General features: G+C 48.1%; 2 protein-coding genes and 1 gene segment (V, D, J or C); all 3 read right to left on the reverse strand.

The window, feature by feature from the left end:
* Positions 1–4,027: 4,027 nt before the first annotated feature.
* Positions 4,028–13,085, reverse strand: LOC141997140 (uncharacterized). The gene is made up of 4 exons (XM_074969430.1): positions 13,040–13,085; positions 12,593–12,948; positions 11,924–12,236; positions 4,028–4,122 (listed from the first exon to the last, which is right to left on the reverse strand). The coding sequence occupies exons 1-4, from the start codon at positions 13,083–13,085 to the stop codon at positions 4,028–4,030; spliced, it is 810 nt and encodes a 269-aa protein (XP_074825531.1).
* A 9,634-nt stretch (positions 13,086–22,719) lies between these two features.
* Positions 22,720–25,372, reverse strand: LOC141997141 (uncharacterized). The gene is made up of 3 exons (XM_074969432.1): positions 25,063–25,372; positions 24,736–24,749; positions 22,720–23,004 (listed from the first exon to the last, which is right to left on the reverse strand). Exons 1-3 carry the CDS (start codon positions 25,370–25,372, stop codon positions 22,720–22,722), a joined length of 609 nt encoding a protein of 202 aa, XP_074825533.1.
* A 26,788-nt stretch (positions 25,373–52,160) lies between these two features.
* LOC141997142 (immunoglobulin heavy variable 2-5-like) lies at positions 52,161–54,222 on the reverse strand. The segment is given in 3 exon segments: positions 52,161–52,448; positions 53,700–54,002; positions 54,177–54,222. Coding segments are annotated over 3 exon segments (637 nt in total).
* Between the last annotated feature and the right edge of the window lie 16,923 nt (positions 54,223–71,145).

A 71,145-nucleotide genomic window follows, 5' to 3' on the forward strand; every position in this document is an offset into this window, starting at 1 on the left:
ACAGCGATCAGATCCCGTACCTGCCGTTCGGTCCATGCTGGAGCTCTTTTGCAATTCTGGGGACTCCATCATGGTCACCTCTGCTGAGGAGCTCTGCATGGTCACCTGCAGCTTGCCATGCTGGCCAAACAGGAAATTGAAATTCAAAAGTTCGCAGGCCTTTTCGTGTCTACCTGGCCAGTGCATCTGAGTTGAGTGTGCTGTCCAGAGCGGTCACAATGGAGCACTCTGGGATAGCTTCCGGAGGCCAATACCATCGAATTGCATCCACACTACCCCAAATTCGACCCGGCAAGGCCGATTTCAGCGCTAATCCCCTTGTCGGGGGTGGAGTAAGGAAATCGATTTTAAGAGCCCTTTAAGTAAAAAAAAAGGGCTTCGTCGTGAGGATGGGTGCAGGGTTAAATCGATTTAACGCTGCTAAATTCAACCTCAACTCCTAGTGTAGACCAGTGCTATGACGTGTCCAGTACTTTCCAACCCCCAGAGGAAATCCGGTCCACGTTACAATGTCTGCTTCTGTTTCCTTCTCTGCCACAGACTTCCTGTGTGTTCCTGAGCAAGTCACTTAGTCTGGCTGGCCTCAGTTCCCTCTCTGTCAAATGGGAATAACAGCACCCTTCACCTCACAGCCCTGGTCTACACTAGGACTTTAGGTCGAATTTAGCAGCATTAAATCAATGTAAACCTGCACCCGTCCACACGATGAAGCCCTTTATTACCTCCCACTATTGAAAAGTACCCCTTGCAGTTTATGTACTCGCCAGCTTGGTGCTCCGGTGCCAAGATAGGGATATGAGTTCCGTCTATGGCCCCACCACAGTTAGGGAATCCCATTGCAGCAAAGCCATCCACTATGACCTGCACATTTCCCAGGGTCACTACCCTTGATATCAGCAGATCTTTGATTGCGTGGGCTACTTGCATCACAGCAGCCCCCACAGTAGATTTGCCCATTCCAAATTGATTCCCAACTGACCGGTAGCTGTCTGGCATTGCAAGCTTCCACAGGGCCATCGCCACTCGCTTCTCAACTGTGAGGGCTGCTCTCATCTTGGTATTCATGCGCTTCAGGGCAGGGGAAAGCAAGTCACAAAGTTCCATGAAAGTGCCCTTACGCATGCGAAAGTTTCGCAGCCACTGGGAATCGTCCCAGACCTGCAACACTATGCGGTCCCACCAGTCTGTGCTTGTTTCCCGAGCCCAGAATCAGCGTTCCACAGCATGAACCTGCCCCATTAGCACCATGATGCATGCATTGGCAGGGCCCATGCTTTCAGAGAAATCTGTGTCCATGTCCTGATCACTCACGTGACCGCGCTGACGTCGCCTCCTCGCCCGGTAGCGCTTTGCCAGGTTCTGGTGCTGCATATACTGCTGGATAATGCGTGTGGTGTTTAATGTGCTCCTAATTGCCAAAGTGAGCTGAGCGGCCTCCATGCTTGCCTTGGTATGGCGTCCGCACAGAAAAAAGGCGAGGAATGATTGTCTGCCGTTGCTCTGATGGAGGGAGGGGCGACTGATGACACGGCTTACAGGGTTGGCTTCAGGGAGCTAAAATCAACAAAGGGGGTGGCTTTACATCAAGGAGTATTTCAGGCAGGACTTCACGGAGGGTTCCAATAAGAAATGGTGCACCTAAGTTATTGTTCTTATTGGAACAAGGAGGTTAGCCTGGCCTCTGATTGATACATGGCTAGATTTACCTCGCTGCACCTTCTCTGTGAGTGACTGCAGTGTGATCTAGAGAAATGAGTCCCCTAGATGGGGGAGGAGGCAAATGAGTACAAAACAAATCTGGTCTATTTCTTGTTTTGATCCACTCCATCTATCTTTTACATCTTTGGCTGGCAGCAGATGGTGCAGAAGGACTGCATGCCATCCACATCTCATGGCTGCTCGGCAGAAGATGGTACAGTACGACTGCTAGCCATCATCATCTCTTGCCTGCCCGGCAGAATATGGTACAATACGACTGCTAGCCATCGTCATCTCTTGCCTGCCCAGCAGAAGATGGTACAGTACGACTGCTAGCAATCTGTATTGCCTGCCTGCTCACCATAAGACGGTTCAATAGGACTGACTGCAGGACTAAAGAGAATGACCTGGTAAAGTCACTCCAAATTTAGTCCCTGCGCCCATGTCTGCCCAGGCACTCCCAGCCGACGAGGCCAGGAGCACCTTGGACATGACGATGACGGCTACCAGTCATACTGCACCGTCTGCTGCCAGAAGGCAATGGGTTGCTGTACCGCGTCTGCCAACACCCAGGAGACATACGGTGACGGTTACCTGAGCAGGCTCCATGCTTGCCGTGGTATGGCGTCTGCACAGGTAACTCAGGAAAAAAGGCGCGAAATGATTGTCTGCCCTTGCTTTCACGGAGGGAGGGAGGGAAGGGGGGACTGACGATATGTACCCAGAACCACCTGCGACAATGTTTTAGCTCCATCAGGCATTGGGATCTCAACCCAGAATTCCAATGGGCAGCGGAGACTGCGGGAACTGTGGGATAGCTACCCACAGTGCAACACTCCGGAAGTCGACTCTAGCCTCGGTACTGTGGAAGCGCTCCGCCGAGTGAATGCACTTAATGCACTTAGAGCATTTTCTGTGGGGACACACACACTCGAATATATAAAACCGATTTCTAAAAAACCGACTTCTATAAATTCGACCTTATTCCGTAGTGTAGACATACCCACAGGGTAGTGGGCGCCCTTAAGAGATCAATAGAGAGGGAGAGAGAAAGAAACAATGGCTGGAAAGTCAATAAATATTTCCAGCTGGAAAGGGAATAGACACTCTCCAGACCAGGGACCATTTGTGAGTGTGTATTTCTGGAGTGAATGAGCCTTGTTTTCGGGGGTGTCCAGGTTCATGTATCCTTAGTGGCTGCGCCGGATGGAAGGACACAGGGTTTGTTGTGAGGATGCATGTGACTGGTGACCGGGAGACCCTGGCAGAGAGCTTTCAAAATTTTTATAGGGTTACTAAATCCCCTGCACTTTGATTGTGGAAGGCCAAACTCCTTCCTACAGGGACACAAGCCCATGGTGTGTGTGTTGCACACAGTCACCCTGTTTACTTTTAGCGGAAAAATGGGATGAGAAAATCAGCAGGAAGAATTTACATGGCCTGGATTAAACTGTGAGAATTTGAATCAGTTCAGCACCTGTGTGCAGACACGTTTTGAAGGAGCGATCACTCTTCACTGGTTTCTACCTCTGTCTTCATGAATTTTCACCCTGTGCAAGTGAAAACAGAGGCTGTCCCTTTACTGCCATCTAGCGGAAAGTTGGGTCTCCTGCTTTTCTAGATCAATGACAGCGTCATAGTGAAACTTTATGCAGGCTTCGCTTCCCCTTTTTGTACGGGTCCCAGCTCTGCTCTGTGTCACTGTGTTTCTGGCGCAGTAATACGTGGCGGTGTCCGCAGCTGTCAGCGAGCGGAGCTGCAGGGAGAACTGGTTCTTGGAGGAATCAGGGGAGATGGTGATTCGGCTCTGGAAGGATGAGCCGTAGTTCGTGTTCCAGGTGGAACCACTATAATATCCCCGTCCCAGCCACTCCAGCCCTGTCCCGGGAGGCTGCCGGATCCAGTGCCAACTGTAACCACTGGTGATGGAGTAACCCGAGACAGCGCAGGTCAGGATGAGGGTCCCTCCAGGCTTCACCGCCCCCGGGCCGGACTGTACCAGCTGCACCTGGGAGAGGACACCTGGGAAAAGGGAGAACAGAGCTGACTCTCGCCTGTAACCGGTGCATTCCCCACTTCGGTGTTTCTCAGGGTCCCATGAAATACTCACCTGATGGGGCGGCGAGTAGGAAAAGAGAGACAAGCAGTGACAGTGTCATGGTGATGGTTAATGGAGACACTCCCCAGAGGGCAGGACCAGGCAGTTCTGTGTCTGGGGGGAGACTGAGGCTCCTAGAACCAGGGGTTTGTATTTAAACAGGAACCCCCAGGGCAGGGATTTGCATGCGGGTTCCCCAGGGCGGGTATAAGAGATGACGCGGATGAGCGCTCAGTACATGACGACGTCCCCTCGGGGGCATGTGTCCCCCTTGCATCCCAGAGAGACCTTGCTCAGCTCAGCGCACATGGAATGGGAGGAGGTGGCTGTGAGAGGGACGGGTTGGAGAGTCTAGAGGACAGGGCCCTGGACTGGGACTCAGGAGAACCTGCTGGGACCGGCAGTAGCTTGAGGGTTTCACTCAGTGGGGAAAAAGTACCAGGGAGACCCCAGTCCAGGGATTGCTGTCTGATGGGCGGGAGAGCCACCCCCACCCTTCATGTCACAGGGTGTGATCCAAAGCCTGCTGAAGTCAATGGGTGTCTCTCCAGTGGAGCAGGGGCTAGTGTGAAATGGGCTGGGCAAATGAAATCAACACATGCAATGTACGGGCAGGGTCAGTAGAAGTGAGATCTTCCTGGGAGTCTGTGTTGGGGGAGCAGCCGCAGTGGTGCGGAGAGAAATCAGGGAATGGTAGGATGGGAGGGGACTTGGAGAGGTCCAGTAGTCCAGTGCCCTGCACTCCTGGCAGGGCGAAGTGTGATACAGGCCGTACGTGACCGGTGTTTCTTTCCGGCATCAGAGACCGAGAAATGTCTTCAGTGAACGGGGAGGGGGCTGGGCATGGAGAGAAGATGATTACAGAGGAGAGGGGCCCTCAGATAGGATCGAGGAGTCCAGCTACTGCCGGTGGGTGTGTCACTGGCCCAGCTGTGTGACCCTGGGAAGTAATTTCCCCAGGCTGTACCTCTCCTTCCACTTTGTGCAGACTGTGAGCTCTTCAGGGCAGGGACAGACAGCAGGTGCCCAGGGGAATGACCCCTTCTCGCCTGGGGAGTGTGGGCATTAATGGCATATTGACAACAACAGCAACTCCTAATGTCCAGTTATCTACACCAGAAACGATAATACATTTACTCCTTTAGTGGGGGTTATGTGTCAAAGTGCGACATTTCATCTCCCCAGGCTGGTGAATCTGGGTTGTAAGGCAGGGTGATGGCGCGTCCAGTTCCTGTCTATTCTGTTCTAGTCTAGTCTAGTCTATTCTCTGTTGATACAGAGGTTACCTCAGTATCTGAGCTCCTCTCCGTGCATTGCTCTCACTCACCTTGCAGTTCCTATCACTGTGCGAAGTTTCACAAATTCCCATTTCCTCGTCCCTGCCCTATGCACAGTGACATCACCAGTTCTTCCAGAGAGGCTCAGCAGTGAACCCTGAGGTGTGAATGGCAGGTGAGTGGGAGGGAAGCAGCTGGGGATGAGAGAACATGGTGAGAGTTGGGGTTTGCCTGTGTGTGATTTCCTTGTTTAACCCTTAGTCCTGCAATGAGAAGTGACGTTGTTGAAACTGCTGTTCTGCAATATCAGGGTATCGATTGCTTGTCTGAACTTTATGAAATCTTGACTCTTAGAGACTCTCTCTCCTTCTCTGTAACTGTCTCTGTGTGTTTGAGAGGAAAATGACAGCATTAAATGCCCTGAATGTCTGTATAGAAACCGCTTCCCCTATTTGTACGGATCCTGCTTTGCTCTGTGCCACTGTCTCTCCCCGGCACAGTAGTACGTGGTGGTGTCTGCAACTGTCAGCGAGCGGAGCTGCAGGGAGAACTGGTTCACTTCAGCCCCTGAACAGGCGGGTCCCGTGAGAACCCAGGAGCTGCTATTTAAATGGAGAACCTGGCTGGGAGATTTGCATAAAGATCAGACACGCCGGCATCACGGTTGAAAAGGAGCTGAAACCACCAGAGCTCCTTTGTTCAGAGGCTCTCTCAGGGCTGTGTAAAAGGGCAGGGAAATGAACCAGCTGTTAGCAAATGCTGGGTGATCTGACCCTCCCTCCCTCCCTCCCTCCCTTCCTTCCTTCCTTCCTTCCTTTCTCCATATTTGAGTAAAAGGTGTCCCTGTATTGGAGCGGTGGCTATTCGTAAAATGTGTTGGGCATAGGAAATAGATATAAACAGTGTCCTTGGGGAAATGACACTCTCGTGGGAATGTCTGATGGGGAAGGAGCAGCAGCTGAATGCGGGGGAAGGGCTGGTTTAGGCCACAGAACCTGACAAGCAACTCTGGTGAGAGGGAAGGAAAAGGGAATGGAGAGAAGATGCAGCTCCTGGGCGTTGTCAGAACACAGGCTGTGATGGCAGGACACAGCACCGAATCTGAACCGCAGGCTGGGGAGAAACACAGTGCCGTGTTATTAGGTGCTTTTCATGTAGAAGAACTGCCTCGGAGTGAGGGTGGGTGTGAGAAAGACTGCTGCCCAGTCCGGCAGGGAATGAAATCTGTTGTGCTTATTTTTGTTTGTGTGAGCCTGTATCAGGGCTACCTTCTACTGAAAGGAAGGAGACCTTCTTAGTTCACAGAAAACGTACTCCTGTACACACCTGGATACATGGAAATAGCCGAACACTCACATGCTGATAAGAACATAAGAACGGCCCTACTGGGTGAGACCAAAGGTCCATCTAGCTCAGTGTCCTGTCTTCGGACAGTGGCCAATGCCAGGTGCCCCAGAGGGAATGAACAGAACAGGTAGTCACTGAGTGATCCATCCCCTGTCACCCATTTCTAGCTTCTGGCCAACAGGGGCTAGGGACACTTCACAGCATGGTTTTGCATCCCTGACCTTCTTGGCTTCTGTTGTTGAAAAAGACAAGCTGTCTGGCTATTCAGACATTTCCCAGACCAGAAGAACAGCTCCCTGTTGCTCAAAAACGTTTCTCTTTCACCCACAGAAGTTGATCCAACAGAAGATATTACCACACCTGCCTTGTCTCTCATATCCTGGGAAAAACAGGGCTACAATATCATTGCAACCAACCTTCCTCTGAAGCATCAGCTACCGTTGTAGGTAGGATAGTGGATTAGATGGACCCTGAGTCTCATCCGATATCTAATCATGTTTCTATGAGAGAGAGAAAAATTCAGTTCTTCCTTTAGAGTTTTGGAATATTCTCACTCTCTCTCTCTTGCTTTCTCTCTGTGGATGCTGGTAGCACTGCTCCCCCTACTGGAAGGAATCAGGTCTGGTGTGTGCGTGTGCGTGTGTGTATTTTGTGATGATGTAACCAAAGATGTGTGATTCCAATCCTAATTAGATTAACTGGTTCCACTTTCTGTGTGTGGATGCTCTTATGCATTGGGTATAAGACTCGCTTTCAGCATTTTCCCTCATCCCCAAGCTGAACCGCTGGAAAGAATTTGAAACCGAAATAAGAGAATCCACACACAAAAGTGGCACCCATTTAACTAAACTGATTTAAAATAATTCAGCATAAATGATTTTTGAAGACAAGTCCTCAGGAAGCGATAGCTGGTGATTCTTTAAGGTCACCGTGCCAAGATTCCCATGCATGTTTAGCACCAAAGGAGTGTACTGGTGAAGAGGAGGGAGTGGAAAGGGGAAGCAGAGGGTTCCTGGCTGTGATTTTTCAGAAGAGCTCAAACATCTTTTGGGTGCTCTGCAAATCTCAGCTTTAGGTCACAGCAGGACCTGTTGAGGCTAGCCTTCCTTAAATTCCACCCAGGCAGTCTGTGGAAATGGGAGATGAGGACACAGTGTTGAGGTGGCTGAGGTGAGAGTTTTAACCAAAAGACCCTCCTTCCTGTCTGAGGGCACTAGGTGTTGTGTCACCCTGATGAGTTCAGAGATGGGAAAGAGCAAGGTGAAATTTGTGGGGCTGGTTCTGGGTATCTGGGAGGTATCTGGGCCTGAGGACTTCTGGTGTGATTCTGGTGCAATGAACTGTAATCTGTTGGGGTTCTTGGGGCAGTTGGCCTTTACATGCCCTGGCTCGTTACATTTAAAACATCGTCCAGCTGACAGGTCACTGGGGCGAGGTGGGTTGCTGGAGAACGGTGTGGCGGTAAGGTGTCTGGAGGGTTCCTTGGGGGGTAGTTGGGGCCTTGGGCTGCCCCCGGTAGTAGGGTGTGGTCTGAGGTTGTTCCTTCTGGTATCCACTCCAACTGCGACCAGTTTTTTTCTTTTCTGCCACCTCCACCCATTTGGCTCCAATCTCCCCCACCTCGATTACAGTTTGGGGCTTCCCATCTAGGATGTATCTTTCTATTTCCTCAGGAACACCCTCTAAGAACTGCTCCATTTGCATTAGGAAGGGCAAATCTTCTGGAGATTTAACACTTGCTCCTGATATCCAGGCATCCCAATGTTTCACAATGTGGTAGGCATGTTGGGTAAATGACATGTCTGGTTTCCATCTCAGGGCTCTGAATCACCAACAGGAATGCTCGGGGGTTAGCCCCATTCTGACTCTCGCCTTGGTTTTAAACAGTTCATACTGGTTCATGTGGTCCTTAGGCATTTCAGTCGCCACCTCAGCTAAGGGTCCACTGAGCTGCAGCCTCAGCTGTACCATGTATTGGTCTGTAGAGATGCTGTACCCAAGGCAGGCCCTTTTGAAGTTTTCTAAGAAGGCCTCGGTATCATCACCTGCCTTGTAGGTGGGGAACTTTCTGGGATGGGAAGTGGTACCTGGAGAAGGATTGCTAGGGTTTTGTTGGTATATTCTGCTGAGCCTTTGCCTTCTCCATCTCCAGTGCATGCTTCCTCTCTTTTTCCTTCTCCTCCATCTCCATCTGTCTGAGTTCTACCTGTCTTTCATGTTCCTTTTGTCTTTCCTCAGCCTCAAATCTGGCTAATTTCAGCTTCTGTTGAACAGTGCAGTCTGTCATCCTAATCTCTCTGTTTTTAACTAACTTTACACCTGAGAGTTAGAAAGAAAACAAACAAACAAACAAACAAAAAAACCGCTTGGCTTGTAAAATTTTGCTGTTAACTACCCTGCCTTTAGGTAGAGAAAACTCCAGCTCACAAAAGACAATTCCCTTTTGCCTCTGCTCTGGCCCCAAAACAGAGAAAAAAAAAAACACTCTAACTGCTTTCAGCCAAAAACCTGCTTTTCAGCAGCCCAAAGGAAAAAAAATTCCTTTTTAGGATCTGTGCTTCTTGTTAAAAAAAAATCAAAATCCTTAAAAAAAACAAAACAAAAAATTAACACCTTTGTCTCCAGGCAAATAGACAGAAAACCCCTCTAGTTGCTCTTAAGAAAAAAAAAAACTTCTTCAGGTCTGTGAAGACTGGTGAATTTCCCTGCAGGAGGTTAACTCCCTGCCTTTAGGTAGAGAAAACTCCAGTTCACAAAAGACAATCCCCTTTTGTCTCTGCTCTGGTCCCCAAGCAGAGAAGAAAAAAAACCTCTAACTGCTTTCAGCTTAAAACCTGCTTTCCAGCAGCCAAAAGGAAAAAAAAAATATTTCCTTTTAAAGTCTGTGCTTCTGGTTCAAAAAAATCTCAAAATGATTTCAAGTTAATCCCACCGCTCTGTCATCATGTCAAGGTTCCTTCCCTACTCTGAACTGTAGGGTACAGATGTGGAGACCTGCATGAAAAACCCCCTAAGCTTATTTTTCCCAGCTTAGGTTAAAACTTCCCCAAGGTTCAAACTATTTTACCCTTTGCCCTTGGACTTTATTGCTGCCACCACCAAGTGTCTAACAAATATATAACAGGGAAAGAGCCCTCTTGGAAACGTCTTTCCCCCCCAAATCCTCCCCAAACCCTACACCCCCTTGCCTGGGGAAGGCTTGATAAAAATCCTCACCAATTTGCATAGAAGAACACAGACCCAAACCCTTGGATCTTAAGAACAATGAAAAAGCAATCAGGTTATTAAAAGAAGAATTTTAATAGAAGTAAAAGAATCACCTCTGTAAAATCAGGATGGTAAATACCTTATAGGGTAATTAGATTCAAAACACAGAGAATCCCTCTAGGCAAAACCTTAAGTTACAAAAAGACACAAAAACAGGAATATATATTCCATTCAGCACAACTTATTTTCTCAGTCATTTAAACAAACAGAATCTAACACATATCTAGCTAGATTACTTACTAAATTCTAAAACTCCATTCCTTTCTGTTCCCGGCAAATGCATATCATATCATATCATATCATATCACTCACTTTGTTTCTCCCTCCCTCCAGCTTTTGAAAGTATCTTGTCTCCTCATTGGTCATTTTGGTCAGGTGCCAGCGTGCTTATCCTAGTTTCTTAATTCTTTACAGGTGAAAGGGTTTTTCCTCTGGCCAGGAGGGATTTTAAAGGTGTTTGCCCTTCTCTTTATATTCATGACAGTCCCCATTTCCACAAAGAAACCAGAGGGAAAGGAGTCACTGATTACAAGAGCCAGTAAAACCTCCCCCTTCCTTTGCAACTTTCAAATGACTGCCGAGGCAAAGCAATGGAGAGCGAGTCTACATCTCTCCAAAGAAACCAGTGGGAACGCAGCCGCTGTTCTCTGCATTGTTGAAAAGACATTTCCCTTTTTGAACGAGTTGCAGCTATCTCCCACCTTGACTCATTATGAACTTGCTGCAGGTTTTGTTCCGCAGGCCGAGAGCCCCTTTGGTGTCCACAGTTGGATCATGATTCTAGAGGGAATGGTTTTTGCAGGCAGGACCGGGCAGTTCAGTGTCTGGGGAGAGACTGAGGCTCCTAGAATCGGGAGTTGGTATTTAAACAGGAACCCCCCGGGGCATCGATTTGCACGCGGGTATCCCAGGGAGGATATAAGCGATTAAAGAGACTGTTAAGGGGGGCTGGCTGAAGCGGTGCTGTAGATTAGAACCATTGTCCCCCCGTAGTGATAATGTGGCTCGTGCTGCCTGGAAATTCTTGATTGTTTCTCAGGGTGTTTATGGAGGATGTGGAGTTACTTAGTGCTGGTGGGTCCCTCCCCGCTTCTGCATCTTAGGTGCAAACAGTTCCCTGTTATTGTACCCTCTTCCCAAAGTGACTCCACGCCCTGTGCCTGACCGCTCTGCAATATATCAGAAGGAAAAAGAGCTAAAATCCCCTTGATCATTAGGATCAGTTCCCAGGGAATTAGGTGGGAAAATCTCACTGCTCAGTAAGAGACCTGGGTTTGTTTTCCTGCCTCCCTTCCCAAGAAACCACCATGCTGGTCCTCCTGCTGATTCTTGCTTCCCCTTTATTGTAAACTTTCCTGGGGAACGTTGTCTCGCTGTTAAGTGCAGGACAACGGAGGCTTGGGGCCAGATTTCTGAAGGTATTTAGGCTCCCAGAGGGATTTTCAATAGCATCTAGGCGCCAAAACCTCACTAATTTCAATGGGAATTAGGTGCCTAGGTGCTTTTGGGAGCCCCATTAGACGCCTAAACCCTTTAGAAATCCGACCGGACCAGGGGCGCTGGAATAATTTGCATAGTGGGGGTGCAGAAAGCCATTGAACCAAACTGTAAGTCCTGTATATGATGGAAACCACTTCAAGCCAGGGGGTGCGGAAACATCCCTAGTTCCAGGATTTATGGACCTGACTGAATTATGTACTTATATATTGAAAAAGCCCTTGGCAGTTCTGTTGGTTTTTCACAAGTTGGATGGCAAGTGTGCGCCCACCAGTGGGGCTAGGAAACGTCTCCAAAGCCCGAAGTCTACGGTATGGTACTGGGCACAAAATCCAAGACTATTCCCCCAGATTCCTCGCCCTCCAACTCCGCCAACCTCCCCTGCATATTTCCTTTCAATTTGTGTGGGTTCTAGTTGGGGAAACCCCATATTTGGCTTGTCTACACGAACAAATGGGCCGCAGCAAGGTAGGGGTGTGAATCGATCCCGCTATAGCCCGTTGTGGCCTAATTGCTGGTGTGCACCCTGGAGTTTTGCATTCATAGCTCCTTAGAACGCTTTGGTCTAGTCTCCTTTGAAACCGGAGTAGCTCAGAGCATTCTGCCCAGCTCTTATTCAGTTTCATGAGGATACACACGAACAGTTAGACCGCAGCAGGCTAGTGCAGGGTTAGATTCAGCCCCCACCTCACTGTTGCCTTAGACAAGTGTGTTAAATCAGTCTCCCTGCGCTGCTCACAATCCGCTTCCCCTTTCTGTACGGGTCCCCGCTTTGCTCCGTGTCGCTGTGTCTCTCGGGCGCAGTAATACGTGGCGGTGTCCGCAGCTGTCAGCGAGCGGAGCTGCAGGGAAACCTGGTTCTTGGAAGGGTTCACCGAGATGGTGATGCGACTCTGGAGGGAAGCGGCGTAGTTTGTGTTTCCCCCTTGAGCTATATTCCCCATCCATTCCAGCCCTCTCCCGGGACTCTGCCAGATCCAGTTCCACCAGCAACAATTACTGTCCAGGGTGTCCGAGGAGGCCCCTGAGATGGAGCAGGTGAGGCTGAGAGTCTCTGAGGGTTTTACAGTCCCGGGTCCTGATTCCACCAGCTGCACTTGTGACAGGACCCCTGTGGAAAAGACAGAGCCGAATTATCTGCTCCCCCTCCCCCCGGGGCAGCAGGGAGTTGGGGTGCAGGAGGGAGTGCAGGGTGTGGCAGGGGGCTCAGGGCAGTAAGTTTGCAAAGCTTCCTGTGGCAGCGGAAAGGTAAATGGTGTCCGGAGAAACAGAGTGGCCGCTGGAGGCATTTTTACAAGACATCTCTTAGCGTGCAGCTTGTTCATACTCAATCCACTGTGTGTGTCTTCATCTCCGAGGGGCTCAGCGAACCCTGCTTCTCTGGCCTCAGGCAGCCGCTTAGAGCCGCTTCCCCTTTTTGTACCAGCCCCGCTCTGCTCCGTGTCACCGTGTCTCTGGCGCAGTAATATCTGGCGGTGTCCGCGGCTGTCAGCGAGCGGAGCTGCAGGGAAACCTGGTTCTTGGCGCTGTCTCCAGAGATAGTGAGTCGGCTCTGGAAAGTCGGGGCGTAGGCTGTACCTCCGCCACTGTACAGGTACACATACCCCATCCACTCCAGCCCTTTCCCCGGGGGCTGCCGGACCCAGCTCCACACGTAGCCGTCAGTGATGGAAACACCCGAGACAGCACAGGTCAGGGTGAGGGTCTCTCCGGGCTTCACCGTTCCCGGGCCCGACTGGACCAGCTGCACCTGAGAGAGGACACCTGGGAAAAGGAAACAAAGTGCGGAAAGTATTAGCGCCGAACAAATCTATGGTTCTGCCCCTAATTCCCCCACTGCCCCATAGACACTTACAGCTGGGGGCGGAGAACAGGGAAAGGAAAAGCAACAGAGACTTCATTCTAGTTTTCACGCAATGAGGGAAACTCCCCAGCGGGCAGGACCGGGCAGTTCTGTGTCTGCGGAGAGACTGAAGCTCATAGAGTCAGTGGTTTGTATTTAAACAGCAGCCCCGTGGGGAGGGATTTGCATGCGGGTTGCACCCAGTGGATATAAGGAGACAGGGAGCCGTCTAGGTGAGGAGTATTGTCTGGTGGAATCAAGGGAAACACGTCTTCATCCCGTCTTGGCTGGGATGGAGAGGGCGCTAAACTTTCCATCTTTCCCTGTCTGTGCCCTTACATTATTTTATTTCTGAGTCACATAATTCTCCTGGCACTTCGGGTTATGCCGATCCACATTTTCACTGAATTTGTGTCTCACAACGGAACTTTGGGACAGTGTTTTGTGGGACATCAGGCAGACGTTGCTCTGGATGGGGCACGCGGCAGAGAGAAATTACCTAAAGTCTGTTTTGTTTAATAAAACATTTTATGTATTGTGTTCGTATTCGATTCACTTTGGGTGAGTCTATAAGTGAGTCTGTGAGTGTGTGCGTGTGTGTGGAGTGTGTCAGAAAGACAGAGAGAGAAGTTTTTTATTATTGGTAGCTGGTGTTCCTACTCGATTTACCGTGTCAGTCTGTATGTGTGTGTGTGTGTGTGAGAGAGAGAGAGAGAGAGCACTCACACGCATGGGGAAATCGCTGTGTATGAATTTGTGTTCATGTGAATGTGTGTGTCACAGCCAGGCTCCAACACTCCATCTCAAACTGGTCTCACTACACTGCATAGAATCCTCTCCCCGTCCCCCTTTTTGAGCGTTAGATAATTAAATAATAAAAATCTAGTCCTAAGCGCATAACAGTTCCACTTATTTTGATTCTCTATTGCCGACTTTCTTCCTATCAAGATAAAAGAAAAGGAGTACTTGTGTCACCTTAGAGACTAACCAATTTATTTGAGCATAAGCTTTTGTGAGCTACAGCTCACTTCATCGGATGCATAAAAGTGGAAAATGCAGTGAGGATATTTTTATACACACAGACCATGAAAAAATGGGTGTTTATCACTTCAAAAGGTTTTCTCTTCCCCCATCCCACTCTCCTGCTGGTAATAGCTTATTTAAAGTGATCCTTACAATGTGTATGATAATCAAGGTGGGCCATTTCCAGCATAAATCCAGGGTTTAACAAGAACGTCTGAGGAAGGGGGGGGGGGAGGGGAGTTATCGGGGATAGTGTTCCTGACGGCTTGTAGTCCATCTTTGTGTGGAATGTTGGTGTAGAGGGCTTCTACATCCATAGTGGCCAGGATGGTGTTATCAGGAAGATCACTGATGGATTGTAGTTTCCTCAGGAAGTCAGTGGTGTCTCGAAGGTAGCTGGGAGTGCTGTTAGCGTAGGGCCTGAGGAGGGAGTCTACATAGCCAGACAATCCTGCTGTCAGGGTGCCAATGCACGGGCTGAAATTGTGGAAAAGCAGCATCGCTTACCCCACAACCTCAGCCGTGCAGAACACAAGAACGGCCATACTGTGTCTTACCAAAGGTCCATCTGATTCTAGTCCAAGCGGAATTAAAAATCCAGGCTAAAATCCTCATAGAGAGTCAGGTGAGCCTGAAACCTGTTCTGCCAGTTCAGAGGACTCGGAGTAGAGATTGTGGAGCCGGTTTAAGGTTATTTCACCAAGCGATTCCTCACATACACGCCTGCCCCGCTGCCCCAAATTGAGCCATCTCTAACTCTGCACTTAAAAATCTCGGAGCCCCTTCAGAGTCACACAAACCCTCTTCCCGATGTGTTGTTATGGAAAAGAGGAGGCCCAAACTCTCCAGAAACTCATTTCCTTGCCCTTGGAAATATAAGGGTGAGTTTTCAAAAGGTGCCTAGGGGATCTGTGCTGCAAGTTCCCCGTGATCCCTTAATCTACCGATTTACAAATATAGTCACAGAAGTCCCCCATCTCTTACATTGCCTATTGCCTTTCCAGCTGGGCATGTGCAGTGTTTTCCAGCCAGAGGAGCAGTCTGTGCCTTTCCCTGTATCTCTCTTCGGTTTTATACGTATGCTTTTTCCAGAAATGAAAACACCATTCATCCCACTGCCCAGGGACAGACCCCGTGAGTCTCTCCCATCCCCTTATTCCCCTCCTTGAAACGCCTCAGCTGCAATATCTCAGGAATTTCTTGGAACCACTGACACCAACAACCTCCCAGCCATCGCTGATTGAGAGTTAGGCGTTGACAATTCTATCTAGCAAAGAAAGAACCCGTAGAGATGAGTGTGATACACGTCCCTGCTCTGAGTGACACTGATAGAGATAAATTGGTTAGTCTCTAAGGTGCCACAAGTACTCCTTTTCTTTTTACTGATAGAGAGGGCGTGGCTGGGGATAGATAGATAGATAGATGTATAGATAGATAGATAGACAGACAGACAGACACACAGACAGATAGACGGCACTCCAGAGAGGTGTCATTGGTCCCTGGTGAACAAGGGAGAATACTAATGGAAGTTGTGAGGCATTAAATGCCCTGCATGTCTGTATGGAAACCTCTTGGCCTTTTTCTACCAGTCCCCGTTTGCTCTGTGTCATGTGTCTCCCGGCTCAGTAACACGCGGCGGTGTCTGCGGCTGTCAGCCGGCGGAGCTGCAGGCAGACCTGGTTCTTGGAGGACTCCGCAGAGATGGTGACTCGGCCCGGGAGAGACGGGGCAGAGCCTGTCCCCCTGCTGCTATACGCTAACATAGAGGTTTCATGTACATATCCCACCTACTCCAGCCCTGACCCGGGGGCTGCCGGAGCCAGTGGCAGCCGTAACTGCTGTCAGTGATGGAGAACCCGAGACAGCGCAGATCAGCTTGAGGGTCTCTCCGGCCTTCACCGCCCCCGGGCCGGACGGGACCAGCCGCACCTGGGAGAGAACACCGGGGGCAAGGAAACAAACCGAGGAAAGATTTAGCCAGAGAGTTTGTCTGTGTGTCCCTGACTCCCCTAAGCGTCCCAGAGGCACTCACAGGTGGGGGCGGAGAACAGGGGAAGGAAAAGGAACAGAGATTTCATTCTCGTTTTCATGCAATGAAGGAAACTCCCCAGCGGGCAGGACCGGGAAGTTCTGTGCCTGGGGAGAGACTGAGGCTCCTCGAACCAGGGGTTTGTATTTTACCAGGAACGCGCGCCCCCCCCCCCCCCGGGCAGAGATTTGCATGCGGATTTCAGTCATGGGGTTGGAAGTGAAAGGGGCAGATCTGGTGGGATGGAGATGCCTCTCTGGCCGTGCATGCATTTTACACAGAGAGAGACAGAATCCAGCTCTCTGCACGTTCCCCCGGGGAGTGTCGGTGAGACAGAGCCGCGCTCCCAGGGCCTCACCAGAGACCATCGCTGCCTTCACTGCCAGGGGGTTCGGAGCTGGCCCTAAATGCTTCTGTTTTACAGGGAAAGCTTGGTTGGGAGCCACAGCGCCCCGGAGTATGAAGCAGGGCGAGAGCCCATCTCCGCTTTCCCCCGGATCACTGGGTATCTCCCCTCCCAGCACGGAAGGAGACGGGGAATTGCCGGGGCTGGTCTGACCCAGAGTCCCTCTGTCTGTGTCCGCGGCCAGCGACAGAAGCTGCAGAGGGTGGCGCCAGGCTGCCCCCTAGTGGGATATTGTGGAATATCCCGCTGAGAGGGGAAGTTTCTTCCTAACCCTCCCCCTGAGTTACCGGTGGGTTCGCGCTCCAAGGAAGCCTTTGAACCGATTGACTCATGGAAAGTGTCATAAAATGTCCCGAGTTCACCCCAACGTCATCTACCTGGAGAGAATTTCTATTGGTGTGTCCCTGTGGGTACCAGGGAACATCCTGCGTGGCTGGGGAAGGGGTTGGGTGACAGGGAAACACGGGAAAGGAGGTTTCTAAGTTCGTATGGGCCAGAAGGTTTGTAAAGGTATTTAAGCTCCTACCTCCCTTTTATTTCAGTGGGAATTAGGCAATTAAATAACTTTAAAAATCCAGTCCTAAGAACATTGGAGTTCTACTTATTTTGTTTCCATATTGTCGACTTTCCTCATATCAAGATAAAGAATCACTTTACATCTGCTATCCAAAACCATCCTTTTATTTTTCATTATATCCTTCTGCTAATCATTACCCTAACCTAACCCTACCTTTATCTGTAACCGAACCCCTAACTCAGTCCTCTATCTCGAGCTCTCGCCCCTGTTATAATTGAAATTAGAATCCGAAGCCCTCGCCCGAATCCGTAAACCTATATTTACCCCCAACCCCAGTCCTAATCCTAAATAATTCCTTTAACCTAACCTTAACTGTACCTTTAATCCCTTTCACTTAACACATAAGATATATGATTTCCCCCCTCCCTGTCTCTGCCTCCATCTGGGTCTTCTCTAAATTACCACGTAAAGGGCAGCCAGGAAAAGGAAGAGACATCCCAAGAGTGGTCTGTGATGGGTTCGGTCACAGAGACCCCCCTTGGGATTGTCACCTGAGGTGCTGAATTTACCCCTGAGCCCCTTCTCACTGCCATTTTGGGACTTCCATGTCCCTGCCTTGTTGAGCCAGACACACTAGCCTGCAACAACACAGACCCAGGGTCTGAACCAGGCCCCCAAAGCTGCAGACTAACGGAAAACAGCTCAGCAAGAACTTCTGTCTCCAGCACCCAGACACCCAGCTCCCAATGGGATCCAAACCCCCAATAAATACGTTTTACTCTATATAAATCTTATACAGGGTAAACTCATAATTTGCCAGCCCTCTATAACACTGATAGAGAGATATGTGCAGATCTTTGCTCCCCCAGGTATTAATCACTTACTCTAGGTTAATGTTTTTCAGGTCTAGGGGAGGGGTTGTGCATGTTTGATGAAATCCACGTTTACCTCCTTGTCCCAGTAAAAATCTGATCCATCCAAGCCTACAGATACTGGAGGTTGTGAGGCAATAAATGCTCTGCGTGTCTGGATGCATTTTGAAAATAGCTGTGGCCGTGCGCGCTTTTCCTACTCCGCTCGCTGTGTGTGTGTCTGTCTGTCTGGGACTGAGCGATCCCTGCTAACCTTGTCTAGCCGGGCTGAGCAGAAGCCTCTCTGGTTTTTGCACCAGTTCCTGCATTGCTCTGTGTGTCCGACGCAGGACCAGCTGGCGGTGTCGGTGGCCGTCAGAGAGGGGAGCGGCAGGGAGAGCGCATGTTTAGCTGTGTCCCTGGAGATGGTCAAGCGGCTCTGCAGAGACGGGGTGTTGCTTGTGCCCCCGCATGCCGGCCACCAGGGCTGAAAGTAAATCTAGGGATTTACTGGTATGGGGCTGGGCTGGGGCCGGCTCTGGCCCCCAGAAGGGGTGGGATCTCGGGTCGAAGGGACGGGGCTGGGGGGTCAGAGCCAGCCCCGGCCCACCCTGTACTGGTAAGTGCCTCCTTCCCCCTCCCCTCCTCCCCCCTACCGGGGTAACAGTGGCAGCCGGTGGCTCTGGCAGCGGTTTAAAGGGCCTGGGGCGGTAGCGGCGGCCAAAGCCCTGGGCTCTTTAAATCGTCCCTGGAGCCCCACCGCCGCTTCTCCAGGGCTCCGGCAGCAGGGCTCCAGAGATGGGGCTCCAGCCGCCACTACCACTCCAAGCCCTTTAAATTGCCACCCCACCCCCACCCCCACTACCCCAGGGCTCTGGCAGCAATTTAAATGGCCGGGGGCTCCAGCTGCTGCAGGGAGCTGCAGGCCCTTTAAATTGTGCATGGGGAAGCCGATCCACTCTGGTATGGGGCACCGGCTCTTGCCAGTACCCCGTACCGGGACCTACCGGCTTACTTTCACCTCTGGCAGCTGCTCCAGCCCTTTGCCAGAAGGCTGCCAGACCCAGTCCCAGTCATAACCACTGCTAGTGATGGAGAACCCAGAGACAGCGCAGCTCAGGGTGAGGGCCTCTCCGGGCTTCACCGCCCTCGGGCCGGACTGGACCAGCCGCACCTCGGAGAGGACACCTGGGGAAAGCAAAATGAAGCAAGGAAGAAATTAGCCACTGAATGTATATGTATGTATGTGTGTGTGTGTCTAGTTCCCCCACCATCCCAGAGACACTCACAAGTGGGGGCGGAGAACAGGCAAAGAAAAAGCAGCAGAGATTTCATTCTCATTTTCATGCAATGAGGGAAACTCCCCAGCGGGCAGGACCGGGCAGTTCTGTGCCTGGGGCGGGACTGAGGCTCCTAGAACCAGGGGTTTGTATTTAAACAGGACCCCCAGGGGCAGGAATTTGCATGCAGGTTCCCCAGGGTGGCTATAACAGATGACGGGGTGAGCGCTCAGTACATGGTGATGTCCCTTCAGGGACAGGTGTTCCCTTTACACCCCAGAGAGACCTTGTGCTCAGTTCAGTGCACATGTAATGACAGGAGGTGGCTGGGAGGGTAGGAAGGAGGGTGCAGAGGACCGCGCACTGGACTGGGACCCAGAAGAACCTGCTTGGCCAGGGATTTGCACTCATAGACTCATAAGAGTTTAAGGTCAGAAGGGACCATTATGATCATCTAGTCTGACCTCCTGCACAACACAGGCCACAGAATCTCACCCACCCATTTCTGCAATAAACCTCTCACCTATGTCTGAACCACTGAAGTCCTCCAATCATGGTTAAAAGATTTCAAGGTGCAGAGAATCCTCCAGCAAGTGACCCGTGCCCCACTTTGCAGAGGAAGGAGAAAAACCTCCAGGGCCTCTGCCAATCTGCTCTGGAGGAAAATTCCTTCCCGACCCCATATATGGCGATCAGCTGAACCCTGAGCATGTGGGCAAGACTCACCAGCCAGACATCCAGGAAAGAATTCTCTGTAGTAACTCAGATCCCACCCCATCCAACATCCCAACACAGGCCACCGGGCCTATCAAGTAGCTACCAAAATTATGTTATCCCATCATACCTTCTCTTCCATAAACTTATTGAGCTTAATCTTGAAGCCAGATAGGTCTTTTGCCCCCACTGCTTCCCTTGGAAGGCTGTTCCAGAACTTCACTCCTCTGATGGTTAGAAACCATCATCTAATTTCAAGTCTAAACTTCCTGATGGCCAGTTTGTATCCATTTGTTCTTGTGTCCACATTGGTCCTGAGCTTAAATAATTCCTCTCCCTCCCTGGTATTTATCCCTCTGATGTATTTATCATATCTCCCCTCAGCTTTCTTTTGGTTAGGCTAAACAAGCCAAGCTCCTTGAGTCTCCTTTCATAAGACAAGTTTTCCATTCCTCGGATCATCCTAGTAGCCCTTCTCTGTACCTGTTCCAGTTTGAATTCATCCTTCTTAAACATGGGAGACCAGAACTGCACACAATATTCCAGGTGAGGTCTATCCAGAAGGGATAAACTACCAGGGGGAGGGACGCTAGGCAGTGAGCGCTGTCTGGTGGATCGGAGAGTCAGACACTTCCCCCCTCCCAATGTCTTAGGGTGAAAGCCCCTTGAAATCAATGGATCTCTCTCCCTTGGAGCAGGGGCTACTCCAAAATGCGCCGGGCTTCTGCCATGGATACAGACCATGCCCAGGAGATGTCCCGAGGTGGGAGGTTCCCCCGGGAGGGTCAGATGAGGAAGGAACCACAGCTGCAAGGAGAGAAACGCTGGTTTCCACCCCGGAGACTGACGAACAGCTGTATGGAAGGGGAGGGAATTGGATGTGGGGAGTAGATGCAACTTCAGCAAGGGCGGTTGTCAAGGTTCCTTCCCCACTCTGAACTCTAGGGTACAGATGTGGGGACTGCATGAAAACCTCCTAAGCTTACTTTTACCAGCTTAGGTTCCCCAAGGTACAGACTATTTTACCCTTTGCCCTTGGACTTCCACTGCCACCACCAAACGTTTATCTGGGTTTATTGGGAAAACGACATTTGGAAACGTCTTTCCCCCCAAAATCCTCCCAACCCTTGCACCCCACTTCCTGGGGAAGGTTTGGTAAAAATCCTCACCAATTTGCATAGGTGACCACAGATCCAAGCCCTTGGATCTTAGAACAATGAAAAAGCATTCAGTTTCCTTACAAGAAGACTTTTAATAGAAGTAAAAAAGAATCACCTCTGTAAAATCAGGATGGTGAATACCTTACAGGGTGTCAAGGTTCCTCCCCCACTCTGAACTCTAGGGTACAGATGTGGGGATCTGCATGAAAACCTCCTAAGCTTATCTTTACCAGCTTAGGTCAAAACTTCCCCAAGGTACAAAATATTCCACCCTTTGTCCTTGGATTGGCCGCTACCACCACCAAACAAATACTGGTTACTGGGGAAGAGCTGTTTGGAAACGTCTTTCCCCCCAAATACTTCGCAAAACCTTGCACCCCACTTCCTGGACAAGGTTTGGTAAAAAGCCTCACCAATTTGCCTAGGTGACTACAAACCCAGGCCCTTGGATCTTAAGAACAATGAACAATCCTCCCAACACTTGCACCCCCCCTTTCCTGGGAAATGTTGGATAAAAAGCCTCACCAATTTGCATAGGTGACCACAGACCCAAACCCTTGGATCTGAGAACAATGAAAAAGCATTCAGTTTTCTTACAAGAAGACTTAATAGAAATAGGAGTAAATAGGAGTAAAGAAATTCCCTCTGTAAAATCAGGATGGTAGATACCTTACAGGGTAATTAGATTCAAAACATAGAGAATCCCTCTAGGCAAAACCTTAAGTTACAAAAAAGATACAGACAGAAATAGTTATTCTATTCAGCACAACTCTTTTCTCAGCCATTTAAAGAAATCACAATCTAACACATACCTAGCTAGATTACTTACTAAAAGTTCTAAGACTCCATTCCTGGTCTATCCCCGACAAAAACAGCATATAGACAGACACAGACCCTTTGTTTCTCTCCCTCCTCCCAGCTTTTGAAAGTATCTTGTCTCCTCATTGGTCATTTTGGTCAGGTGCCAGCGAGGTTACCTTTAGCTTCTTAATCCTTTACAGGTGAGAGGATTTTTCCTCTGGCCAGGAGGGATTTTAAAGGGGTTTACCCTTCCCTTTATATTCATGACACGGGTGCTGGCGGGACTCAGGGCAGCGGCTGCAGCCCACGCTGGGGAGGAAAGAGGCACCTTCTTCTGAGGAGTCTTTCATACAGAGCAGGTGGGGTGTGTGTGTCCCTCACTCTCTTCCGAAGGCAAAGACCGTGACATTGTCTGTGCATACCTAACACGCACCGTGACACAGAGACGGGGAACAGACACACGGTGCGATTATTTTGTAGCTCTTAATTCCGTGAATCTTTCCCTGCCGGCTCCGACAGCCGTTGGAAAGGAAGGAAACACCTGTGTTTTATCCGTGAGTTTGAGATGATTTCTGTGGCAGCTCAAAGGCGAGGCGTGTCCAGAGGAACTGGGTACATTCAACTGTCTGTATGTTTTCCATAGTGAGCTCACTGTGTGCGCGTCTCTTCCGGAGAAGCTGGGGGAAATGTCTTCTTTTCGGGTGCCTGAAAGGCCCGGGGAATAGTGATTTCTAAGCAGGGGTTTCACATTCACATATCTTCTGTGTGTTGGTGGGTGGGTGTGTTCCTGCTGCTCCCTGCCGGAGGGACTGAAACCTGCCAGGGTCCGTGTGTGTGCAGGGGACGGGTCTGCACTCAGCACTCCCTGCTGAACTGGCCTCTCTGCTCTGCTTTGAATCCGCTTCCCCTTTTTATACGGTCTCTGCTGTGCTCCGGGTCACTGTGTCTCTGGCGCAGTAATAGGTGCCGGTGTCTGCAGCTGTCAGCGAGCCCAGCCGCAGATAATACTTGGTGTTGGAAGAATCCACGGTGATGGTGATTCGGCCTTGGAGAGACGGGTTGTAGCTTGTGCTCCCGCTCCAGTATCCCATCCACTCCAGCCCTTGGCCCGGAGCCTGGCGAATCCAGCTCCAATAGTAGCTGCTGGTGACGGTGCCCCCGGTGACAGTGCAGGTGAGTGTGAGGGTCTCTCCGGGCTTCACCACCCCCGGGCCGGACTCCTGGAGCCGGAGCTGGGACAGGACACCTGGGAAAAGCAGGGATCGGTCAGATTCAAACTCACCTTCTCTCCCCCCCGCCCCAAATCAGCGCGGCCTCCCGCAGCCACTCACCCGGGGCCAGAGCCAGGAGGAGCAGGGGGAGGAGCAGAGAGTTCATTGTGCGCTAGGCGGGGACAACAAAGAGCTCGCAAGGGGCAGCTCAGCGCCTGGGGGACACGGCGGGTCTGAGCGCCCCGGGGCCGCTACTTCAACCCAGAGCCCGGAGCGGGGCTTTGCATAACGTGGCAGCGCCCCAGGAAGTAGAGAGAGAGAGAGCTGATAAAAAGGACAGGGTGGGGGCCTCTGCCTCTCTGTGCTCACCCTGGGCAGACAGAGTGCGTTACACACACACACACACACACGCTTTGCTCGATTGCTGCAGAGGAGGAACGTAGAAAAAGCCATAGTGAATTAAACTCTCACACCGCGCTGCTGTATCTCTCATCAGTTTCTGGGGTCAATTCATTGACTCTTGTAAACCTTACACAGGAGGTGCTGAAGAAGTGGAATTTTGCGCCCAGGGACTCCAGTGATGCGGTGCGCTTCCTTGTTTCAAAGCCCCAAATGCCTTGTCCTGATGCTTCCCAAACTCAACAGTTATTGATTATCCAAGTCTGCTTATTGGTTATTGATTGGGTGCACAGGTACGCAGCTAGGTAGGCGGTTAGCTGGCTCTATTACATTATTAAGGGGAACTTGCGGTCCGGATCCCCTAGACATCTTTGCAAATCTCACCCTTACATTTCCAAGAACAAGGAGCTCAGTGTCTGAAGGCTCTTCTCTTCCATAACAGCAGGTTGGCAGAAGTTTTTGTGCGACTTTAAATAGGCTCAGAGATCTTTCATTACAGCGCTGGAGACGGGTCATTTTGGATGAGGGTCTGGGGTGTCTGCCGGGGGCCACTCGGTGAAATAAGCTCGAATTGGCACCACGATCTCTACCCCAGCCGCTGGACTGACACAGCAGTTTTGACGCTGAACTGACTACATGGGGACTTTAGCCTGGATTCATTATTCGGCTTCGAAACAAATCCCTGTTGTAACCTTCACTGTGGCGCTGCGAGTGGCGGCTGAATAATGGACCATTTCTATGACAGGTTTCAGAGTAGCAGCCCTGTTAGTCTGTATCTGCAAAAAGAAAAGGAGGACTTGTGGCACCTTAGAGACTAACCAATTTATTTGAGCATGAGCTTTCATGAGCTACAGCTCACCGCATCGGATGTGAGCGGTAGCTCAAGAAAGCTTATGCTCAAATAAATTAGTTAGTCTCTAAGGTGCCACAAGTCCTCCTTTTCATTTTTCATTTCTATGATGTTTCCGGTCCTCTCCAACCCCCAACGGAAACCCGGTCCATATTACAGTCCTCGCTTCTGGTTCCTTGGTGGTTCAGAGAGCCCATTCCACCTGTCTCCTGTATCCAGACACAGTGACTTCTTTAAACTCGCTGGTAACACGTCTTTGGGTCTATTGATGGGCTGGTTCAAGGTCTCTGTGCTGCCCTCTCGGGGAACAGGAGAGAATTGCAGGCCACAGTTTCAGGCGCTTGGTGTTTTGACTCACTTCCCTTTTCCTATATTCTAGGCAAACAGGAATGAATGTGTAAATGGGAAGGAGCTTCTCTTGTGCAATGAGAATGAGACTGATTACCAGTTTCCTGGATATATTTAACGGGAAAGTAGTGCCCTTGTTGATGGAGATTTTATTTCCATGTTTGATGTAGTTCCTGTGACAGGTCGGATATATGCAGATTGTGATTGTATTTGTGCAGCATAGTAGATTGGTAACGCTTTATATTGTGGGGCATGAAGCAGACATTAGTTCTGGGTAGGGGATAGCATAGAGAGAAATTCCCTTATTTCTCATTTTAAATATGTTCTGTAGGTAAGGTGTTCCTATCCGATTCTCTCTCTCTGAACATGTGTGCATATGTGTCAGCAACACTCCCTGTTAAACTGGCATTGCTGCACTCTTCAGAGCCCGCTTCCCCTTTCTGTACCAGTCCCCGCTTTGCTCTGTGTCACTGTGCATTTCCTAACACAGCAATACTTGGCGGTGTCTGCAGCTGCCAGGGAGCGGAGCTGCAGGGAGACCTGGTTCTTGGCAGGCTCTGCAGAGATGGTGACTCGGCTTTGGAGAGACGGGGCATAGTGTGTTGTCCCTTCTTTGGATACATCTCCCATCCATTCCAGCCCTTTCCCGGGTTCCTGCTGGATCCAGGTCCACCAGCAGCAAGAACTGGAGAGGGTGTCACTGGACGGACCCGAGATGGTGCATGTGAGTGTAAGGGTCTCTCCGGGCTTCGGCATCGCTGAACCGGACTGTCGCAGCTGCACCTAAGAGAGGACACCTGGGAAAAAGCAAAGCAAAGAGACAATTAGCCACCGAAGGAATCTATGGATCTGTCGTAATTTCCCCACTTTCCAATAGACTGGAGAACAGGGAAAGGAAAAGCAACAGAGATTTCATTCTCTTTTTCAAATTCCCCAGTGGACGGGACCGGGACGTTCTGTGTCTGGGGGAGACTGAGGCTCCTAGAACCAGGGGTTTGTGTTTAACCAGGAACCCCCCGGGCAGGGCTTTGCATGCGGATTCCCCAGGGGTGGGTATTAAGGGTGACAGGCTCGCAGTACATGGCGACATCTGCTTTAGGACTGCTGTCCTTTTTATACCACAGAGAGCTCAGCCCATCATACATTTAATTGAAGCAGATGGTTTCCTGGATAGGAAGGATTGCGCAGTGGGTACGGCAGGGCAGCAGGACAAAGTATTGGGTCTGTGCCTCAGGGTAAATGGTTAAAAACTAATAGTAGCCGCCTGTGAAAATAACACTGACAAAACACAAGACAGATGTAGAAAAAGGAGAGGAAGGATTGTCCCGAGCTCAGTGTTTGTGCCCACAACTTGGGAGTCCCCCGACCAATTCCCTTCTCTGCCGCAGACATCCAGTGTGGCCCTGAACAAGTCACTTAGTCTGGCCGTGCCTCCAGTCCCCCTCTTTCAAATGGGAATAACAGCATCCCACGCCTCACAGGGATGTGGTGAGGAGAAATACATTGAGAAGAGTGGGAGGCTCAGATACTGCGGTGATGGGATCCATAAAAGTACCTAAGTTAGAAAAATACCTAATCAGAGTGTCTCCGAGCCTCAGTTCCCAAAACGGGCTTACCAGCCTCCGAGAAGTGCTGTGAGGATCAGTACAGATTGTAAAGCGCTGGGATAACATGGTAGTGAGCGCCCTTAAGGTACCTAAGATAGATCAACAGAGAGGGAGAGAGAAAGAAGCAATGGCTGGAAAGTCAATAAATATTCCCAGCTGGAAAGGGAGTATACACACCCCAGACCATGGAAGATTTGTGGGTGTGTATTTCTCGAATGAATGAACTTTGTTTTGGCTGGTGCCTGGGTTCATGTATCCTTTTTGGCTGTGCCAGGTTTGGCATGAGGATGAATGTGGCTTGTGAGGGGGAGAACCTGGCAGAGAGCTTTTAAATTTTTTTAGGGTTACTAAATCCCCTGCGCTTTGATTGTGGAAGGCCAAACTCCTTCCTACAGGGACGCAAGATCATGGTGTGTGTGTTGCACATGGTCGTGGGTCTCCTGCTTTTCTAAACAGATACATTACAGATAAATTACAGCATTATAGAGGCCTGAATGTCTGCTCAGGCTCTGTGGTGGCTAAGAACAGTCAGGAGGAAGCTACCGGCTTGTTGTTTTCTGTTTGCATGTTTTGGGAAAGGGAAGTAGGAACAGAAAATCAGGAAAATGAGTGAAAACAGTGAAGCGATTGTGAAGTTGGAATTTTTTAGGCTGCAGGTTGCAGAAAAGGAGAGGAAGTCTCAGATAATATTGGAACTGAAAGAACTGGAGATAAAGGAGAAGTGGGAGGAAAGAGGAAGAGAGCAAAAACACCAACTGGACTTGCTAGAGAAGCAGAACCAGAACCCACTGACCCCAGCTATTCTCATCCCTCCAAAAATCCACAATTGGGACCATTTGTGTCCTACATACAATGGGGAAGATGATATTGCTGAATATCTGACCAACTTTGAAAGGTTGTGTGCAGTGCATGAGATCCCTGATGCCAAGAGAGTTCGTATCCTGATTGCAAAATTAACTGGTAAAGCTCTTAATGTATTCAATGAAATGACTATTGACGATGCTTTAGACTATTGTAAATTTAAAAACACTGTCTTGCAAAGGTTTCAGATTACTCCTGAAACATACAGAGTTACACTTAGGAATCTTAAGAGGGATATTGGCATGAGTAATGGGGAATATGTGAACAAAATGAAAGATTGGATGGGAAAGTGGTTGGGGGGCAAAGGTTTTACAAGCTTTGAGGGAAAGTTGGATCTTGTTGCTCAAGAGCATTTCCTAGGCATGTGTCAGGCTGAGGTGAAGCAGCGTCTGTGGGACAAAGATGTGAAGTCGGTGGAGGAGCTGGCGTCTCTTGCTGATGCCTTTGAACAGAGCCAGGCATCTATTGAAAACAAACCCCTGTCAGAGGGGTTTAAAGCTGGTGGGAAGGGAAGATCCCACTTTATCCCAAGCAAGAGGGAGGGTGGCTGGGAGGCTGGGTACTCACCTCCCCAAAACCATTCCTCTCACCCTCATCCCAAATCTCCTGTAAGAGCAGAAGAGCCCAGAAGGTGCGATCAGTGTAATTCCACTGATCACCTGAGGAATAGATGCCCTGTGCTAGGAGGAAGCAGGCAACCAATAGCTCCTGTTAGCTCTGCTGTCCTCCACACAGAACCCGCCCCCCCAGGAGATTGGAACCTATCATATTGGTTTTGTGAGATTAGCCTCTGCAGAACCAGATATGGAGCAAATTAAGGTTGTTGAAATTAATGGCAGTAAATACTTGTGGCAGAAGGATACGGAGGCTCAGATCTATCTGGTTAAGCAGAGTGTGGTCCCAAAGGTGAGTATGTTGCCTGGCCAAATGGCAGAGATTGTGGGGGTGGATGAAAGCAGATTCCTCATAACACTAGCTAAAATCCATGTGGTGTGGGAAGGTTTGGAAAGTGATTTGACTGTGGGTAATAGAACACCTCCTAGTTGACCTGCTTCTTGGTAATGATTTTTTCCGTGTAGCTCAGGTTAATATATTTGCCTGCAGCAGGAGGGAGTGTTATGCTGCGGCCCCAGAGGGAAAGAGTAAGGTCTCCAGAGTTACTGAGGGAATGGGAGAGAGTCTCCGTGATTTCTCTGCAGCGGGGGAAGCCACGTGCTTCCAGGTGGGAGGGTGGGTGAGACCAACTCCTGCACTGCAGCTGGAGGCAATACTACATCAGAAAAAGATGGGGGTTGAATTCCTGCCAGGGAGAGAACTGTCCAGGTTATTAGCTGCCAGCAAGTTGCGGTGGAACCAGAGACAGACCTGGTTCTATGAAGCATAGGGAAATGTGTCCCAGAGGAGAGCCCAGAGAAGGGGCAGGGCATCTCAGAAACCACTGAGGTGGGTGAGGATTCCTGTGACTCTGTAACACAGGGAAGCAGGGTGTTTCCAAGTATGGGAGGGGCTGAGACTAGCTCCTCTCCAGAAGAAGGCAACCTGCCCTCAGGAGCAGGGGCAGGAGAGTTGTTGTCACGAATGAAGGAAACTGTCCCAGTTGTTAGCTGGCAGGGTTTTGCAGCTGAACAAGGGATGGATCCCTTCTCAGAGAGCACAGAGAAATGTGTCTTAGAGGGGGGCCCAGAGGAGGAAACTGGGGAAGGAATAAGGGGGGTACAGGAATGTCTCCTCACTAGTCACTTGGGAAAGGATGCCTGGGACAGAATGGCTGGGTCAGCATCTGTGCACCCAGGCACTCAGCCTGTGACCCAGGCTTTGAGAAGGAACTGTGTGACCGACCTCCTGGAGGGGATCAGTCACACAGCTGACTATTCAGGGACAGAGAAAGGAGTGGTGGAGGTTACCCCAATTCAGGTCCCAGCTTTTCAGGATGCTGTGTCTGATAAGCTTTTGAAAGTAACTGTGTCTCTTTAAATCAAGATGTAGCTCCAATGCCTGTGACAGCAGAGGAGTTCAGATCAGCAAATTGCCAGGTGGTAGTTTGTGAGAATGCAAATGGCCCAAGTGACACAGAGGGGTGTGTTTTCCCCATGCTGTTGTGATGTTGTTTGATTAAAATATGACCATATAGATCATTGTTGCAACCACTTTTAGATATTTGCAACAAATCTTGTACAAAGGTTGTCAAGTAAGGTGTCTATGAAAAGGTTATAATTTGCTGGTTATGCTTTTGCTATCTGTATACATGTATCATTTTTGTATTTGGAGTTATGTATATTGGCTTGATACCTGGATTTCAAATGTTTGCTCCTGGGGAAATGCCCACAAGGTAGTTAGCCTGAACATCTTGGAGGCACTATTTAAATTAAGTGGCTCATGAAGAAACACTTAACTGCCAATGGACCACGGGAGACGCCCATCTACATTGAATGGACTGTCCTGCAAACGTGCTGTCTGGGGTATAGGTAATGACTTCCTGCAATGACTAAGCAAAATTGGGCGTGCACAGGTGACTTCCCCATGTGACTCCAACCTCCCATCTTGTCACCTGTAATTTTCCACTAGCTGTGCTGAGGGCTTTGTTTGAAACAATGGGTTTCCCTCCACATGGCAGAAAATATAAAAAGCCCTGGAAACCCCTCCATTTTGCCTCTTTCCTGCCCAAACCTCTGGACTATGAACTATACTAATGGGAGCATTCTAACCAATGGACTGAGGACCTTCCATTGATTTGGAAGCAACCAGAGACTTAACTAGCCAGCAGTTTATTCCATCACTGCTACAAGGCTGATCCAAGAACTTTGCCATTACTGTATGTATTTGATTCCTTTAACCAGTTTTAACTCTCACCTTTCTTTGTTTCTTTTTATGAATGAACCTTTAGATTTTAGATCCTAAAGGACTGGCATCAGCATGATTTTTGGGTAAGATCTAAGTTATATATTGACCTGGGTGTGTGGCTGGTCCTTTGGGATCAGAAGAACCTTTTATTTGATGAGACTGATTGTAAAGAACCACTCACCTCTGAATCTAGTGTTTTTGGTGGTAATACAAGGACTGGAATGCCTGAGGAAACTGCTTTCATGACTTCTTGTTAGTCAGTGTGGTGAAACAGAAGTTTACTTTTGTTGCTGGCTTGGTATATCTCATGGAGAAAAACCTCCAGTTTTGGGGTGTATCCTCCCTAGTTCTCAGTTTGTCCTGCATTTGGCATCTTCAGTTGTGACCCACGGAGGCAAGGTTACAGCCCCCCACCCCCATCTCCAAGGGTGAAAGCCCCTTGAAATCAATGGGTGTCTCTCCCTGGGAGCAAGGACTACTCCAGAATGTGCCGGGCATCTGCCATGGATACAGACCACGCCCAGGAGATGTCCCAAGGTGTGAGTCTCTCCCGGGAGGGTCATATGAGGAAAGAACCACAGCTGCAAGGAAAGGAAGGCTGGTTTCCCTCTCAGAGACTGACAAACGGCTTTATGGAAGGGGAGGGAATTGGGTGTGGGGAGCAGAAGCAGCTTCTGGGCTTCCTCAGAAGAAGAACTGGGCATCTTCCGGGCTTTATCACAGCAAGGGTCAACAGTGTGCCTTTGTTGCCAAGAAGGCCAATGGCATTTTGGGATGTATACGTAGAGGCATTGCCAGCAGATCGAGGGACGTGATCGTTCCCCTCTATTCGACATTGGTGAGGCCTCATCTGGAGTACTGTGTCCAGTTTTGGGCCCCACACTACAAGAAGGATGTGGAAAAATTGGAAAACGTCCAGCGGAGGGCAACAAAAATGATTAGGGGACTGGAACACATGACTTATGAGGAGAGGCTGAGGGAACTGGGATTGTTTAGTCTGCGGAAGAGAAGAATGAGGGGGGATTTGATAGCTGCTTTCAAGTACCTGAAAGGGGGTTCCAAAGAGGATGGCTCTAGACTGTTCTCAGTGGTAGCAGATGACAGAACAAGGAGTAATGGTCTCAAGTTGCAGTGGGGGAGGTTTAGGTTGGATATTAGGAAAAACTTTTTCACTAGGAAGGTGGTGAAACACTGGAATGCGTTACCTCGAGAGGTGGTGAAATCTCCTTCCTTAGATATTTTTAAGGTCAGGCTTGACAAAGCCCTGGCTGGGTGATTTAATTGGGGATTGGTCCTGCTTTGAGCAGGGGCTTGGAGTAGATGACCTCCTGAGGTCCCTTCCAACCCTGATATTCTATGAAGGGCTCTGCTGGCAGGACCCAGGGGAATGGCTGTAGCTCTCTCTGAGGGAGGAAAGCAGCACCTTCTTATTAGGTGCTTTTCATACGGAGAAGCTGCCTCTGTGTGTGTGTGTGTGTGTGTTTGCGTGGAGCAGGGGTGGGGGCTGCTGCCCTCTACTAGAGAGAATGAGACTTGCTCTGTGTGTGTTTGCCTGCCCGTCACTCTGTTCTGAAGGCAAAGACAGAGACCTTCTCCGTGCACACCTAACACACACTGTGACATAGACATGGGGAACAGCCACACCTTGCGATTATTTTGTAGCTCTTAATTCCATGAACCTTTCTCTGCCCGGTCCGATAACCATTAAATGGAAGACATACCTTTGTTTTAATAGTGCGTTTGAGATGATTTATATGGCCGTGGAAGGTAAGGCGTGTCCAGAGAACCTGGGTAAATACTGCATGGATTTTTTTTTTAAACCACCCTATTTCTATGTGTTTTGTTCATAGTCAGTTCACTGTGTGTGCATCTGTTTCTCTCAATGGGCTCACCTATCCCTGTAACTGTGGTCTCCGTGGGCTATTCAGAAACCGCTTCCCCTTTCTGTGCCAGTCCCGCTTTGCTCTGTGTCACTGTCTCTCCTGGGGCAGTAACAGGCAGCGGGGTCTGCGGCTGTCAGCGAGCGGAGCTGCAGGGAGACCCGGTTCTTCAAGGACTCTGTGGAGATGGTGATTCAGCCGTGGAGAGACGGGGAGTAGCTTGTGCTCCCGCTACTATACGGGTACACATACCCCATCCACTCCAGCCCTTTCCGGGGGGCTGCCGGATCCAATGCCAGTCATAATGCTGAGTAGGGATAGAGAAGCTGGAAACTGTGCAGGTCAGTGTGAGGATCTCTCCGGGCTTCACCATGCCCTGGCCGGGCTGGACCAGCTGCCCATGAGAGAGGACACCAGGGAAAAGGGAAAGAAATCCAGGGATGATTTAGGCACTGAATATGTGTGTGTGTGTGTGTGTCCCTAATTCCCCCACTTCCGCACAGAGATTTACAGGCGAGGGTGGAGAATAAGGAAAGGAAAAGCAATAGAGATTTAATTCTCACTTTCAAAGAAGGAGGAAAACTCCCCAGCGGGCTGAACCCGGCAGTTCTGTGTCTGGGGAGAGACTGAGGCTCCTAGAACCAGGAGTTTGGATTTAAACAGGAACCCCCTGGGGCAGGGATTTGCATGCGGGTTCCCCAGGGTGGCTATAAGAGATGACGGGGTGAGCGCTCAGTACTTGGCGATGTCCCCTCAGGAACAGGGGTCTCCTTTACACCCCAGACAGACGGTGCACTCAGTTCAGCCCACATGGCAGGACATGGCTGCTGTGAGGGTAGGAAGGTGGATGCAGAGAACAGGGCACTGGTCTGGGACCCAGGAGCAACCGCTGGGTCAGGGATTTGCATACAGGTTCACCCATTGGGGATAAACTACCGGGGGGAGGGATCATTCTGCAGGGAATCCTGTCTAGTGGATGGGAGAGTAGAGTCATGCACCCCCATCGTGTCTGAGGCTGAAAGCCCATTGAAATCAATGCGTGTCTCTCTCTTGAAGCAGGGGTACTCCTAATGTGCCGGGTGTGTATGCCATCGATACAGACAATGCCCAGGAGATATCAAGAGGCGGGAGTCTCTCCAGGGGGTGTCAGATGAAGAAGGAACCGCAGCTGCAGGGAGAGGAAGGCTGGTTTCTGCCCCAGAGACTGACAAACAGCTTTATTGAAGGGGGAGGGAAATGGGTGTGAGTCGTAGAATAAGAGAATCGTAGGACTGGAAGGGACCTGGAGAGGTCATCTACTCCTGACCCCATGCATTCCTCGCAGGACTAAGTATTGTCTAGATAATCTAACATTATCTGTGCTGCGTCAGAACAAGGGCTGTGATTGCAGTGACAGATACACTAGAGGGAAATGGACAAGGTTAGGTTTTGGGGGGCCTCTCCCCCCCTCAGAGGAAGTTAGAGATGGGTCATTTGGAGGAGGGGGGCAGGGATGTATCTCAGGAATCGCTTGGTGAATAACTTCAAATTGGCCTCATAATCTCTACTCTGTTATCTGAACTGACACATCCATTTTGAAGCTCGTCTGACTCTATACAGCGATCTTAGCTTGGATTTATTCTTCTTCTTCAGACGGACTCCATGGTGCAACCTTCACTGTAGAAGACAGGAGTGGTGGCTGAATAATTCAGCATGACTGTGATGTCTCAGGTCCTTTCCAAACCACAAGGGAACCCTGATTCGCTTTACAATCTGCAGTTCTGGTTCCTTGGTGGGTCAGAAAGCCCATTCCACCTGTCTCCTGTGTCCAGACACAGTGACTTTATTTAAACCCCCTAGTAACACATCTTTTTTGGTTCTTTTGATGGACTGGCTCATGTTCACTGTGCTGCCCTCTCAGTGGATTGGGCAGAATTGCTGGCTACCAGGTATTGCAGGTCACAGGGGTGCTTGAGGTTTTGTCCCACTTCCCTGTCCCAGGATTCTAGGTAAATAGGCCCGGATCTGTCCTAGCCTGCTGTATGTAACTGACGGAAGACTCAGACATTGCATGGCACTGTCTGCTCCACTCTCCAAGGAGATCCCGACCTCCTATGTTCTCCACCTTCTAACCTGCACTGGGAACCACATTCTCTGAAGAGCCCAGGGCTGATGTTCCAGGGTTCAATACCCACACTGGGGGCCAGATCTACAGAAGTCTTTGCTCCTATTTAGCCACCTGCATAAGGGCCAGAGCCTAGCAATTTCTCAGCATGCAGCAACTGCCCGTGTGACCTTTAGGGCAAGATTTTCCCAACAGCCCAGCACCCACACGCTGTGCTCAGTTCTGGTGTCTAAATGGAGGCCTGGATCTTTAACAGATCTAACTCAGATTAAGATTTTTGATAGTTCCAGCCCCAAATGCGCACCTGTCAGAGTGGTTTCACATACAGAGAACTGACCACGGGACTCTGTTTGAAATGTGCCAGAGCTGAATGGAATGTCCCGGAATGCTGTGATAAAACCCTGTGTTACATTCCCACGGGGCAGGGAGCTGACGCAATGCCTGGCTCATTAAAGCACTCTGAATGTCTGCATTGGAACAGCTTCCCCTTTCTGTACCAGTCCCCGCTTTGCTCTGTGTCACGGTGTTTCTCCTCCTGGCGCAGTAACAGGTGGAGGTGTCTGCAGCTGTCTGCGGGCGGAGCTGCAGGGAGACCTGGTTCTTGGCAGTGTCTGCAGAGATGGTGACTTAGCCTGTGCTCCCACTGTTATATGGGTACACATACCCCATCCACTCCAGCCCTTTCCCAGGGGGCTGCCGGAGTCAGCGCCAGCCGTAACTGTTGGCAGTGATGGAGACACCCAAGACAGTGCAGGTCAGAGTGAGGGTCTCTCCAGCCTTTGCCGCCCACAGGCTGGACTGGACCAGCCTCACCTGAAAGAGGACACCTGGGGAAAGTGAAACAAAGTGAGCAATGAATTACCCACTGAAATGTGTGTATGTCCCCCTAATTCCTCCACTGTCCCATAGACACTCTCAGGTGAGGGCGGAGAACTGGGAAAGGAAAAGAACAGATATTTCATTCTCATTTTCATATAGGGAGAGAAACTCCCCAGGGAGAAGGCATGGCCCCTTCTGTGTCTGGGAAGGGACTGAGGATCCAGAGCCAGGGATTTGTATTTAAAAGGGAACCCCCGGGGACAGGGCCATCCTTAGGCATACGCAGAATATTTGGCTGTGTAGGACACCTGAAAATTTGGGGCACTACTGGGTCTTAGTGTCCAACCCCCCACCCCACCCCCGCATCTCTTCCTATCCCTGTTCTGACCCTTCCTGCAGGCTCCCACAGCTGGCTACCTGGTGACTCTTACTCCGGAGGGGATCTAGTAACTTAAAAGTGAAAAAGCCTCCAGCCTGCCAGACCCATTAGCACAACATTGAAACTGTTAAAGAACCATTCAAGTGGTCTTGAAGCATTTAACAGGCATTTGCCAACCCCCAGGTATATACTGTCCGTTTCTGAATTTACTGACAAAAACAGTAATATTACTGTAATATTTACTCAGAGCATGTTAGTCTACAGGACCTTAGTTTAAAATTTGCTTTAAAAACATTTCATTAGTGAGTTGGTGAAGATTATAAAATCACATCTCTAAAAAATCCTTGCATAGATTTTTAGATGCACAATCATCTTTAGCCTTAAATGTTTGGATCTCCAGACATATAATTTTTTAAATAAATCCTTCAAAAGACCACCCTTATCTAATATACACAATTTTAATCTTCCAAAGTCTTCCTGTCCTTTCTGTCCATCCCTTTCTCCCTTCACCCTCCCCTCCCCACATTGAAGAGAGCCCTTAAAGGGACAACACCCCTTTCCCTCCAGATAGCTGGACAAAGAGTTTCTCTCTCTTTACTTCTGACTATCCGACGAACTAGTTTTAAGAGAAACCTCCAGCAAAATCAGTACCATAGTAAGAAATAAAATCCTTTGTTATGCCTCAAATCTTTGGAAACATATTTTTTTAAAGTTGGTGAAATTTCATAAACATGTCTAGTGTTATGGAGATCACGCAAAGTAAATTAGTGTTCCTTTTTCTAAGAGCAATAAACATGGTTATGAACACACTAAACCTCTGTGACTGATTAATTTAAAAGAATGTCTTTGTTTCAGTGAGTTAAATATGTAGTAATCTGGAATGGTTCCTTTATGAAGGCTTAAGAGTACATTTAAAATATAAAATCAGCTTAGAAATACTGATTAAGAAAATGTAAAACAGAGACGAGCTGCATCATGGATTCCGTAATATTTAATATTGTATTCAGCAGGACAGCTGACTGGCCCGTACTACAAAGTTTTTGCAAACAAATCTCTGACAAACTTCAGGGCATATCAAAAAACCTGTGACTGACATTTTTTTGTTCCCAAGTTTAGTCCTTTTAATTAGGTACCTTCTGCATGTCCAGTCTTCACCTTCTGGCATGCAGCGGGAAACATGCTCCATTTTCTTTAGAAAGCAGAAGACTGTTTTTTTCAAATGTCATTTGCTTCAGTTGGGTTCAGGGATTTGGCTGGAAGGGGGTGAGCTGGGAGGGGGAGCGAAGAGGAGGAAGGAGACAGTGGGGAGAGGGCGGGGCTTGGGTGAAGTGGGGGTGGGGTCTGGGGCGGAGCAGGGGTGGGGTATGGGCAGGGCCACAGGTGGAAGAGGTGGGTGGGGAGTGAGCCTCCCTAAGCGGCAGCTTCACCCTCTGCCCAGGACAGCAGTTTAGAGCAAGTCGGCTCCCGCACACCCAACGCACACTGCTGTCTCCTTAGACAGGGCCGTATTCACAGAGCCAAATGTGCCAGTGTGGCGTATTCTGCGTGAGGGAGAGGGTACAGGGGTCTCTGCGGGGAACTGTGACTCTCTGCCACCATGAGGTGGGCCGGGCAGCTCGGTATCTTTTGCTGCCTCATCCCTCCTGCCCCTGGGCTGCGAGTCCAGGCTTTTTTCAGGCATGGGGCACCAGTAAAATAATACTGCATAGGGCCCCATAAATCCTAAGGTCAGCCCTGTCTGGGGGTCACAGAAATCCATGCCATCTCACCCCTCACCCCCACCCCCACCCCCGCAGTGCTCGCTGGGCAGAGGTCCTCATGGTGTGGGTGTGTGAGGGGGACAGAGACTATAATTGCAGGGGCAGATCTGACCAGGAATCCATCTGTCTCTGATGGTGGTCACCCCCCCAAATTCAGGAGGACGGTGCCAGGTGCTTTAGTAGAATATTGTGGAATAATCTGCCCAGAGGAGAAGTTTCTTCCTAATCTCCTGGGTTAGTGGCAGCGGTGGATTTAGAGTTAGTGGGGCCCTGGGCTCAGCTTCATTTTTGGGGCCCCAGCTTGGGACCCAGCCAAGAAAAAGATCATTCTCTCTTATCCCCCCTGCCCCCCATTTCTCATTCTTGTTTTCTTCCTCCTCCTCCTACAAGTAATAGGAAGTAAATGAAAATGAAGTGCGGTACCTTCATTGTTTTTGTCGTCTAACTTATTTTTCACAGGCCTCTTGAAAAATGCTGAGGGTCTTGGCGGACCACTTAATGATCTTTCCAAATATCGTTTGTACCATTAGCTAACTATTGTAAAGTGCTTTGGATAAGAGCCCTTTATTAAAAAAAAACATAATAACCTTTCCTCTGTCCACCTGAATGGAGTTCTCAGACCAGAGTTTGAGAACTTCTGGTCTAGATGAAAACTTGTATTTGCACGCTAAAGTGAAAAATGTGTAAAAATAAAAAATATAGATGATGCGTGAATGGAAAAATTAAAAGTTAACTTCCTCTGAAGAAACTTATTCAATCTGAAAAAAAATTAGTCAAATAGCTTTTTTCTACACTTTTTCTTTACAAAGTCATCAATTAAGTCATCATAAGTAATAGTTTGTAAAGAGGCACTTCCAATTGTCAATATTTCTGAACTTGTCAAATGTTCCTTACTGATCGTATTTCGCAAATAATTTTTAACTCGTTTCCATACAGAAAGAGAACGTTCACCAGAAGCACTGGGACAGGGATTGGTAAAAATATTTTCAGAATGGCTTCTGCATTTGGAAAGATTGCCTACAAACTGTCACGTACAAGTCTACACAAATCAACTGGTGATCTCAAAGCACAGACCTCATCATTTTTGTTAACATGAATGAAATGTTTCACTTTATCTTCAAAAAGATTTATAAAAAGAACAGGAGGACTTGTGGCACCTTAGAGACTAACAAATTTATTTGAGCATAAGTTTTCGTGAGCTACAGCTCACTGCATTGGATGCAGATTTATGTCTATGTCCTCTTGGTAGAATTCACTTAATTTCTTACTCTAGTGGCTTTTAGCGTTTTTGTCCATACTTCAGTCAAAAAACAAGCAAAAATAAATCAACAGTTTTCTTTAGAGATTCACCTCTACTCTGCAATTGCACTATTAGTGTGTCACAAATAACACTGACAGTCTCAGCGATGATCTGCTCTTTCCCTATTTAAATTGATTTCATTGTCTCTAGTTTCATCAAAAAATAACTTCCTGGTTTTTTTACGCTTCTCATCAGATATATCAGAGGAACCTATATTTTCTGTTGATGTTAGTGCCTCTGCTTCCACCGAGCTCGAGTCATTTCGAACTTCCATGACAAAACTTGTAACCGAGGCTAACAATTGTGCAGCATTCAGTAAATTTGTACCAACCTTTTGCAGTGATTTTCTGACGGAATTAATTCTTTGAAGTAAATGGTTTCACAAAAGAGTAAAACCAGCAATATCGTACTTTTCAAATTTTCTGCGAAGGATTTTGCTTCAGATTTCACAGGTGGTTTTTCAGAATTTGATGTGGCCCCGTGCTGGCCGGCCTGGAGACAGGGGCAGAGACCGGCGCAGGCTGAACACCCACCTAAAGGCGTGTGTGTGTGTGTGCGCGCGGGGGGGGGCACGGTTCCATCGGCAGTCACCTGAGTGCCCTGCGGCCTCCGCCTGCTCATCTCTGCTCTCCTCCCTCGGCTGGCCCCCCATCTGCAGGCTCTGCGCTGGCTCCAGCGGCCAGCCACATCCCCTGGCCAGAGCCCCCTTCCCATGGGCTCTGCGCCGGCTCCAGCGGCCAGCCCCAGGCCCGGGCTGCTCCCCCTGCCCGCAGGGTCTGCGCCGGTTCTGGAGGCCAGCCCCCGCCGTGGGCTGCGCCGAGCTGTGGCTCACCAGGCAGCGGCGAGCAGCGCGATCGCAGGCCGGAGGACTCAGGTGGAGCAGGGGGCAGCTACGCAGCCGGCGGTTTCCCCTTCAAAGCACCACGTCTCTCCAGCGGGCTGCTCTGCCACCTTGTGCTCCTCCTGCATCCTCCGGCCCGCGTTCGCTGCACTCGCTGCCACCCGTACCTCCCGCCTGCTCCCCGAGGCTGCAGGTGAGCCTCGCTCCCGGCTCTCCTGCCCCCCACAGCTTCTACCCCCGCGGTCCCCCCCCCAGAGCGGGCTGCCCTAATGCCCAGCCCTGGGGATCCCTGTAGTTGGGGGGTCCCGTGCCAGGGCATGATATGTTTCGCGGTAAATCCACCCCTGGTTAGCGGTGGGCTGATGAGCTGCACACCAAGACTTTGAATTGTGAAATGGTATAAAATACCTTCAGTTCACTCCAGCTGCACAGACTGTTTCAGCATGTCTACCAGTGACTCCTACTGTGGATTCCTGCAGCACTGGTGGAATATTTTCATTGCGTAGGGAGGTTGAAAGTGGGTGTTAGACACAGATAAGCATTTAATGTCTTAATTTCCCAGTCAGTTTGATTTTCTCACATTAACTCGCTTCCTATGACCTATGATCATGTTGCTTGTTGCATCTGCTGTGCCCCAAAAGTTAATTACTTTCAGTGAATCCCAACCGCCGCCATAACCCTAAACCCAACCCTACATCCCAACCCTCCACCACCCCAACTCAAAGACTAATCATAACATATATCTCATTTTGTACCCTAACCTTTACCCTAAACCTTAACCCTAACCTTCCCTTAACCCTAACCCTACTTCTAACCTGATACTCACTTTAAATCCTAATGCTAACATTATCTGAACCCCTAGCCCCTAATTTTAACCCTCCTCCTAACCCTAATCATATTTCCTTAAACACTTCAGATACATTAACTCCCTATCTTCCTCTGTCTATATTGGAACATCTTTTAATGGCAGGACACCTGTATGTGTATTTAGCTGTGCTTCCCTTTTCTCTATGGGTCATGTGTTATCTTAACTTTTTATACAGCTGCTCAAAAGCATAATATCTGAGCGCTTCCAAGTGTCTGAAGAGATGGAGATGCAGCCTTGAAGAGACTGGGGATAGTTTGTACCCCCTTTATATGGATAAATCTCTCCCAGCCACTCCAGCCCTGTCTTGGAGGGCTGCCAGATCCAAACCCAGGAGTGATACAGAGTAGAAATGGAGACCCCAGAGACAGCACAGGTCAGTGTAAGGATATCTTCTGGCTTCATCACTCCTGGGCTGGACTGGACCAGCTGTAAGTGAGAGAGGACACCTAGGAAAAGAGAAACAAAGCAAGCAATGAATTAACCACCAAATGCATTGATGGGTCTGTCCCGGGTTCCCCCACTCTGACACAGACACTTACAGTTGGGGGTGGAGAACAGGGAAAGGAAAAGCCACCATGATTTCATTCTCATTTCCACGTTTAACCCTTCTGCTGGTCAGAGTTGGGAGTAACAAGGGTTTGTATTTAACATGAACCCCCCAGGGCAGGGATTTACATGTGGGGTTTCCCCAGCGGGTATAAAGGGGGGACACCACTAGGTCGGGAGTGCTGTCTAGTGGGAAGCAGAGTCATGCATCCCCTTCTTGTCTTAGAGTGTGACCCAAAGTCAATTCACCTTCATTGGAGCCCTTCAAAGGGAAGCAAGGGATGGTGGATCGGGTCCCTACACTCGGGGTTTGAATCCAGGCTTCCAGCTGCACCTGTTGCCGAATGCCCTGGGCAGAGCTGTACAATATAAACAAGAGAAAGGAGATGTCCAGAGATGTGACACTGTCTCGGGAGTGTTGGGTGGGGAAGGAGATGCAGCTGCAGGGAGCCACTCACAGGCTGGTTCCGGGCACCCAAGAGTGAGAAACCGCTTCAGGGAAAGGGGAGAGAGCTGGGCAGGGAGGGTAGATGCAGGTTCTGGGCTCTGTCAGAATAAAGGCTGTGACGGCAGTAACCGAGGGACAGTCTAGAGCACACACGCGGGGGAAACACATCATCTTAGTGTCCCATGCTTTTCCTGTAGCAGAGACACCTGTGAGGCAGAGAGACAGTGTGAGAGAGACAAGGCTGGGCCCTGCTGTCGGGAGTGTAATTTGGTCTGTGTGCAGGTGTGCATTAGGCTGAACCCAGACAATCCCTTACACTGACCTGTAAAATATCCGGTGACTCCATTTCAAGCTATGCGGTTCAGGACATTGCTGAGAAAAGCAGGGAATGGCTGAGGGAGAACGAATATTCTGGGGTCAAACACTCTGCCCTTCCTCTCAGACACCAGGATGTCCATGGAGAAGGTGGACAAAATGCCTGCTCATGACCCAGGGAGAAAAAGGACAAACTAGACTGGAGTAAGGCACCTTTACACTGGTATAACCTCACCCAGAGTAGGCCTTGCACTGTTATAACTACGTGGATGAAAACATTACTCTCCTAACTCAAGCAGTTATTTGAATACAAAAGATGTGTGTAGACCAGATCTGAGTGCTCTAGGGAGTCAGGACTGGTTTATAAACAGACTTGCTCCAGTTTGTCTTAGGCCTTGTCTACAGGGGAAATTATTTTTGGTATAACCTAAATGTAAATTTAAATCCATGTGTACATATCCTGGTTTCACCCCAAGTGTGCACTCTCATTTGGGTAGAAAAGTGTCTTTCCAGGGTTTTGCTTATATCCCCTGGTCTGCACTTTAACTAACTAACTAACTAACTAACTAACTTTCTTTCTTTCTTTCTTTCTGAAATAAAATGCCTTAAATGTCTGTTGTTAGCCCGCTTCCCCTTTTTGTACCAGTCCCGCTTTGTTCTGTGTCATTGTGTCGCGGGCACAGTAATAGGTGGCGGTGTCTGTGGCTGTCGGGGAGCGGAGCTGCAGGGAGAACTGGTTCTTGGAGGAATCTACTGTGATGGTGATCCTGCTTTGGAGAGATGGGGTGTAGGTTCATGCTCCCACCTTTAGTTATATGTCCCATCCATTCCAACCCTTTCCCGGGACTCTGCTGGATCCAGCTCCAGTAGCAACAGCCACTAGAGATGATACCACTGGAATCTCCAGAGACGGCGTAGGTCAGGGTGAGGGTCTCTCCGGGCTTCACCACTCCTGGGCCGGACGGGACCAGCTGAACTTGCAAGTGGATGCGTGGGAAGAGGGAAAATGATTACGGGTCTTATTATTCCTACCCCAGTTTTACTCCAAACACCTGAAGTTTAGTGTATGAAAGTTCCCTGCAGTCTCCAGAAATACTCACAAGTCAGGGCAGATAACAGCAACCCAAAAACCAAGAGAGACTTCATGATTTGTTAGGGCAGCGCTCAGTCAGATGTCACTGTCTGGTCAGAGTCTGAGCTATGAGAACAGGGAGGTTTGTATTTAACAGGAGCTCCCTGGGGGCAGCCATTTGCATGCGGGTTTCATGGCTGGGGACATAAGAGAAGGCAGGGAGGAGCTGTCTGTGTGTCTGGGGATCTCCCCCTGGGACATGATTACATTCTACAGCAGAGTATTGCAGAAATACATCCTTCCACTCGGCACAGCCTGACTTAACTAAGGCCTTGTCCAGACCAGAGGACAGAGCATAAAAGCCCCTCAGGAGGCAGGGTGGTCTAGTGGGTAAAGGCACTGGACTGAAACTCCAGAGATCTGGCTCCAATGCTGGTGACCCTGCTCAGGTCACTGCTTTGTCCCTCAGTTTCCCCATCTATAAAACTACCTCCTTTGTAAAGCACTTTGAGATCTACATTTTACCCCAACAAATCATGAAAAGTGCCCTATAAGAGGTATGATTGTTGTTATAGATAACATTGTCTGAATTCAGCTGATTCTTTCCTGTCCAGTCTTGTCTTTTCCTTTTTTTCTTTGTTTTTCTTTTCTTTCCAGTCCAGCTGAGTTACTATATTTATTCTTTTTACAAATAGAAAGAAGGGGATCTATTTAAACCTATCACTAGAATTATTTTCCTTCATTCATTTTTCCTTAGAAACATGGAGGCAATTCTGTATTGCAAAGTCAATTTTGAAAGAGAGGAAGAGCCAGATTTCTAAAGTGCCTGTGAGGTGCCTTCAAAATCGCCACGGTGCACAGCACCCTTTGATTTCAATGGCAAAAAGGTGCCTGTATGTGTTCTGAAAATCCCACTAGGCACCTAGATACCTTTACAAATGTGGCCCCAAATGCATTGGGCACCTTCAGCTTCCCTTGGTTTCAGAAAAATTTATTGGGTGACCAGCACTTCTACAAGGGTTATAAGTTCTCCATGTTGGATTTTCTAAAGGACCTGAGTAATTTAGGAGGAATTCCTTTGACTTTCAATTAGATTTATGCTCCTAAATCTCTGACACATATTTACAAGGTACTTAGGAGCCTAAAGATGTTGATAGATGTCCAGTGAGATTTACAAAAGTCCTAGGTGAGTTAGGTACCTGACTCCCACTGTTGTAAATGCTACTAGGTATCTATCTGCACCTGTAAATACTTGGGAGCAGACTTTTAAAGGTATTTAGGCACCCACTGGGAATTTTCAAAATCATCTAAGGACCTAAATACTTTGAACTCTGGCCCTTAGTTGCTTTTGAAAACCCACACATCATTCTTGTGTGTTTCATTAGCAATAAGTGATGCAGCAGGCAGGCAGAGCTGTAGGGAACAGATATTTATTGAGCCAGTGCTATGTACTTTGAGGCCCATGTTTATCTATTAGCAGCTTGAACAAGCTTGCAATTTTGAGCCTGTGGTGTTACACCAAATTAGGCCCCACATAGATCCTGACCCTCTTTTCTCTTGTTCCACTCATATTGTAATTCTTGGATATTGCAGCCAAAACTCATGAAATTATTTCTTCTTGAAGTACAATCATAGAAATTATTTGCGGGAACACACACTCCTACAGCATATTAAATTCAGATAATGATATGACCTCCTGGCCAGAGGTACAGAATCACTTACCTGTAAGGGGTTAATCAGTTCAATTAACCAAGTTGGCACCTGACCAGAAGGACCAATGGGGACAGAAGATACTTTCAAATTGGGGGGTGGGGGGGAAGGTTCTGTTTGTGCTCTCTTTGTTGGCTCTCTCTCGGGACAAAGAGACAGACGAAGCAGGTAACCCAGCTCCTAAAATGATCCTGAAATAATACATGTAAAAGTACAGAAATTGTAAGTAATAGCAAGGAAATGTGTTAGATTATCTTTTGTTTTAGCTTGTGAATTTTTCCTATGCTAAAAGGGAGGTTTAGTCCTGTTTTTGTAACTTTGAAGTTGAGCCTAGAGGGGAATACTCTGTGTTTTAAATCTCTTTATTACCATGTAAAATTACCTTACATCCTGATTTTACAGAGGTGCTTCTTTTACTTTTTTTCTTTATAATAAAATTCTTCTTTTAAGAACCTGATTGATTTTCAGTGTCCTAAAAACCAGGAATTTGGTCTGTGCTCACTTTGTTAACCTATTGGTTGGTATATTATTCTCAAGCCTCCCCAGGGAAATGGGGTGAAGGTGCTTGGGGGGATATTTTGGGGGGTGGGGATAGGGCTCCAAGTGGCCCCTCCCTGAATGTTTGTTTAAATCACTTGGTGGTGTCAGCCATACCATCCAAGGACAAGGAAAGGAATTTGTGCCTTGGGGAAGTTTTAACCTAAGCTGGTGTAATATAAGCTTAGGGGGTCTTTCATGCGGGTCCCCACATCTGTACCCTAGAGTTCAGAGTGGGGAGGGAACCCTGATATCCCCTCTCTGTGTAATGTGGAGAAATACACTGCCATTCATTAACATCCTGGTGACATGGTTTTTGAAATGGGATGCATCACTGTGGGGTTATAGTATTTATTTGCAGCACAGTAATAAGTGGCGGTGTCTTCAGTGGTCACTGAATTCAACACAAGATAATACTCATTTCTGCAAGTGTCCCTAGATATGAGTAATCAGTTTTGGAATGATGGGGAAGGGTGTGGACCACCACCTCCGCTAATGTGTCCAACCCATTCCAGCTGGCTCGGTTGAGTCCGACAGACACATCCCCAGTCATAAGACTCAGTGATGGGGACAGGTCAGCTGGAGTGATCCTATGGGTATCAAAACCTACTCTCCTGATTGCAGCCATCACTGTGTCAATTGCACCTGAAAAAGGACACCTGGGAAGAACAGGGATGGGAGAATTCAAAGCACAAGCAACCACACAGAAGGAAGAAGGGATCCATAACACACAAAAAAATGGTGTTAGACAAATAACTACATCCCACGGCCTCCTAACAAAACTCAGAGGACCACAGGATAACAAGGTAAAGGGAAATGATCAAAGCTTTAATTGTTCTTTTATGGGAAGATTCAAGAAGAATGAAACTGTCCGTTCAAGATTCGGATGGACAAAATCCTCTGGGAGTTTCTATTTAAACAAGAAACCCAGATGGCTGATTTGCGTGAAGGGTACATGCTTCAGTGGCAGATATAAAAACAACCAAGTGGTTATTTTGTCACTACATCTCTCCTCCCCCTTCTGTTCTTTAGGGGAAGCATCTGTGCAGCTCAGGAAATGAATTTAAAAGCAAGTCCGAGATCTCAGTGATTAGAGAAGGGCGGGTACTGGGGATTGTGGACACCTGGGTTCAATTTTCACTTTTGAAAAGGGAGCGTAGTCTAGTGGGTTACAGCAGGAGAGCTTGGAGTCAAGAATCCAGGCTTCTATTCCCAGCTCTGTGAAGAGACTAGGGTGCAGTGTGTCTGAGAATCTGGGAGTCAGGACTCCTGGGTTCTATCTCAGTTCTGGGAAGGGAATTGGGTCCAGGGGCTCACAGAAAAGGGGCTTTCTGAGCCGGGACTCCCTGGGTTCTATTTCAGGTTTGGGAGCAGATTGGCATCTAGGGGGTAAAGCAGAAAGTGCTGGAAGTTAGCACTCCGGGTTTCTATTCCCAACTCTCAGGGGAGAGTGGGATCAAGGACCTAGAAGAGGAAAAGGGGAGTTATGAAACTTCCCTTCTCCCAGTTGAAGAACTGACTTTATTTGTGACTTGGGGAATGTCACTTTGAGTAAGATGTTCAAAGGAACTGGTCATTCCAATTACTTTAAGCTGGCATTCTCACAGCAAATCTGACACCTAACTCCCTTAGGTCCCCTTGGAAATTCAAGGACTATTGTGGGGGTCATTTAGATATCTTCATGCTTTAAGGTAATGGGATAATATGAAGGTACAAATGCCTCAAGCAATGTGCACTGGGGGGAGCCATAGTAATGAGTACAATTCTCCTGTAATTCAGGATTAATTTTGCAAGATACAAGGTTGGAGGTGTAGGGAACCTTGACAACATGAGAGCACCTGTGAGAGAGAAGCAGAGAGAGAGAGGGAATGTTTTTTTTTTTTCAATCATAAAGTATATAAATAGCCGTTTTTACTGTCTTGGATCGGAACAAGAAACACCTGTGTTTCTTTCTCTCTCAGCTATGACTGCTTCTGTTATTGTATTAATTTCAGTTAACTTACACATATACATGAATGGTCTGTGACCCACCTAGGGAGAAATTCACTGGAGTAGAAGTTACTGGAGTTATGCCCATTTACACCAGGAGAGAATTATTTATATATTTAAATACACATTCTTTTTTCTTTTCTTTTCTTTTCTTTTCTTTTCTTTTCTTTTCTTTTCTTTTCTTTTCAGTTGTTGGACCAAGCAGCACATTCTGCAGCACCTGGCTTTGAAACAGGAATCTAGCCCGCTGAAAGCAATGGACGTTGAAGTAAATAGGGAATCTGTTGACTGAAATGAGTGTCTTTTAAGAGATTGCCCATAAATAAATATAAGGTAAAATTCTCAAAAGCATCTAATACATTAGAAGCCTAAATCCCATTTTAAAAAATGACTCAGGGTAAAAATGTCAGAAGCACTCAATGACCTAGGAAACTACCTCCCATTTCTCAAAAGTGACTTGAGGATTTAGGATCTTAAATCCCCTTCACTTAACATAAGATTTAGGGAAACATTCTCAAAAGCACCTATGTGGCTTAGTGCTAGGGTTTGAAAGGTTTGTAACTCTGAAAAAACATTGCCTCTGGGGGCTCAGGCCAAGGCCTGGATTTGTGCTCGCATGTATCACGGTGGTTTCTACATCTGGTAGGTGCTCCTAGCACAGTAGCATGTTGCCGTGTTGAGTGGACTCAGGCTGTCCACTCGCAGGTAAAACTTGTCCTTGGAAGGGTCCACAGAGATGGTGGCTCGATTTTGAATGTCAGGGAAATAGTGGGTGTTTCCATACCTGTCTATCAATGCCAGTCACACCAGCCCTTTTCATGGGGGCTGCCTGATCCAATGCCGCCAGTCTCCACCAGAGAAGGCAGAATCTGAGATAGCACAGGTCAGACTGAGGGACCCTGAGACTGTCACTTCTCCTAAACCGGACTGGGTCATCTTAAACCCCAAGATGGGGCCTGGCAAGAGGGGGAAATGCATTAATGAAAGAGGTAATAAACCAGCAATCAAGGCTTGTTTTCTCAAAGACATACACCCAAGGTCCCGCTGAGACTGAATGGGACCTGGACACCTAATTCCCTGAAACCCAGCCCAAGTAATTATTTCCCACAGTCAACCCCCAAATACTCACCCATGTGGAAGGTTGAGATGGAAATGCAGAACAATAATAGTTTCATATTTTTCTTTACTGGAAAAACTTCTCTTTCACAAATAACCAGCTCATTTCCTGGGACAGACTCAGGTTCTGAGATTCTGGAGTTTCTCTTTGAAGAGGAAACCTGAGGGAAGCAATTTGCATTCAGGTTTCACAAACAGAGTATAGCACATCAAATGGGGCTGGACCGGGGGAAAAGGTGGGTAAATCCAGAACCTCCGCTCCTTGCGGGTGTACCTCTCAATGTGTAAAACTGATTCCAGTGCAAACAAACAACACAATGCACATAGGGAGAAATTCACTGGAGTTGTGTCCCCTTAATTCAGCAGAGTATTTATTCCTTTACCTCTATTTTGAGAGCTTAAGTGATGCACAGGACTTTTACTAGCCCTCTACACACAAGTTAAATTCATGCAGTGTGCCACACAGAAAGAAGTAAAAATTGGCATAAATTCTGGTTTATTGAGGTGAATGAGAATGGGGCCTTTTACCCATAGAACTTATATACCCCCATGACTGTAATATCTGGGCTTATCAGAGTCTTTAATGTATTTCATCTTACGACATCTCTGTAGGTAGAGAAATAACGTTATCCTCATAGAGATAGGGAAAGCTAGGCATGAAGGACCAGATTTTAAGGTTATTTAGTTACCTGAACATGAAGATAGGCAACTAGCAGGATTTTCAAAAGTACCTAAGCTCCTACCTCCATCTTTAGGTGCCTAAATACCTTGAAAACATCTGTCCCAAGGAGATCAAGGACCAGATTTTCAAATGTATTGAGGCAACTAAAAAGGGAGATATGCACCTAGTAGTATTTGAAAAAGCACCGAGTGGCCTAACATCTTTTGAAATCAATGGCAGTTAGGGGCCTTTTGAAAAATCCCTCTGGGTACCTAAAAAGCTTTGAAAATCTGGTTCTAAGTTTTCTTCTGAAAGTCTCCTGCACAATACAGAATCCAAGGAAGGTCTCCTGGCCTTCGTCACATGAAATGTAATCCTGTTCTTCAGTGTCTCAGGCTAGTGTCCCCAGCACCAGAACATCCTTCCCCTGACAAGGATAAACAAAGAAGTTGAGACTCTCAAAACTGCCTAAAGGCTTTGAATGCTCAATTCCTTCTGGAAAACAAGTGAATGTCCAAATCCTTTCGGTGGCTTAGAAAATTTCAGGCCTTTAAACTTTAACAATGAACTTGAAAACAAAGGAGGAAAATGCACAAAGAAAAATGATAAGCAAAATATAAAGGGACTGATTCTTCTCTTGCATACACCAGTTTTACAACAGTGTAACTGCCTGGACTTTAATGGAGTTGGTCCTGACTTATGCCTGTGTATGTGAGAGAAGAATCAGGCTCAGTATTTCAAAGACTTGACACTGGGGCCCTTTGAAATGAAGGGGACTTTTCCACTGGGAGTAGAATAAGGAGATAAAAAAATAAGAATTGGAGGGGGTGTGAATGGAGCGTAAGGGAACTGACTGTCAAGGACAGTTGGGCACCTAATTCCCATAGGCTTTGACAATCCCTGCCGTATCTTGTGTTGCATGCATCTTGGTCCCATTTCTATAGTCAGTTTAGGGTGGGATTTTCAAAACATCCAAGTCCCTTCAGAAGTTAAGGTGAGATTTTTAGAAGAGCCTAGGGTCTTTCTACATGATGGCATTCAGAAAAGTTAAGGTTATTTAACTAAAGTTGTGACAAGAACATGCATTAAACCCCTGCGAGTGGATGCTCACATTGAGAAGAAAAGTGTCTCTAATTCCCTTAAAGGGGGCTTTTCCTGAGTGTCCCCATGTATGGAAGCACAGTCAAGCAGCACAGTGTCAGAACTGGAATCCAGGGCTCCTGATCCCTAGTGCCAAGCCTAGACTACAACACAGATCTTCTGACTCCCAGTTAGCTGCCCTACCCATTGGGGGTGACTTCCTCTCCTTTCTCCTGCAGGATGATGACAGGTGTCTCCCCCCTCCCCACCTCCCCATTCGTATTAACTGGTTTTGGGAGTGGCATTAGATCAGCCTCACTGCACTGTCTAGAAACACTCCCCTTTTTTGTTCTCCTCTGTTTCACGGTGTCACTCTCTGGCACACTAATACGTGGCAGTATCTGCAGTTGTCAGGGTGCTCAGCTGAAGGGAAAATTCATTTTTGGAAGCATCTACAGAGATGGCTAATTGTCTTTTAAGAGACTGGGCAGAGAACGTCCTCCCATCTCCATACATCTCTGCCATCCATCCCAGCCCTTTGCCCGGGGACTTCTGGATCCAGGGCCTCCAGTCCCCACTGGAAATGGAGTAACCAGACACAGCACAGGTGAGTTTGAAGGTCTCTCTGGGCTTCACCAGCTGAACCTCTGAGAGGACATCTGGAAAAATGGAAAATAATAAGAATATCAGTGCACTTTAAAACCAAAGTGGAAACATTACGGTTTTACACCAGTCTTCCATAATTACTTACATGAAGGGGCGGCCAGGAGGAAAATGCATAAAGACATCATCTTCTCTAGCAAGGACACTTTCTCTGGGGCAAATCTCCAATTGGGTTTCAGAGGAGGCCTCTAGAAAATAAATTTCCGGCTGCCCTACAGGAGGGGGACTGAGTCGGAGTAGAGTGAGTAGTTTCTATTTGAGAAGAAAGCCCCATCCAGCAATTCACATGAAGTTTCAGCACACAGGGTATATGAGAGAGAAAAGGAGATTACTGGGAACTCCTTCCCTATGCGTCAGGTGGACGTGGCCCATGACCTGTGGTCTGATCCAGCATGCACTAACCTGACAGGAACTGCTGCCATGGACTTTAGTGGACACCGGAACTGAACTGAACTGAGGAAGTTGTAATTTAATAGTAACATTTTGGGCTGAACCTCAGCTGGAGTCAGTTCTTGTTTTTTGGACACGTGTCCCAATGACTTTTCACTGACTAATTAGAGGAGGCGCGCTTGGAAATCGCCCCTCCCATATGCTATTTTCTAAATCTGTCCATAAGCGACCAAATCCCATTCACCCAGTGGCTAGGTGAAAGTCAAAACAAAAAGTACAGCAAGAGAGGCTAATAATGGTGAAAACAAGTAGTTAGACTCTCTCTGTGTCTCTTGCCTTCGGTTTCCCCAACCAACACACACACACACACACACACACACACGCACACCCCTTACCTTCAGGCAGCACACACACTCACAGAACACACACAGCTGCATCCCAACACGAGCTACACGTACAGCACCCGCACAACACACTTTCCACAACCCTACGATAGAGATATACACAGCCAGACCAACATCACACACACACGTTGACAACAGACGCACACAGTCCATACCCTCCCAGTGCACAGACATACACAGCAGCACCTCCCCGATGTTCATACTGTTTAAATAATGTCTAGTAACATCCACATGGATGAATAGTACTTAAAACCAATCACCATTAGCAGCGTTTCTTCTCATTTTAATTGCTTTCTTACACTGACAGAAATTGTTCTCATGATATGAATGAAGAGAGAAGCTTCTAGACTGGGATTTTCAAACGAACCCAAGAAAACTAGATATCCAGTTCCCATTGGATCTGGATGGCATGTGGGCACCTCTCTCTCTTAGGCGTCTTTGAAAAATCCCACTCCTACTTCTTAAGAATACTAGTATCTTTTTGGGGGGGGGGGACAGAAGTTTTCTGGAGTCAGGGAATACAAACTTTGGGGAAGCACCAAAGTCAGTGTAGGGGTTCTCTAGCTCCAACATATTAGAAGCCCAGCGGAAACCGGGAGGTAAAGATGAACGCAGCCCTTTTAGAAAAGCTCATTCCCCAGCTCCAGAGACACCCTCTCCGGGTAACATGAATCTATTCCCATTTCAGGAATGTCCTTGCAGGACTCTGGTTTATTATGGATTTAACACTGCCGCCGCATCCAGCTGTGAGAAGTGCCGTGTATAAGCTGGTAACATGATCTTGGTTCTTTTGGATGGTGCTGGAAGGCAAATATTCTTCAGTAAGCAGAGCGTGAAAGACTGAGAAAGCTGCTTTTGAATCCTCTTGCCTGCTCCGCGTTTTGTTGTGTTTCTGCAGCTTGGAGGTTCGTGTCCTACTCAGCCCATGAAAAGTGACAGTCCGGGATCCACAAATCCTTTAAACCCCAGACATTCATTTTATTTCTCAGACTTCCCCTTGGTGGTGTTTATTGCTACTCCTCTATCTCCACTGCTGGGGAAAAGCTTTACAAAGAAAATTTTCCCGAAGACAAGTGAGTTTGATGCCAGAGAGAACAGGGATCCAGGGGAGGGATGAAAAGATCAGAGTGACATGGTCAGAAACCATGGACACTGGAAATGATCTTTGCAAAGACGTTCTGAATAGAGATGGGCACGACTGACTAAATGTTCTCTCTTTCAAAGACAATTATATAGTCAATACATAAGGTGTTTGCTTGTTTTTTATTGGCTCCTCATGTGATTATCAGCGGCACCATTTAATATCTGGTTCCCCTTTCTGTGCAGGTCCCTGCTGGGCTCAGGGTCACCGTGTCACCGCCTGGCGCAGGAACAGCCGGCGGTGTCTGCAGCTGTCAGCGAGCGGAGCCGCAGGTACAGCTCGTTGCTGGAATTGTCGGTGCTGGTGGAGATTCGGCTCTGGAGGGCGGGGATGGAGCCGGATCTAGCCCAGCCATTCCAGCCCTTTGCCAGGAGCCTGTCGGATCCAGGGGCAAGGGTAACCGCTACTGGCAATGGAGAATCCAGAGGTGGCACAAATCAGCCGGAGCGAATCTGAGGCCTTCACGGTTCCAGGACCAGACTGAACCAGGTTTACTTCAGAGAGGACATCTGGAAAGGGGACATGGATTAAACAGTTTATTAAAGCTAATGTTAACAGTATATAATCTACAGGTTAAGGAAATAGCACAGCTGGGTGTAATAAGGCTAAAATAATCCAAAAATACAAAATTTGGTTTAAAAGTCATACAATACATAGAGTACATAATCCGCAATAACCCACATTTAGATTAATACATTTAACAATGCCGTGTAGGTATTAGCATCTAAATATTCAGAAGAGCTCAAACATCTTTTGGGTGCTCTGCAAATCTCAGCTTTAGGTCACAGCAGGACCTGTTGAGGCTAGCCTTCCTTAAGTTCCACCCAGGCAGTCTGTGGAAATGGGGGATGAGAACACAGCGCTGGGGTGTCTGAGGCGAGAGTTTTAATCAAAAGACCCTCCTTCCTGTCTGAGGGTACTGGGTGTGTCACCCTGACGAGTTCAGAGCTGGGAAAGACCAAGGTGAAATTTGTGGGGTTGGTTCTACTCCCATTCTTCCGTGTGTGAACCACGAGTAACACTATTGCAGGGAATGGAGTTACATCCTTTTGAAAAGCTGTAGGGGAAAGGCAAACCAGATCCAAAGGGTCTTTGGAAATAATAGTTATGTATGCAAAATGTCACAAACATTGGCTCCAGAAAAAATCCCCTAAAAACCTTTGGGGGAAAAAAATCTACTCTGATTTACACTGGTGTAATCCCGAGTAACCGTATTCACTTCAATAGAATGACTCTAATTTTTTTTCCCCGTGTAAAAACCCAGCAGCCACTAACTGATAGGAGTGAGGAAGAAATTTTTGCTCTTGCCAGGTTATTCTTCAGTTGCCTACTGGGGGTGACTTGACCCTTCCCCTGAAGAAGCAGCTTCTGGACACAGGTGCAGAGACAATACTCGAATGCATGGATCCCTGCTCTGATCCGCTTTGGCAATTCCTGTATAAATGCGAGCAGCATTTGCCCCGGTGAATCGTGTTGTCTGAATTGGGGGTTAGGCGGGGCCCGCTAATCTTTACTGGTGTCTTCTGTGTAAAGTTTAGGGCTAGGATTCTCAAAGGCTCCTAAGAAAGTTTTTGGAGATTTGCATAGAGATAAAACAGAAGGCGAGAGAGAGAGAGAGAGAGAGAGAGAGAGAGAGAGCGAGAGAGAGAGAGAGAGAGAACTCGCGACGTCTTGCCTTGTCATCTGCAGTCACGGCAAGCCTGTTATTTGCACAAGTTCCCCTTTGGTTTGGCTCAGTGTGTGTCTTGTGGCGCAGTAATAGCTGCCGCTGTCTCCGGCTTCCATGCCTCTCATTTCCAAATACACCTCGCTTTTAGAGGTGTCCTTGGAGATGGTCAATCGGTTTTTGAGGGATTCGTGGTAGCGCTTGTCATCATCCCAATACACAATGGATAACCACTCCAGGCCTTTCCCCGGGGGCTGTCGAACCCAGCTCACTGCATTCCCGCTAGAAGTGAGAGAGTATCCGGACACTGAGCAGGTGAGTCTCAGGGTCTGTGAGGGCTTCACCTGGGCTGCTCCGGTCTGCAGCAGTTTAACCTGGGAAAGGACACCTGCAAAGAGCAAGGGGAAATCTCAGTCAGAAAGATGATAGAGAGGAGAGACAAATTTGTTAGTCTCTAAGGTGCCGCAAGTACTCCTGTTTTGTTTTGTTTTGTTTTGTTTTTTGCCCTGATACAGACTAACACGGCTGCTACTCTGAAAACTGGTCACTCCTAGGTACTTACATGCTGCAATAGCAAAGAGAAGGAGAGACAGGATCAAAGGTTTCATCTTCCCTCTTGGAAGCCAGATAGAAACAGGCACTAAGACCCAGAGGAAATCACACAGGCTTGACTTTGGTAGGGACCGCTGTAATAAATACTGAGAATATTCTATTCTTAAAAGGAAGCAAAATAATCATTTGCATACCATGCCACGCCATGCAAAGCGTTGGTAAATGAGTTATCTCTGTTGTCCTCATATATGAGATGCCTAATAGCCATGCGAATGGGTCGTGTACAGACTGTTATTGCGTTATCTCCTAGAAAGCCAAAGCAAGTGCACAGCCCCGGTGTGCTAGACACTGCACAGACACGTAGTAATAGAGAGTCCCTTGGTAAGAGACTGCCTCCTTAAGTCATATATTCATATAAATAGCTAGATAAGTCATTTCTCTATCTCTCTCCCTCCCTCCCCATCTATCTATCTATCTATCTATCTATCTATCTATCTATCTATCTATCTATCTATCTATCTATCTATCCCCATCCACCCCCTCTATCTATCTATCTATCTATCTATCTATCTATCTATCTATCTATCTATCTATCTATCTATCTATCTATCTATGAGATGCCTCTACACAAGGGTGATTCAACGTGAGTGATCCAATTATTTTATTATTAACATTAATACTGTTATTATTGCCAGACTTGCCCCTTAGTGTCAGCTACTCTGACCTGCAGAATACCATAGAGCACCAGTGATGATGCTTATGGTACGTTAGTGATCAGAGGCAGTGGGTGGGTCTAGAGGAGAGTGCTCTGCCTGTGGCGTGCAGCGTTACTTTGGGCAAGTCCCCTCACTTCCCTATCATGTACCTCCGTTTCTCCATCTGTAAAAAGGAGAATAATACTTCCTTCTCCTTGTCAGGAGCTTTGAGATCTCCTGTTGAAAAGTTACTACTACTAATAATAGCAAAGTTTGCAATGTGTGGTGTCTTGTCACTTAACAGCAGTATTCACTGTGGACGGGGCCTACAGACTCATAGACTTTAAGGCCAGAAGGGAAGATCATGATTATCTAGTCTGACCTCCTGCACATTGCAGACCACAGAACCTCACCCACCCATTCCTGTAATAGACCCCTCACCTCTGGCTGAGTTACTGAAGTCCTAGAATCATAGTTTAAAGACTTCACATTGCAGAGAATCCACAATTTACACTAGTTTAAACCTGCAAGTGACCCGTGCCTCATGCTGCAGAGGAAGACAACCACCCCCTTCCCATCTCTGCCAATCTGATGGAGGGGGGGGATTCCTTCCCAACCCCAAATGTGGCCGTCACTTAGACCCTGAGCATGCACATGGAAAAGAATTCTCTCTAGTAACTCAGAGCCCTCCCCATCTAGTGTTCTGTCACCAGCCCTTGGAGATATTTGCTGCTGGCAGTCACAGGTCAGCTACATGCCGTTGGAGCCAAACTCATCATACCATCCCCTCCATAAACTTATCAAGCTCCGTCTTGAAGCCAGTTGGGTTTTTTTGCCCTCACTGCTCCCCTTGGAAGGCTGTTGCAGAGCTTCACTCCTCTGATGGTTAGAAACCTTCCCCTAATTTCAAGCCTAAACTTGTTGATGACCATTTTATATCTATTTGTTCTTGTTGGTAACATGCCTTCTTTTTTTAAAGCTTCCTCATCCTGTAGCATCCTAAAAATTCAGCCCCCTCCATTTCGATTGTCTGGTTCCCAAAGCCGTGTTGAGAGAACAATGGTCTATGTACTATCAGGTTCCTGCTTTCCATCCACCACCTTTTGCTCTTCCTCCCCTGCCCCCCCCCCGACAGGTAAGGAAAACCAGACACATATAAAGGTGCTCGTATTTTGGAGGAATCTCCTAATTTTTCCCATACATATATTTACCGCATTTGTTGACCTGTGATGTTACAAGGGGCAGAGCTATTTAGGTCAGCTAGCAGGAATAGAGCTAGTTTTCTGGCATTTGTGTTTTGATTAAGTTATATTCCTTAGCTTTTGTCATAAATATAAAGGGAAGGGTAAACAACTTTAAAATCCCTCCTGGCCAGAGGAAAAATCCTGTCACCTGTAAAGGGTTCAGAAGCTAGGATAACCTCGCTGGCACCTGACCAAAATGACCAATGAGGAGAGGAGATACTTTCAAAAGCTGGGAGGAGGGAGAAAAGCAAAGGGTCTGGGTCTGTCTGTGTGATGCTTTTGCCAGGGACAGAACAGGAATGGAGTCTTAGAATTTAGTAAGTAATCTATCTAGGTATGTGTTAGATTATGATTTCTTTAAATGGCTGAGAAATTAAGCTGTGCTGAATGGAATGGATATTCCTGTCTGTGTGTCTTTTTGTAACTTAAGGTTTTGCCTAGAGGGATTCTCTATGTTTTGAATCTAATTACCCTGTAAGGTAGTTACCATCCTGATTTTACAGAGGTGATTCTTTTTGACTTTTTACTTCTATTAAAATCCTTCTTTTCAGAAACTGAAGGCTTTTTCATTGTTCTTAAGATCCGAGGGTTTGGGTCTGTGGTTACCTATGCAAATTGGTGAGGATTTTTACCAAACCTTCCCCAGGAAGTGGGGTGCAAGGGATGGGAGGATTTTGGGGGGAAAGACATTTCCAAACAACGCTTTCCTAATAAAAATAAACCCAGATAAACGTTTGGTGGTGGCAGTGGAAGTCCAAGGGCAAAGGGTAAAAGAGTTTGTACCTTGGGGAAGTTTTAACCTAAGCTGGTAAAAGTAAGCTTAGGAGGTTTTCATGCAGGTCCCCACATCTGTACCCTAGAGTTCAGAGTGGGGAAGGAACCTTGCCAGCTTTTTTTCCCAAGAGGACAATTTCCTCCTATTTATGGTCCCCATTTCCACAAAGAAACCAGAGGGAATGGAGTCACTGATTACAAGAGCCAGTAAAACCTTCCCCTTCCTTTGCAACTTTCAAATGACTGCCGAGGCAAAGCAATGGAGAGCGAGTCTACATCTCTCCAAAGAAACCAGTGGGAACGCAGCCGCTGTTCCCTGCATTGTTGAAAAGACACTTCCCTTTTTGAACGAGTTGCAGCTATCTCCCACCTTGACTCATTATGAACTTGCTGCAGGTTTTGTTCCACCGGCCGAACGCCCCTTTGGTGTCCACAGTTGGATCATGATTCTAGAGGGAATGGCTTTTGCAGGCAGGACCGGGCAGTTCAGCGTCTGGGGAGAGACTGAGGCTCCTAGAATTGGGAGTTGGTATTTAAACAGGAACCCCCTGGGGCATCGATTTGCACGCGGGTTATCCCAGGGAGGATATAAGCGATTAAAGAGACGTAGTGATAATGTGGCTCGTGCTGCCTGGAAATTCTTGATTGTTTCTCAGGGTGTTTATGGAGGATGCTGGTGGGTCCCTCCCCCCTTCTGCATCTTAGGTGCAAACAGTCCCTGTTATTGTGCCCTCTTCCCAAAGTGACTCCAAGCCCTGTGCCTGACCCCTCTGCAATATATCAGAAGGAAAAAGAGCTAAAATCCCCTTGATCATTAGGAGCGGTTCCCAGGGAATTAGGTGGGAAAATCCCACCGTTCAGTAAGAGACCTGGGTTTGTTTTCCTGCCTCCCTTCCCAAGAAACCACCATGCTGGTCCTCCTGCTGATTCTTGCTTCCCCTTTATTGTAAACTTTCCCAGGGAACGTTGTCTCGCTCTTAAGTGTAGGACAACCGAGGCTTGGGGCCAGATTTCTGAAGGTATTTAGGCTCCCAGAGGGATTTTCAATAGCATCTAGGCGCCAAAACCTCACTAATTTCAATGGGAATTAGGTGCCTAGGTGCTTTTGGGAGCCCCACTAGATGCCTAAACCCTTTAGAAATTCGACCGGACCAGGGGCGCTGGAATAATTTGCATAGTGGGGGTGCAGAAAGCCATTGAACCAAACTGTAAGTCCTGTATATGATGGAAACCACTTCAAGCCAGGGGGTGCGGAAACATCCCTAGTTCCAGGATTTATGGACCTGACTGAATTATGTACTTATATATTGAAAAAGCCCTTGGCAGTTCTGTTGGTTTTTCACAAGTTGGATGGCAAGTGTGCGCCCACCAGTGGGGCTAGGAAACGTCTCCAAAGCCCGAAGTCTACGGTATGGTACTGGGCACAAAATCCAAGACTATTCCCCCAGATTCCTCGCCCTCCAACTCCGCCAACCTCCCCTGCATATTTCCTTTCAATTTGTGTGGGTTCTAGTTGGGGAAACCCCCTATTTGGATTGTCTACAGGAACAAATGGACCACAGCAAGGTGGGGGTGTGAATCGATCCCGCTATAGAATCATAGAATCATGGAATATCAGGGTTGGAACGGACCTCAGGAGGTCATCTAGTCCAACCCCCTGCTCCCGTTGTGGCCTAATTGCTGGTGTGCACCCTGGAGATTTGCATTCATAGCTCCTTAGAACGCTTTGGTCTAGTCCCCTTTGAAACCGGAGTAGCTCAGAGCATTCTGGCGAGCTCTTAATCAGGTTCATGAGGATACACACGAACAGTTAGACCGCAGCAGGCTAGTGCAGGGGTAGATTCATCCCCCACCTCACTGTTGCCTTAGACAAGTGTGTTAAACCAGTCTCCCTGCGCTGCTCAGAATCCGCTTCCCCTTTCTGTACGGGTCCCCGCTTTGCTCCGTGTCACTGTGTCTCTCGGGCGCAGTAATACGTGGCGGTGTCCGCAGCTGTCAGCGAGCGGAGCTGCAGGGAGAACTGGTTCTTGGAAGGGTTCACCGAGATGGTGATGCGACTCTGGAGGGAAGCGGCGTAGTTTGTGCTTCCCCCTTTAACTATATTCCCCATCCATTCCAGCCCTTTCCCGGGACTCTGCCGGATCCAGCTCCACCAGCAACAATTACTGCCCAGGGTGTCCGAGGAGGCCCCTGAGATGGAGCAGGTGAGGCTGAGAGTCTCTGAGGGTTTTACAGTCCCGGGTCCTGATTCCACCAGCTGCACTTGTGACAGGACCCCTGTGGAAAAGACAGAGCCGTGTGAATTAATCCCACAACCCATTCATCACCTGGTCGTGTGCAGATCTCTCCCACGCAATACTCACACGAGGGGGCGGCCAGCAGGAGAAGGAATACAAACAACGGCTTCATGACTGTACTGTCAGAGAATACAGCCTCCCTCAGAAACGCCAGAGAATCTGAGCTTTCTACCGCCAGGAGCTTGTGTTTATACAGGGCACGCAAGGGCAGGGATTTGCATGCAGGTTTCCCTCAGCGAATATAAGAAAGGAGAGGGGTTGAACGGGAAATGGCGACGCTCTGTGCCTTACACAAAGGAGACACACAAGTCCGATCTGCACCCACAGATTTTGAATCATGGGATTGTCCAACAGAAATAGGAATGACCCGGGCAGCTCTGGGCATATGCAGCGCTCGGTCTGGGCATCATCTCTGGTCATGTCAGAGGCTGCAGAGAGAAGTGGTTCTTGGATGTGTCTGTAGAGATGATGGTTCGGCCTTTCCAAGCCTGGAAATAAACTGAATCTCTCCCTATACTTCATATGTTCTATCTATTGCGGTCCTTTCGCAGCAGGCTACCAGACCAATTCCAAGAGTGATAACTCTGAGTGGTGGAAAGGTTTGAGACATCACAGGTCAGCATAAGGTTCTCTCCTCCCTTCCCCATTCTCTGGGTGTACTTGGCCCTGCCTGAGCCTGGGGGCGATGGACCAGGTGACCTCTGGAGATCCACTCCAGCCCTACATTTCTAGGATTCTGTGAGTCCTGGCACGGACAAGACCAACTAGGTTTCAGAGCGGCCACCTTTTGGGGAGTAAAGAAGGAGCAAATCTGTGAGCGAAAGGCACAGTTATAGAGAAAAACGATTCTCTCCCTACTTTTCCCCAATACACATACGAAGGAATAGCTAATAGAAGATTGAAGTCTGTAGGGATTTTCTATTTATGCACAGTTACTGTGGAAGACTTGGGCTCCAGGTTCTTGCGGAGATATTCCTGGGTGAATACTGGAGTATCTAGAATCAGCGCCTTGTGTTTAAATAGAGACTCACTGGGGACAGAGGTGTACAGGTGGGTTTCACCCAATGGTGAAGAGAAATTAAAGGGTTCGAGAGGGAGGTTTCCGTTTAAAAGAGGAAGCTTCCCCTGGGATACGGCCTCACAGAAGGAGAAAATACACGTCAGAGTCGTGGGACTTCAAGCACAATGTCTATTTAGGGTACAGAGTAGCACTCAGTGGGAGTTAGGTATGTAGCCCAGTCTTTCTCTTGTAACTGCTACTAGATGCATATCTGCATTTTTAGGCTCCTCAGCACCATTGAAAATCTGGCCCATGATGCTGGAAACTGTTTATAGAGGTCAGCATCTTCCCTGAGAGGGTTTGTCTCAAACTATTTTTCTCCTCTTTCAGGGGAATACTTTCCACAGACTTTCGCACAATTTACCGTGTAACTCATTGCAGCAGGAGATCATGAGGGCGAAGGTTTTATCACCATGAACGATCATTTTATCTTTAGATTGTGTTCATCTACACATTTATGAATACTATAGAAAACGGGTTATTTCTCCTCTCATTCACCTCTGGTGTAAATCTCTGGTAACTCCACTGGAGTCAAAGTGAATGAATCTCCATTTTCTTTCTTTCTTTCTTTCTTTCTTTCTTTCTTTCTTTCTTTCTTTCTTTCTTTCTTTCTTTCTTTCTTTCTTTCTTTCTTTCTTTCTTTCTTTCTTTCTTATCATAAAGCATGTAATAAAAATCAGACGCCCACAGGGGACTTTATAAATTGTACAGGGTCTCCTAGATAGTTTTAATAAATGTGTTACCATGGATTTTTTACTTTCTATGTTACAGGAATTTGACATCCATGTTATCAGGTGGAAGGAATGCACTTTGTTTGCTTGCTACTGTGTTTTGAAAGCAGTTATATTCCTTATCCCCCCATTGTTCTCCCATTAACATACCCACCTCTCTAGAGGGACTCAGTGGGAGTAGAGGCGCAATCTCCCCTTTCCATTACAACTTGCAAATGACAAGGCCTGGGTAAAGGCGATGCAGAACCACGCCCGGAGTCTCCCCGCTGTACTCCGCGCCTCACTGCACGATTCAAAAAACACCTCCCTTTTTCGTACGGCTGCCTGCTGGTGTGTCCCTGAGCGCTGCCTCTGGCACAGGGACGGGTGGCGGTGTCCGCAGCTGTCAGCGAGCGGAGCTGAAGGGAGACCTGGCTCTTGGCGGTGCCCTGTGCGATGCTCATTCGGCTCTGCAGAGACCTGGCGTAGTCTATGTACCACCTGCTAGGTCTGTAGCAGATGCGCCCCATAAATTCTCCAGCCCTTTCCCCACAGGCTGCCGGACCCAGTCCCAGGTGGCGCTGGTGCTAGAAACCGAATCTCCAGAGTTGGTGCAGGTGAGTTTAAGGGACTCCCCGGGCTTCACCGCTCCCAGCTCTGCCTCCTGCAGCTGCACTTGGGAGAGGACGCCTGGAAAGGGAAACCATAAATGAGTCTTATCCCCTGGGGGAGGAGCAAGTGTGAAAATAAAACACCTTGAACCTGAGCCGAAGGGAGTTAGGTTCCCAACACCCACTGACTTCTTTGGGATCCGGGCGCTTCATTCCCTTAGGCCCCCCTTGACAATCTCGGGCTTTTGAGTAATTCCAGCAGCAAATGTCCCCACAGACACTCACAGGCAGGGGGCCCCAGCGTGGGTAGGAAGATCAGTAGCAAGTTCATAATGAGTGAAGGTGGAAAATGTCCCCAGCGGACAGGACAGGGCACTTCTGTGTCTGGATAGAGACCAAGGCTTCTAGAATCAGGGGTTTGTATTTAAACAAGAACCCCAGGGGCAGGGATTTGCATGCTGGTTTCCTAGCGTGGGTATAAAACGTGTCAGAGTGTAAGCTCTACATACACATGGGACTCTCTTGCTGGGATACTACTTCCCTTGACACAGTGAATTCATTTCCTCAAGGGGGCTGAGAAATCTGAAGTGGCCTACTTGCTTTATTTGGGGGCCCAAATTCCATTGAAACCCAAAAGGTTTGGGCACCTAACTCTCACATACGTCTTTGAAACATCACAGTCACATTTAATTTCAGAAGAGCATTTTCTTAGGACTGAGTAGCATTTGGGAAACCTTTTATGTGACAGCAAAGGCTGGAATTTCCAATAGGGCCCAAGGGAGTTAGGAACCGTATCCTAGTGAATATTCAGTTAGATATGGGTGCCCTTAGACCCTTCTGCTATCCCATGCTCTAAAGAGACCTAGCATAATGTCAGCAAAATAACATTTACTGTATGCTCCTCCATACATGTTCAGTAGTCAATCACTGGGTTCCGGGCACCTCATTCCCTTAGGCTCCTCTTCTGGAGTCCTGCAGCAAGGAACCTTCCTGACTCCCATAGACACGTACCTGAAGGGGCCTCCAGCACGAATCGGAAAACCAGTAGCAGGTTCATCTTAGGTGAAGATGCAAACTGTCCCGGGGAGCCAGGACCGGGCAGTTCTGTATGTGTCAGGATGGAGTCTGTGGCTCCTCCAATCAGGGGTTTGTATTTAAACAGGAATCCTCAGGGGCATGTGAGTTCCACAACATGACTATAAGAGACGACAGGGTGTGAGCTCTGTCTGCACCTGGGGATCTCTCCCTGGGACGCGTGTCCCCCTGAGACCGTGAGATCAGCTCAGCCAGCGGTAAAACCTCCTAAGGCATATGGATGCCAAAACTCAATTTAAAGAAATGTCATTTGGTCGTTTAACACTCTTAAAGTTGTTTGAGATTCTCAGCCAAATATAAGTGCAGGGCAGCGCCTTCTTAGCAACGAAGGAATATTTGTGAAAGGGAAATTTAACCTCTTTTCTTGTGGTTTTGGCTGGGATTTCAATAGAGCCCAAGGCAATTATGAACGCAAATGCCATCGAAATTCAGTAGGATTTGAGAGCTTAACTCCCTTACAGCATCTCTGAAATCCTATCCCGTGTTCAGTAGAGATTATTTGTACTGTTGGGGAAAGCATTGCATTTACTGTACAGGCGTAGATACATTTCTAGTTAATGACGACTTCACTGCAATCAGTTGAGTTCAAAGGAAGTCTTTGGGCGGATGTTACTGTGCTTTGGATCACATGAGTTAGTGGCGTTCTATCGGTTGCCTTCAAATTATAGGTTTCAGAGTAACAGCCCTGTGAGTCTGTATTCGCAAAAAGAAAAGGAGGACTTGTGGCACCTTAGAGACTAACCAATTTATTTGAGCATAAGCTTTCGTGAGCTACAGCTCACTTCATCGGATGCATACTGTGGAAAGTGTAGAAGTTCTTTTTATATACACACAAAGCATGAAAAAATACCTCCTCCCACCCCACTCTCCTGCTGGTAATAGCTTATCTAAAGTGATTACTCTCCTTACAATGTGTATGATAATCAAGTTGGGCCATTTCCAGCACAAATCCAGGTTTTCTCACCCCCCCCCCCACAAACCCACTCTCCTGCTGGTAATAGCTTATCTAAAGGAGAGTGGTCACTTTAGATAAGCTATTACCAGCAGGAGAGTGGGTTTGTGTGTGTGTGTGGGGGGGGGGGTTGAGAAAACCTGGATTTGTGCTGGAAATGGCCCACCTTGATTATCATACACATTGTAAGGAGAGTAATCACTTTAGATAAACTATTGCCAGCAGGAGAGTGGGGTGGGGGGAGGTATTTTTTCATGCTTTGTGTGTATAAAAGATCTTCTACACTTTCCACAGTATGCATCCGATGAAGTGAGCTGTAGCTCAGGAAAGCTTATGCTCAAATAAATTGGTTAGTCTCTAAGGTGCCACAAGTACTCCTTCAAATTATAGCAGTTTTCCTCTTCCACGACCCCACTGAGAGACCCTGTTCCTCTTCCTCGCTTTCCTTGTGAAATTTTCTGGTGTTGGTTTTCTTGGTGTAATACAGCATCCAACCCGGAACTACATATTTTGTCAAACAGATACGAAGACACGTTCCCACACGTTCCCACCTTGATGATGATGATGAAGATGACGATGATGATGATGATCATCATCACCTCGATTCAAGTAGGTGCTCTTCAAAACTTGGCAGATCAAGCTGAATTTTTCAATCCGTACCTTTCTGTCTCTTTCCCTAGTTCTTTTCCCGTCCAGTGTGTAAGGACTGGATTTGTTTGTCAGTTTGTTTGTAACACCCTGTGACAAAGTGGGACTGTTCTTAATGTTTCCTCTGAATAGTGTGGGGGTGCCTCAGTTTCCCCTATGCCGTTCTTAAGTATCTAGGTGGTGGGATAAGGGTGTATGATCGTTGCAGAGCCCTAGAGGGCAGGCGTGTGCAGGGGTCTGGACACAGACAGTGGCCGACACCCTGTTTCCTGGCAACTGATGGCCTGGCCCTTCTCCCCTGCAAGGTGAGAGTTAAAGGGTTGGAGGACAAAGGAATCCGGTGACCTCCTGGCCCGGGAAAGGAACAAAGCCCAGAGGAGAAGGGGCTGGAGGGAGTTTCAGTTTGGGGCTGGTTGGAGACATGGAGTGAAGTGCAGACGTGGTTGTCTGGCTCACTGACCCCCAAAATGGACCCAGCGGAGGGGTCCTGTTCTCTGTACCTACAAGCTCTGTTTTAGACCATGTTCCTGTCGTCTAATAAACCTTCTGTTTTCCTGGCTGGCTGAGAGTCACGTCTGACTGCGGAGTTGGGGTGCAGGATCCTCTGGCTTCCCCAGGACCCTGCCTGGGCGGACTCGCTGTGGGAAGCGCAGGGAGGGGCAGAGGATGCGGAATGCTCCGAGGTCAGACCCAGGAAGGTGGAAGCTGGGTGAGTTTTGTGTCCTGAAGACACACAGGAAGGCTCACAGGAAGGCGACTGCCCCAGAGTCCTGACTGGCTTCATGGGGAGCAGTTCCGGAGCATCGCCCAGGGACTCCTTGACACACCCTGAGAAGATCTATAAGATTTAATTATGCTGGATAAGATTTTATAGAGTTTTGGGTCATATTGCTACCAGGGGGCTGATGAATGTCACTCAAGATCACAGTTGTCCTGTTCGTGGCTTCACTTGGTCCAAATGTACATAAGGAGTTCCCTCAGATTCCCTACGCGCCTCCCCTTTCCAGCGGCTTTCGATTTACATGGATTTTAATGGGGGAAAAGGCAGCTCTTTCAAATCAAATTGTATCCCTGTGCTGGTCAGAATCCGCTTCCCTCTCTTGTCAGAGTTCTTGCTTTGCTCTGTGTAACGGTGTGTCCGATGGGGCAGTGACAGGCGGCGGGGTCTGCTGCTGTCAGCGGGCGGAGCTGCAGGGAGACCCGGTTCTTGGCGGGGTCTGCAGAGATGGTGACTCGGCTTTGGAGAGAGAAGCTGTTTCCCACTCGTCGTTGTTGTCATCCTGGTACACATCTCGCATCCGCTCCAGTCCCTCCCCTGCAGGCTGCCTGATGCAGTTCCAACCGGAGCCACTATCGACAGTTTCATCAGAGACAGAGCAGCTCAGGGTGGGGTCTCTCCGGGCTTCACCACTCCAGGCCTGGACTGGACCAGCTGCACTTGAGATGAGAGGACACCCGGGGAAAGGAGAAATAAGCAAAGACAATATTAAGCACTGAACAAATCCATGGCTCTGTCCCTAATTTCCCCCCACTGCCCCATAAACACCCACAGATGAGCGCAGAGAACAGGGAAAGGGAAAGCAGCGGAGATTTCATTCTCGTTTTCATGCAATGCGGGAAACTCCCCAGCTGCCAGGACCGGGCAGTTCTGTGTCTGGGGAGAGACTGAGGCTCCTAGAACCAGGGGTTGGTATTTTAACAGGACCCCCACCCCGGGGCAGGGATTTGAATGCGGGTTCCCCAGGGTGGATATAACAGATGACAGGGGACGGTGGCTCAGTACATGGCAATATCCCCTCGGGGACAAGTGTCCCGTTTATGCCACACAGAGACAGAGGGCTCGGCTCCGCACCCAGATACCTACAGGAGGGCAGGGCTGTCGGAGAGTAGGTAGGAGGGTGCAGTGTGTGGGTTCTCTGGCCGGCAGACTGGAGTCCTGGTCCCTACATTCCCCGCTGATCTACAAACCCCCCGTGTGACCTGGGGATGCCACGTAAAGGAACCTTTGTCTCAGTTCCCCGTTTTAGAAAACGGAGAGTTCTCGACCCTATTTCAGAAGAGGGCGGTGGAGATAAAATCAGTCAGTGACTCCGAGGTGCACAGGTGCCAGCGAGCAGAGAGCTAGAAAACCACCCGGACGTTCAGGCGTGTAGATTACTAAGGGGTGTACCCGAGGAAGGAAGGGGTAGCACTCTGCCGTAGACAAACTGTGTGACTTTGGGAAAGCCACTTGGGGGCAGTTTTTCAAAAGTATTTAGGCACCTAAAGATGGAGATAAAGATTTACCAATGTGCCTATGCAGGCCAGAAACCCAACTTCCCCTGACTTTCCTAATGTCCCTCAGTCTCTTTTAGTAATATCGCTAGGTGTCTATCTGTGTCTTAAAGCACCTAAGATTTTCGTAAAGGTAACTAGGGTCTTAACTCTTGTTGAAATGAAGGAGTTTTGGGGAACTCGGTATTTTTGGCAATCTCAGTAGATGTCTAACTCCCTTTACAAATCTGACCCTTCATCTTTTTATTATGCCTCAGTTCTCCATCTTTAAAATGTAGATAAAGATTGTGCTGTACTCCGGAGACCTTTATGATGTTACGATTATTAATGTTAATGAATCAGCCTCATTGTAGACTCTAGTATGAGGGTGATTCATAAACATTAATAACCGAGTGAGGGGAACTAAAATGGCTGCACAAAGTTAATCCAGATATGCACCAGCTAAGTGACTGGTCTGGAAATCATGAGATGTGGGTCCAAGTCCCACATATTGGTGTGGCTTTGGGAAAGGCAGTTAATCTCATTCTGTGGCTCCATCAGTACAAAGGACAAGGGGAAGTGCTATTTCTCTTCCTCACCGGTGTTATGAGGGCAAATTAATTGAAATGTTTAATTTACTCTTATATTATTGTGATGGGGGGATATAAGTACATACTATTTCTTTTGTTTATCATTTCTACAGTGCATATATTTGCAATCAAAAATAAGAATATAAAGTGAGCCCTGTGCACTTTGTATTCTGTGTTGTAATAGAAATCAATATTGAAAATGTAGAAAAACAGCCAAAATCATTAATAAATTTAAATTGGTATTTTATTGTTATAAGTGCCATTAATCGCGATTAATTTTTTGAGTTAATTGCGATTAAGTGACAGCCCTAATTGCTAGCACAAGCACTACATGTACTGTACAGTCATAGAGTGCTTCCTCCGATGAGCACGGGCTGAAATTGTGGAAAAGCAGCATCACTTGCCCCATAACCTCAGCCGTGCAGAACACAATGCCATCCACAGCCTCAGAAACAACTCTGACATCATAATCAAAAAGGCTGACACAGGAGGTGCTGTCGTCATCATGAAAAGGTCGGAATATGAACAAGAGGCTGCTCGGCAGCTCTCCAACACCACTTTCTACAAGCCATTACACTATGATCCCACTGAGAGTTACCAAAAGAAACTACAGCATTTGCTCAAGAAACTCCCTGAAAAAGCACAAGATCAAATCCGCACAGACACACCCCTGGAACCCCGACCTGGGATATTCTATCTACTACCCAAGATCCATAAACCTGGAAATCCTGGGCGCTCCATCATCTCAGGCATTGGCACCCTGACAGCAGGATTGTCTGGCTAAGTAGACTCCCTCCTCAGGTCCTACGCTACCAGCACTCCCAGCTACCTTCGAGACACCACTGACTTCCTAAGGAAACTACAATCCATCGGTGATCTTCCTGAAAACACCATCCTGGCCACTATGGATGTAGAAGCCCTCTACACCAACATTCCACACAAAGATGGACTACAAGCCGTCAAGAACACTATCCCCGATAATGTCATGGCTAACCTGGTGGCTGAACTTTGTGACTTTGTCCTTACCCATAACTATTTTACATTTGGGGACAATGTATACCTTCAGATCAGCGGCACTGCTATGGGTACCCGCATGGCCCCACAGTATGCCAACATTTTTATGGCTGACTTAGAACAATGCTTCCTCAGCTCTCGTCCCCTAATGCCCCTACTCTACTTGCGCTATATTGATGACATCTTCATCATCTGGACCCATGGAAAAGAAGCTCTTGAGGAATTCCACCATGATTTCAACAATTTCCATCCCACCATCAACCTCAGCCTGGTCCAGTCCACACAAGAGATCCACTTCCTGGACACTACAGTGCTAATAAACGATGGTCACATAAACACCAAGCTATACCGGAAACCTACTGACCGCTATTCCTACCTACATGCCTCCAGCTTTCACCCTGACCACACCACATGATCCATCGTCTACAGCCAAGCTCTGCGATACAACTGCATTTGCTCCAACCCCTCAGACAGAGACAAACACCTACAAGATTTCTATCAAGCATTCTTACAACTACAATACCCACCTGCAGAAGTGAAGAAACAGATTGATAGAGCCAGAAGAGTTCCCAGAAGTCACCTACTACAGGACAGGCCTAACAAAGAAAATAACAGAACGCCACTAGCCCTCACCTTCAGCCCCCAACTAAAACCCCTCCAACGTATTATTAAGGATCTACAACCTATCCTGAAAGATGACCCAACACTCTCACAAATCTTGGGAGACAGGCCAGTCCTTGCCTACAGACAGCCCCCAACCTGAAGCAAATACTCACCAGCAACCACATACCACACAACAGAACCACCAACCCAGGAACCTATCCTTGCAACAAAGCCCGTTGCCAACTGTGCCCACATATCAATTCAGGGGACACCAACACAGGGCCTAATAACATCAGCCACACTATCAGAGGCTCGTTCACCTGCACATCCACCAATGTGATATATGCCATCATGTGCCAGCAATGCCCCTCTGCCATGTACATTGGTCAAACTGGACAGTCTCTACGTAAAAGAATAAATGGACACAAATCAGATGTCAAGAATTATAACATTCATAAACCAGTCGGAGAACACTTCAATCTCTCTGGTCATGCGATTACAGACATGAAAGTTCCAATTCTTCAACAAAAAACCTTCAAATCCAGACTCCAGCGAGAAACTGTTGAATTGGAATTCATTTGCAAATTGGATACAATTAACTTAGGCTTGAATAGAGACTGGGAGTAGCTAAGTCATTATGCAAGGTAACCTATTTCCCCTTGTTTTTTCCTACCCCCCGCCCCCCCGACGTTCTTGTTAAACCCTGGATTTGTGCTGGAAATGGCCCACCTTGATTATCATACACATTGTAAGGAGAGTGGTCACTTTAGATAAGCTATTACCAGCAGGAGAGTGGGTTTGTGTGTGTGGGGGGCGGGGGGGTGAGAGAACCTGGATTTGTGCTGGAAATGGCCCACCTTGATTATCATACACATTGTAAGGAGAGTGATCACTTTAGATAAGCTATTGCCAGCAGGAGAGTGGGGTGGGGGGAGGTATTTTTTCATGCTTTGTGTGTATAAAAGATCTTCTATACTTTCCACAATATGCATCCGATGAGGTGAGCTGTAGCTCACCAAAGCTTATGCTCAAATAAATTGGTTAGTCTCTAAGGTGCCACAAGTCCTCCTTTTCTTTTTGTACAGTCCTAGATACATTTCTAGTTACTAAGGGATTTATTCAAATCAGTTGAGTTAAATGAGAGTCTTTGGCTGATATGAATATTCTCTGGATCACACGAGTCAGTGAAGTTGTATCTTCTGCCTTCAGAAGACCTTAATTGTCTGAGATTGTCCCTTCTCCCCTTCCGTTCCATAATGTATCCAACGTGTTCTCTACCAGGACCTCTTTGAAGACATGATCCAGGTTCATGGAAAATATCTGCCCGGTGAATGTTAGTATTTGGCAGCTCTTTGCAGAAAGTGATTTTATGGAGCTTACTTCACATTTCTGATCCTTGGAGCCACCTGAGTATTGTTACTGATCAGCAACAGAGCAGTGATTTTTGTACCCACCTGTCATTCTGAGCCATGGAGCCACCCTTATCCTCTTCCTCGCTTTCCTTCCTCGCTTCCTGGTGTTCGTTTTCTTGTTGTTAATACAGGATCCAACTCTGAACATTATCTCTTATTAATTATTAATTATTATTATTATTACTACCACCATCATCATCATCTTCATCCTCCTCATGAACTCGACTCAAGTAGGTGTTCCTGAAAATTCTGCAGAACAAGCTCAATTTTTCACTCAGTCCCTTCCTATCTCGTTCGCTATTTCTCTTTCCCACCCAGTGGGGAAGGATTGGATTTGTTCCTGTGTTTGTCTGCAAAGCCCTTGGACGAGCTGTACTATTTAATTTTGGGGGACAAGAGCTAGTAGCGCTTTTGGAAATATTGCCTGCAGGGCGTTGATGCCTGTCACTAAAGCTCATGATCCTCCTGTTCCTGGCATCACGTTGGTCCAAATATATATATAAGAATTTTCCTCAGATTCCTCACCCATCCCCCTTTACATTTTCTTTCGGTTTACATGAAATGTAATGGAGGAAGGGGAAGAGGAGAATCTCAGCTCTTTCGGTTTAAATTGCGACAATTAAGTGCTCAGAATCCACTTCCCCTTTTTGAACCGGTCCCCGCTTTCCTCCGTGTCACTGTGTCTCTGGCGGAGCAGTAGGTGCTGGTGTCTGCAGCTGTCAGCGAGCGGAGCTGCAGGGGGACCCGGCTCTTGGCGGTGCCCTGTGCGATGGTCTTTCGGCTCTGCAGAGACCTGGCGTAGTCTGTGCACCACCTGCCGGACCTATAATATGTGCGTCCCACATCCATTCCAGCCCTTTCCCCAAAGGCTGCCGGACCCAGTCCCAAGTGACGCTGGCGCTAGAAACCGAGTCTCCGGAGATGGTACAAGGGAGTGTCAGGGACTCCCCAGGTTTCACCGCTCCCGGGCCCGTTTCCTGCAGATGCACTTGAGAGAGGACACCTGGGAAGGAAACGCAGA

Source organism: Natator depressus, chromosome 13 (assembly GCF_965152275.1).
Source record: "Natator depressus isolate rNatDep1 chromosome 13, rNatDep2.hap1, whole genome shotgun sequence".
NCBI classification, from domain to species: Eukaryota; Metazoa; Chordata; order Testudines; family Cheloniidae; genus Natator; species Natator depressus.

What these genes read in the sequence shown, in the direction of transcription:
- LOC141997140 (XM_074969430.1), bottom strand. Translation starts at nt 13,085, where the DNA reads ATGAAGTCTCTGTTGCTTTTCCTTTCCCTGTTCTCCGCCCCCAGCT. An exon ending in CCTGTTCTCCGCCCCCAGCT is followed by an intron (nt 12,949 to 13,039) that starts GTAAGTGTCTAT and finishes TCCTTTTCCCAG; the next exon opens with GTGTCCTCTCTCAGGTGCAG. An exon ending in GGCTGGTACAAAAAGGGGAA is followed by an intron (nt 12,237 to 12,592) that starts GCGGCTCTAAGC and finishes AAACCCTCAGAG; the next exon opens with ACTCTCAGCCTCACCTGCTC.
- LOC141997141 (XM_074969432.1), bottom strand. Translation starts at nt 25,372, where the DNA reads ATGCCGAAGCCCGGAGAGACCCTTACACTCACATGCACCATCTCGGGT.